Raw genomic sequence first — 72,089 nt, 5'->3', positions numbered from 1 at the left:
CTGACTTTGCAGCATACTGAGGGATTGAATTAGGCGGAAAAGCTGCATGAAGCTGTTCACATGCATATAAAAATAGCCTTTTAAATTAAAGAGAAACATTTTTGTCCTTGAATATTCTTGAGGACTTCATGTGGAACAAAAGTTTACAGGAAAACCAATTTTTGCATTCCCAAAATAGGTTTATGGCTCAGGCTCAAAGTTAACATTTTATGAGTCCAATTTTAATATTTGCATATTTTGCTTCAACCAATAGTAATCTCCATTATACTGATTCATTGCACTCTACCTTAAATTTTATATACAGATGAACTGGAAGTTGCTGCTGCTGCTAAGTCACCTCAGTCGTGTACTACTCTGTGCAACCCCATAGACAGTAGCCCAGAGGCTCCCCTGTCTCTGGGATTCTCCAGGCAAGAATACTGGAGTGGGTTGCTGTTTCCTTCTCCAATGCATGAAAGTGAAAAGTCAAAGTGAAATCGCTCAGTCGTGTCCGACTCTTAGCGACCTCATGGACTGCAGTCTAGCAGGCTCCTCCATCCATGGGATTTTTCAGGCAAGAGTACTGGAATGCAGTGCCATTGCCTTCTCTGGAATTGGAAGTTAGGCCTGAGAAATTTTTACCTGAGTATAAATCATTTCATTCAGTAGTCAAATCTTCTCTTGTTCTATAGTCATTGTGTTGTTTTAACCTCACAAACTATGTCAAATAAAGATGAATAATATATAATTTTAGAAGTTAAATAATGCTTATGAAACTGAACATTGCTTGAAATTTTTTTCAAAGAATGTTGGTATATTTTGAAAGCATCATTCTAATTCATAAATAATAGAGTTCTTTGTATTTCTACATAATAAATGCCATTTAAGATAAAACTGGAGCAAAATAATTTTGGTTAAACAGAGACTAGATCAATAATTCATAAACATCTGCATATAGTGATAGCTAAACTATTTACATGTCATGAAAACATTGAAAGGAAACCATAATAAAATTATGTTAATTATACCACATTATAAGATTTTATCAAGCTAAAAATGCCTTATCCTAACTTTATTTAAAATTACACTTCATCACTAATCTAAAAGTCATTTTATTCCCGATATCTGTTATTTTATTTGAAATAAATATAAGGTACATAGCATAACATTTGTCAAGATGATTGTCACATCAAATAGAGTAAAAATAAATTATTAAGGGGTATTCATGTATAGGGCTGTTCTGGTGGCTCAGACTGTAAACAATCTGCCTGCAATGGGGAATTCCTGGGTTCAATCCCTGACTCAGGAAGATCGCCTGGAGAAGGGAACAGAAACTCATACCAGTATTCTTGCCTGGAAAATCCCGTGGACAGAGGAGCTTGGCAAACTACAGTCCATGGTGTTTCAGAGTCAGATACGGCTGAGCGACTAACACACACAATCATTTATGCATAAAGTCTTTATACTACTTTATACTACATAGTATGTGCTACATATACTACCAAGTAGAATAATTAAGTCACAGTATTTTTAAGCAAATACTTTCAACTTAGGTTAATGTAACATGGGGTAAGGATTTTGCCCACTATTACTATTTGAATCATGACACATTGCTCTCTGTTTCCTTTTCTTCAACTGTACCACGAGGATAATACTATCTATCCTGTGAAACTTTTGCATGGATTTCGTTAGAAATGAGATCCAAATTTCCTTGCACAGGGTCTGGTAATACAGGGCATTATGTTAGTTTTTGCTTAACAGGAAATGCATATTTAAAAAATACTACTTGGAGTTGCCTCTTCAAAAAAAAATACTTAGATGTTCAAATTTATAGGCATAAATGTTTAGAAAATTTTTCTAACATTAGTTAATAATATATGAATGTGAAATATAGCAAATAACACTATTAATGTTAGGGCCTATTCTTTAAGTAGTTTTAATAGGGTGTACTTTTGAATTATGACAGTGATATGCTTGCCAACAATTCTCATCAAGCTATATGATTAGTCTTCTAAAAGCCAAAGTGATTCTCTCTGCAAAGTGCATAGTTGTTTTAGTATTCTCTTGTATAATTTGGGAATAGCAAACATGATAAAATTTGCCTTTCACTTTCAATTATACTATATGTTTATGAACATTTTATTTGAAATTAAATCTATAAAGAGCTGAAATGAAAGACATATGGAAGAGTGTAAATAGGAAGGACAATTGTGTGGTGGCTTAGACTAAGTAGAAAGACTGCTTTACAAAGCACAGGGATATTATACATATGTACTTCTAAGACTACATATATCTAACCAGCCTTGATCATTGTTTCTGAAATTAAGATCACGTTTAACTTTCACATGGCCAGATAAAAATAAATAATCTCATTACTCATCTTATCACTTTCTTCATCTTTCAAGCCAAGGAGAATTTGGAATTGTGGTTATTTGCAACAATTTCAGCTATGCTATGAAGTCAGCCCTACGTTTTAAGGACAACTCACTTATTTTATTGGATTTCTTTGAAAGTCTAGGGTCTAGTTAGAAGGATATATCTTAGGAGAACAGACCTAATTACTTTACCTTTCTTCTTCATTTATTTCCTGATTATTAATAAAGCTCAAGTGTACCCAGAAGCAGATGATTTGCAAATTCTTTATTCACATTCAACTATTCCTTTGGAGGAAAAAAAAATATAAAAAGATCTTCTGGATAATCAGAAAAATAACTTAGTCTTCAGAGAATAGTATGAGAGTGTGATACACTATTTTTCAATGGTTTTCTATCATTAGCTTCACTGGTGTGTCCTCTATTTATTAGTAGAATTCAACTAATGGGATTCATTTCACAATGCTTTCAAGAAAGAATTAATCTGATTTTTGTTTAGTTTGATATGTCACATTTCTAGGTCATTTGCACAAATGGGATTTCTTTGGAAGGAATGCTGCTAAAGCTGAAACTCCAATACTTTGGCCACCTCATGCGAAGAGTTGACTCATTGGAAAAGACTCTGATGCTGGGAAGGATTGGGGGCAGGAGGAGAAGGGGACAACAGAGGATGAGATGGCTGGATGGCATCACTGACTTGATGGCTGTGAGTCTGAGTGAACTCTGGGAGTTGGTGATGGACAAGGAGGCCTGGCGTGCTGCAATTCATGGGATCGCAAAGAGTCGGACACGACTGAGCGACTGAACTGAACTGAACTGAAGACTCTTTTAATCTGGAAACTGCAGTCTCTTTATGGACAAGTGTTGACCAAATGCACCATCTCAAGTCAAATTTACACAGATTTACACAGAGGCAATCTTCCTCCATTCCAGGTGAACAGTACTTACCAATTCTAATATGTTTAGAGGTTAGTTAGTTAAGTATGCTTAATTTTGATTTATTCATAGCACCTTACAAAATGCAAAATGAATACATCAGTTAGTGTTTATACATTTTTTAAAATCTAGTAAATTTTCCTAAATATTCCTTCACAATTGTTTTCTTTCTATGAATAGTTGAGGATTCAAATTTAAAATTGCATAGTGCTGTCCTCAGATGAATCCTGTAATTCATATGAGAGAAATTTCCTCTATTTTTAGTTCAGTCCCTAGCAAATGAACGTTACTTGTTAAAGCTACATTTGTTTGTGGAGGTACAGTCTGTCAAGACAGATAATTTTGCAGACCTGTATGCCAATATGACTATGTCAATAGATTTCACTAGAAAGTGTAGATATTATTCTAGTGAGAAATACTTAGGCTAATCTAAGTGAGAAATTATAAATATATCTATAAAACTGTTTGGTGTTCAATGTTCTGTTTTATCAATATCATCACACTAAGCCAATATAAGAGGTTACTTTAAGCAGATAATCTAGTCTTTTTAGATTTTCAACAGATCTTTGAATTTAGGCAAGTTACTTAACTCTCTCAGTATTTTCATCATGTATAAAACAAATGTGATACTTACACACACCTCACAGGTCTATCTTGAAAGGTAATAGAATTAATCACATGTGAAGCACTTAAATCAGCACTTGGCATATAATATTTTAATTTTTCTTAGGTATTTTTACTGCTAGTCAGAATCCTGGTTTTGTGGTTATACCATAATAAGACTAGGCCAGGTTATACCCTTGCTTTTCTGTATTTAATTTTTGGCATTGTTGTCCTGGAATTGATCATCTTTTATTATTGGACTGATGGGAAAAACATGAGGAAAATAAGATAGACTCAGAATTATTAAAGCTTTTTTTTATGACATTCTGCTTGAGACACTCCTCATGGCATTTTAAAATTGCCTAATTTTGTTGCAATGGTGAATGGAATTGTTTCCTTAATTTCTTCTTCTACTTTCTCATTATTAGTGTATAGGAATGCAAGGGATTTCTGTGTGTTGATTTTATATCCTGCAACTTTACTATATTCATTAATTAGCTCTAGTAATTTTCTGGTAGAGTCTTTAGTGTTTTCTATGTAGAGGATCATGTCATCTGCAAACAGTGAGAGTTTTACTTCTTCTTTTCCAATTTGGATTCCTTTTATTTCTTTTTCTGCTCTGATTGCTGTGGCTAAAACTTCCAGAACTATGTTGAATAGTAGTGGTGAAAGTGGGCACCCTTGTCTTGTTCCTGACTTAAGGGGAAATGCTTTCAATTTTTCACCATTGAGGATAATGTTTGCTGTGGGTTTGTCATATATAGCTTTTATTATATTGAGGTATGTTCCTTCTATTCCTGCTTTCTGGAGAGTTTTTATCATAAATGGATGTTGTAAAGTAAAAATTAAAAATAAATAAATAAATTTTTTTTAAAAAAAGTGAAAGTGAAAAAAAAAATAAAAAAAAATAAAATTGCCTCAGATACATCATAGAGTACCTGCTCTTATCTCACTTAGGTGGATTGCTGATAATTAAAAATCAATCTCATCTGCCATTATTATATTGTTAAGGTGGCAAAGATTAAGCTTCTTAAATATCAATTAGATCAGACACAACCTCATCTACTAAATTCAGTCTATAGGGAACCTGTATCAAAATCTCTGTCCTTATCACAAAATCTCATGAGCAAATATCCAAAGAATAATACACATACATTTATTTGTTTACTTGGTTATTATACTGTGATTGAAGTGGTCTGTTCTGATTTGGTTCATATTATGCCTCACTCACATGGGCAAGGGTTTCTGTGGGCTTTGTATTTTTCAATCTCCCACCACTATATCTAATTTGTTTCCATCACAGTGATTAGCATATTTTCCGAAGTAAGGAAAGTATTCAAATTGATGAGATTATCTTCCTTACTTTTACGAGTTTTTGTAAGGAGTTGTTACAAAAAATAGTACCTCTTAAATTGCTTACGATGTAAATTGCTTACACCTGTCTTGAAATCATCCTGTCATCTCAAGAAGAAAATTATATATTCTTCACTTTTAATTCAGTAGCTTTACATCTAGATATTTGTGCTAATAAAACCTTCAGAGAGTTCCACAAGAATCATGTATACAATTTGCATAATAAAATTATTTACTAAATATTGGTAATAGAAAATAAAAAGTAATGATATAATATTGCCAGTGATGTTAAATTAAATTAAAATTAATTCACATAAATTTATATCAATCATATCCAAATTATTGTGTAAGTGTGTTATGTATGGGAAGTGAAGTTTAAATGCAGCTACCTATAATTTGGAAGAATAAATTTATATTTGCATTATATAAATTTTGTATATAATTTTATATTATATATTATATTCTATACTTATATTGTATATTTTTACAAGCTGTATCCAATTTAAATTAATCCTCATCTTGGAGACAAAATAGGGAGGCAGAACAGTTGGAAAAAAATGTGTTTAATCTTGGCTTTCAATTTAAATAATATACTGCAAAAATTGCCTATTAAGGAAAGAATCTGTATTAATTCCCTCTTCCTTCTCTTCTTAGCTAAATAAAAATATCTGGGCTATAGGAATTTAACAGTAAAATAATTAGTAACACCATAAATAACAGAATCTGATATCAAGTAGATTATGTGCTTACCAAATGGAGAATTGGTAAATGTTGAAGGAATTCTACCGATATTCTCATCTCATCTAAGCATGACATAAAAAACATATATTGTATGTACTATATACATAGTTTTAGGCATATAGTCAGGCTTCCCGGGTAGCTGAGCTGGTAAAGAGTCTACCTGCAATACAGGAGACCTGAATTCGATCCCTGGGTTGGGAAGATCTTCTGGAGAAGGGCATGGCAACTCACTCCAGTATTCTTGCCTGGAGGCTGCCGAAGGGCTACAGTTCATGGGGTCACAAAGAGTCGGACATGATTGAGTGACTCAACACAGCACAGGCATATAGTCTCATTTAGGCTAGTGTATGAAACTCCAGTACTTTGGCCACCTTATGCGAAAATTTGACTCATTGAAAAGACTTTGATGCTGGGAGAGATTGGGGGCAGGAGAAGAAGGGGACAACAGAGGATGAGATGGCTGGATGGCATCACTGACTTGATGGACTTGAATCTGAGTGAACTCCGGGAGTTGGTGATGGACAGGGAGGCCTGGCATGCTGCAATTCATGGGGTCGCAAAGAGTCGGACATGACTGAGGGACTGAACTGAACCACTTTTATGTGTAGTTAATAGTGCCAGAAATGTAGTGCTAGTAGTTTCCAGGTTTAGAGAGTGCTTGAAATTGTGATTATTAGAAAATATCATCATGTGTCGAAGACCAGAATGATAAAAGGAATTGTAATTACTTTTAATTGATTGAAAAAACTCTAAATTGATTAAATTTACTAGGAATCATGAGAATTAGATTTTTTGATCATCAGCAGAATAGGTATTCAAGACCTCAAACAATATTACAAAGTAACAGTAATCAAAATAGTATGGTTCAGTTCAGTTCAGTTCAGTCACTCAGTCATGTCCGACTCTTTGTGACCCCATGAATCGCAGCATGCCAGGCCTCCCTGTCCATCACCATCTCCCAGAGTTCACTCAGACTCACGGCCATAGAGTCACTAATTCCATCCAGCCATCTTATCTTCTGTCGTCCCTTTCTCCTGCCCGCAATCCCTCCCAGCATCAGAGCCTTTTCCAATGAGTCAACCCTTTGCATGAGGTGGCCAAAGTACTGGAGTTTCAGCTTTAGCATCATTCCCTCCAAAGAAATCCCAGGGTTGATCTCCTTCAGAATGGACTGGTTGGATCTCCTTGCAGTCCAAGGGACTCTCAAGAGTCTTCTCCAACACCACAGTTCAAAAGCATCAATTCTTTGGCACTCAGCTTTCTTCACAGTCCAAATCTCACATCCATACATGACCACTGGAAAAACAATAGCCTTGACTAGACGGACCTTTGCTGGCAAAGTAATGTCTCTGCTTTTCAATATGCTATCTAGGTTAGTCACAACTTTCCTTCCAAGGAGCAAGCATCTTTTAATTTCATGGCAGCAATCACCATCTTAAGTGATTTTGGAGTCCAAAATAATAAAGTCTGACACTGTTTCCACTGTTTCCCCATCTATTTCCCATGACATGATGGGACCAAATGCCATGATTTTCATTTTCTGAATGTTGAGCTTTAAGCCAACTTTTTGGATCACAATAAACTGTGGAAAATTCTGAAAGAGATGGGAATACCAGAGCACCTGATCTGCCTCTGAAGAAACCTATATACAGGTCAGGAAGCAACAGTTAGAACTGGACATGGAACAACAGACTGGCTCCAAATAGGAAAAGGAGTACATCAAGGCTATATATTGTCACCCTGCTTATTTAACTAATATGCAAAGTACATCATGAGAAACGCTGGCTGGAAGAAGCACAAGCTGGAATCAAGATTGTTGGGAGAAATATCAATAACCTCAGATATGCAGATGACACCACCCTTATGGCAGAAAGTGAAGAGTAACTAAAAAGCCTCTTGATGAAAGTGAAAATAGTATGGTACTTGTACAAAAACAGAAATATAAGTCAATGGAACAGGATAGAAGAACGCTCAGAAATAAACTCACACACTTACTCTCAGTTAATTTACAACAAAGGAAGCAAGAATGTACAATGGAGAAAAAGTTTCCTCAATAAGTGGTGTTGGGAAAACTGTATAGTTATTTATAAAACAATGAAATTAGTCTAATACCATATACAAAAGTAAACTCAAAATTGATTAAAGATGTAAATATGAAACCAATTATTATAAAAGCCCTAGACATAGGCAGAACACTGACATAAATTACAGTAATATTTTTTGGATCCATCTTCTAGATAATGGAAATAAAAACAAAAATACTAGATAATGGAAATATAAACAAAAATACTGCTTGCATAAAGGATCTTAAAAAGTACAAATGAACCTATTTACAAAACAGAAACAGACTCACAAATATAGAGAATGAATTTAGGATTACCAGTTGTGAAGTTGAGGGAAGGAATAGTTAGGGAATTTGGGATTGACATGTATGCCCTGATAGATTTAAAATGAATAATCAACAAGGACCTACTGTTTAGCATAGGGAACTCTGCTCAATATTATGTAAGAGCATGCATGGGAAAATAATTAAATAAAAATAGATGCAAGTATATGTATAACTGAATTAATTTCCTGTAAACCTGAAACTACATTTTTAATCAACTACACTCCAATATAAAATATAAAGTAAAAGCAAGCAAATTAAAAAGGACAATAGCAACCAAGGAAAAACAAATGGACCCAATTAAACTTAAAAGCATTTGCACAGGAAAGGAAATCATAAAGAAAATGAAAGGAGAACTTCTGGATTGGGAGAATATATTTTCAAACAAGACTACTGACAATGATTAATTTCCAAAATGTACAGAAAATGCATGAAACTCAATATCAATAAAAACAACCCAATCAAAAATTGAGCAAAGGCATAAATAGACATTTCTCCAAAGAAGACATAAAGATGAATAGCAGGTACATGAAAAGATGCTCAATGTTGCTGATTATTAGAGAAATGCATATCAAAAGTACAATGAGGTATCCCCTCACACCAGTCAGAATGACCATCATCAAAATATCTACATGATAAATACTAGAGAGAATGATGTGAAGAAAAAAACCCCCTCACCCCACCCACGACACACACACACACACACACACACACACACACACACTATTGCTGGACATGTAGATTTTTGCAGTCATTATGGAGATTCTTTAAAAAACTGAATAGGGTTTTTCAGTAGGTTAGGGTTTTTCAATAGGTTATTCAAAAAGATATATGCACCTTAATGTTCATAGCAGCACTATTTGCAATAAGCCTAGACATGGAAGCAATCTAAACATCTATTGATAGATGAATGGATAAAGAAGATGCTGTATATTTATAGAGAAGAATATTACTGAACCATAAAAAAGAAATAATGCCACTTTCAACAACATGGATGGACCTAGAGATTATCACATTAAATGAACTAGGTCACAAAAAAAAATAAATATACATTACTTATTTGTAGAATGTATACAATATTGTAAAGTAAAAAAAGAAAGAAAGAAAGAAAATATCCCACAGTAAACAGATGCTACAAACTGGAGAAAAAACAAAGGAACTTTTTTACAAAGCATACATAGACTCACAGACATAGAAAACAAATTTACAAAGAGGGGAGGAAGATAAATTAAGAGTTTAGGATTAATATATACATACTACTATATATATATAATAGGCAAACTGGAGGAATGAACAATATAGCATAGGGAGCTATACTCAATGTCTTGTAATAACATAATGAAAAACTGGCATTGGAATTTTGTAAAGTTAAGGGCCAGGAATATCACCCTGTCAGAAAGGTCCCAGTCTATATGTTACCTGCAAACAATTAGAACTTGTAATAAGTTTTTAGCCTTCAATAATGAATTCAGGGAATCAATAAAAGGTTAGTGACTGAAAAACAAGAAAAACCTTTTACATTAAAAGATATTATTAAAAAAAAAAAAACAGAAAAATGTGGAACTTTCAGGAAGCCAATTATGAAAGGTTAAAAGTATCCTCAAAAATTTTAAATTAAGGATCAAGTCAGTGAAATAAAGAAGTTATTGCAACCATTGAACAAGTAAAGTATTTGTATTAAGGAAACAGAAATAAGGGTTCTTTGCTCTTGAACATTAAAAAACGTGATGAAGAGAGGACTCAGGAAAAGACTGAAAATGAAGTTGGAGTTACCTCCCAGAAAATAAAACAAAAAACAAAAGTTAAAGAGAAAGCAGAAAAATTAGAAGACAAATCCTTTTAAGAATAAGAGAATTTCATAAATAGAAAATAAAATCTAGAGAAAAAAATATCCGTGAAATATGTAAGAACATTTCTTTTTTAAATTTAAATCTATTTATTTTAATTGGAGGCTAATTACTTTACTATATTGTATTGGTTTTGCCATACATCAACATGAATCCATCACAGGTATACATTTGCTCCCCATCCTGAATCCCCCTCCAACCTGCCTCCCCGTACCATCCCTCTGGGTCATCCCAGTGCACCAGCCCCACACATCCTGCATTGAACCTGGACTGGTGATTCACTTCATATATGATATTACACATATTTCAATGCCATTCTCCCAAATCATCCCACCTTCTCCCTCTCCCAGAGTCCAAAAGACTCTTCTATACATCTGTGTCTCTTTTGCTGTCTCGCATACAGGTTTATCATTACCATCTTTCTAAATTCCATATATATGCATTAGTATACTATATTTGTGTTTTACTTTCTGGCTTACTTCACTCTGTATAATCGGCTCCAGTTTCATCCAGCTCATTAGAACTGATTCAAATGTATTCTTTTTAATGACTGAATAATACTCCATTGTATATATGTACCACTGCTTTCTTATCCATTCATCTGCTGATGGACACCTAGGTTGCTTCTATGTCCTGGCTGTTATAAACAGTGCTGCGATGAACATTGGGGTACACGTGTCTCTTTCAATTCTGGTTTCCTCAGTGTATATGCCCAGCAGTGGGATTGCTGGGTCATAAGGCAGTTCTATTTCCAGTTTTTTAAGGAATCTCCATACTGTTCTCCATAGTGGCTGTACTAGTTTGCATTCTCACCAACAGTGTAAGAGGGTTCCCTTTTCTCCACACCCTCTCCAGCAATTATTGCTCGTAGACTTTTGGATTGCAGCCATTCTGACTGGTGTGAAATGGTACCTCATTTTGGTTTTGATTTGCATTTTTTGATAGTGAGTGATGTTGAGCATCTTTTCATGTGTTTGTTAGCCATCTGTATGTCTTCTTTGGAGAAATGTCCATTTAGTTCTTCGGCCCATTTTTTGATTGGGTCATTTATTTTTCTGGAATTGAGCTCCAGGTGTTGCTTGTATATTTCTGAGATTAGTTGTTTGTCAGTTGCTTCATTTGCTATTATTTTCTCCCATTCTGAAAGCTGTCTTTTCACCTTGCTTATAGTTTCCTCTGTTGTGAAGAAGCTTTTAATTTTAATTAGGTCCCATTTGTTTATTTTTTTCTTTTATTTCCAATATTCTGGGTGGTGGAACTGGAAGAATAAGCCTGCCTGACTTCAGGCCCTGCTACAAAGCCACAGTCATCAAGGTACTGGCACAAAGACAGAAATATAGATCAATGGAACAAAATAGAAAGCCCGGAGATAAATCCACGCACCTATGGACACCTTATCTGTTACAAAGGAGGCAAGAATATACAATCGAGAAAAGACAATCTCTTTAACAAGTGGTGCTGGGAAAGCTGGTCAACCACTTGTAAAAGAATGAAACTAGAACACTTTCTAACACCATACACAAAAATAAACTCAAAATGGATTAAACATCTAAACGTAAGACCAGAAACTGTAAAACTCCTAGAGGAGAACATAGGCAAAACACTCTCTGACATAAATCACAGCAGGATCCTCTATGACCCATCTCCCAGAATATTGGAAGTAAGAACATTTCTTAAGAGGGAAAGACAACACTGACAATGAATGAAAACAGACTGTATCATCACAAAACTGTCGAAAATACAGGACAAAGATAAAATGAGATTGATTTTGCAGATCAGTGTAAGTGCTAATATACATATAAAAACTATAAAACTTATTTTATGAACCATAACCTTTTTAACATCAAATGGGGGTACTATTAATAATTACATTGTAAAAACAGACATAGAAGAAGACTGTCTCAGGCAAATGGGGACATACAACAAACCTACATATAACTCAGTACCAAGAATGACTTCATTTTCATGGCAAGACTGGAAAAGAAATTTTATGGGACACTTCCTTCAAAATTCTGAGGAAAGGATTTACAGCTTGGAATTCTACTTCTGACCAAAAGTATTGATACTACACACCAGATTTTGAAAGAAAATAAAGATAGCTTTTGGAGGATTGTACTCTATCAACAAGTGAAAAAAAATACATATGACACAGAAACAAAAGATGCAAAAATCAAGATAGGTAGAGGAATTGTTAGATTATAGCAAAGGAGGAGCCATGGTACAACAGATGGAGAAAGCAGCCTAATTTGATCAGTGTAGGAAAATGGGCTCTGGAAAATACTCTCTTGGGGATATTAACTAGTGGACTTCTGTGCTATGTCTAAACTTCCAGAGGATATTTAGATAACTGGCAAGAGGGTTTTTTTTTTTTTTAATGAAAATTGCATGTAATATAAAGGTAGCAAAAATCACACAAATGACTGACTTCCAGGAAAACAAAGAGATGTGTAAGAAGGAAAGTTATTTATGATTTTAAAAAAATAGTTCATATTTGACTAAGATTTGGAACATCATATCAAAGTAAACAATGAATGGTGTTCTCACCAAAATTACAACATGACCAAGTTTCAAGAAGAGGTGAATGAGAAGAATATGTAAGTTGATTATTGAGGTTGGGAGAGGAATGTGCCTGTGGAAGGATAACAAAATACCCATGTTCTATACCAGAAGTGATTAGTTCATGCTTTCATGCCTTAAACTAAAACTCTAGAGAGGCAACATTAACATGTTTCTTCAGTTCAGTTCACTCCAGTCTCTCAGTCGTGTCTGACTCTGTGACCCCATGAATTGCAGTATGCCAGGCCTCCTTGTTCATCACCAACTCCTGGAGTTCACTCAGACTCACATCCATTGAGTCACTGATGCCATCTAGCCATCTCATCCTCTGTCGTTCCCTTCTCCTCATGCCCCCAATCCCTCCCAGCATCAGAGTCTTTTCCAATGAGTCAACTCTTCGCATGAGGTGGCCAAAGTACTGGAATTTCAGCTTTGGCATCATTCTTTCCAAAGAAATCCCAGGGCTGATTTCCTTCAGAATGGACTGTTTAGATCTCCTGCAGTGCAAGGGACTCTCAAGAGTTTTCTCCAACACTACATGTTTCTTAGAGGCATGCATATAAATTCTAAAACGATTACTTGAAAGAGATTAAAGTTTGGTTTGTTCTGATGAGAATGATGTTATATATATATATAAAAAAAGGTGAAGCAGAGAAGCTGTTATTTTTCATCACAAATATTGTAGAATTGACTGACCATTAACATGTTCATAGAATTTTGTTTGAAATTAGACACTAAAAAGATATAGAAGGCAATATATATATGACATAAATTGAGTTCTATATACTTTCATGGTTCCAAGATGCAGTTTCCGAATGTGTAAGAATCTCTATGCTATTCTCTCTTGTCCCGGGATGATAATCATCATATTATTTAGACTAAAGGATATTAGAATATAAATGGTTCAGAGTTTGACTTGATGCACTAACTCTTGCTACATAATCTCTACTAAGACAGTCTATAATTCAGCATCATATACAGCACACTGAAGGTAAGCAAGAAATATTGTCAGATATGTATCTATAGTGTTGGATAGCCTATAGAGTGTTTGAAATGGCAACCCACTCTAGTATTCTTGTCTGAAAAATCCCTTTCACAGAGGAGCCTGATGGACTATAATCTGAAGGATCTCAAAGAATCGGACACAAGTGAGCATCTAAGCACACAGCACTGTGTTTGATTTATGCAAATTAAAATTATATAGGAATATTCACAAACTGACTAAAAATAATAATTAAATATCTCAAAATTAAGAATGATTTTGAAAATATTGTGAAAAATGTAAAATAATTAGAATTTTAGATTGTTACTTGAATTGTGTCAGTGGACCATGATGGTGATTTGATGGTGGGAGTCATTTTGAAGATTAAATTATATTTTTGAAATCTTTAGTTGGATAATTAGGTACATAAACATAATTATGTTTGACCTAGTTATTTTGGTCCATGGAAATTTTACTGGTTTAAATTTTAAATGATGAGAGGTTATAGATACAAATACTGTAATATTGAAAACTACATGTAAAATGTGAGATGTTTTCAGATGTAGGTGGCAATGTGTCTTAACTGATGATTTAACACAGCAATCCCCAAACATTTTGGCACCAGGTTTTGTGGAAGATAATTTTTCTGTGAATCAGAGTAGGGGGATGATGTTCGGGTAACTCAAGCACATTGCATTTATTGTGCACTTTACTTCTATTATTATTTCATCAATTCCACCTCACATTATCAGGGATTAGATCTCAGAGGTTGCAGTCCCCTGATTTAACATAAATATACATACAGGTATATATAAATATATATGTGTGTGATGAGTTATGAATTCATATTATAAAAATAAAACGGTCTTTAATCAAGTAGGAAATGTGTGGAGTATGTCAGTGTGAAGAGAGAAAAATGAGGTGGCTGAGATTAGTGATGATAACTACTATGAATATGTGATAGCACTGTCACCAGAACTGAATCAAAAGGAATGTCAGAATCTCTAATCTTCATTGTCTAAGTTGTTTTGGAGTAGAAATGTGCTTATTTGACACTACATACAAAGAAGTTAGAGCTGAGAGAAGTATATCAATGGTTCAAGGGTACACAGTAATATAAAGATTGAGGTGTTAAACTACAATTCAATCTGGTTACATATCCAAAGTTCAATATGCCATTGTACACGACTGTTTTATCTTACACAATTTCAGAGGAATTTTATGATAGTTCTATCACTGCTGAAAACTATAATCTTCTACTACCATCATTACCCCACTGTATCAGGATAATATACTGTAGGTACAAGAGATTGATAGAAACTTTCCCATATTGTTTTTAACAAGAGAACAAGAGGGACCTGGTATACACTCATTCCATCAATTAACTTGGAGTTCTGTATATCCTGGGTGCTAAATGCATGTCTTGTGATAAATAAGTGTGTGAAGTAATGAATTCATTTTTGGTGGTAAAGTTTTGACAATTTAATGTTCCTTGAGAGAAAACTGATAGTGTTTTGGCAAAAATTACCTTACTGTCCTGGTCAGAAGGAGAATATTCAATCTTCACTGAAATATTTTTTCTGACTCAGTGTAGTATCCTCTATTTTCTTTAAAGGCTTTATATTTCTGCATGCATTTAGTGGAAAAGTTACTTATTGAGATTTTGGAGCCTAGTCATGTAATAATATGCAGAATTTCAAGTCGTAGATCAGATAATACATTACAAGCACATATTTTCAATGAAATGTGTTTTTACTTAATGGTCCTTTGCTTATGTTTTTTTTTTTTTTCTTTTCTTCTATGAATGACAATATAAGGAAAATAAATGAAAATTGAAGCAAGCCGCCTTGGGCTTGATTCTCTGTACTTGATCAGAGGGAATACATTTTCATCATACAGTAAATTTCCACTGAAGTAAAATTTCCACCTCTTATGAGAGGTATGTATAAAAAAAAAAAACAAACAGGCAAATAATTCATGTGCTCTTCTACATTATAATGTCAAATAAAAATTCTGTTATACTTTCAAAGTCTATAAATTCATTGAGATAGATATTAAGCTATGATTTGTTATATTGTAAATTCAAATCTATCTAAAAAACAGAATGCACAAATTTATTTCATTCAATGTTGAAAATATGACTCTAACATGGATGTTCAAAATATATATAAGAATTACCTAATAGAGGCATCTTACACAGTATCTTGTAAACGGTATATATTTTGAAGAATAAACACTTAAAGAACACATCAGTTCAGTTCAATTCAGTTCAGTTACTCAGTTGTGTCCGACTCTTTGCGATCCCATGGACTGCAGCACGCCAGGCCTCCCTGTCCATCACCAACTGCCAGAGTTTACCCAAACTCATGTCCATTGAAACAGTGATTCAATCCAATCATCTCATCTTCTGTTGTCCCCTTCTCCTCCCACCTTCAATCTTTCCCAGTATCAGGGTCTTTTCAAATGAGTCAGTTCTTCACATCAGGTGGCCAAAGTTTTGGAGTTTCAGCTTCAGCATCAATCCTTCCAATGAATATTCAGCATTGATTTCCTTTAAGATGAACTGGTTGGATCTTCTTGCAGTCCAAGGGACTCTCCAGAGTCTTCTCCAATACCACAGTTCAAAAGCATCAATTTTTCAGTGCTCAGCTTTCTTTATAGTCCAATTCTCACATCCATACATGAATATGAGAAAAATCATAGCTTGGAGTAGACGAACCTTTGTTGGCAAAATAATGTCTTTGCTTTTTAATATGCTGTCTATGTTGGTCATAACTTTTATCCCAAGGAGCAAGTGTCTTAATTTTATAGCTGCACCCATCATCTGCAGTGATTTTGGAGCCACCCAAATTAGGGTTTGTCACTGTTTGCATTTTTTCCCCATCTATTTGCCATGAAGTGATGGGACTGGATGCCATGATCTTAATTTTCTGAATGTAGAGTTTTAAGCCAACTTTTTCACTCTCCTCTTTCATTTTCATCAAGAGGCTCTTTAGTTCCTCTTTGCTTTTTGCCATTAGGGTGGTGTCATCTGCATATGTGAGGTTACTGATATTTCTCCCAACAATCTTGATTCCAGCTTGTGCTTCATCCAGTCCAGTGTTTCTCATGATGTACTCAGCATAGAAGTTAAATAAGCAGGGTGACAATATACAGCCCTGACATACTTCTTTCCCAATCTGGGAAATAAAGCAGAAGTTGATTTTTTTTCTGGAACTCACTTGCTTTTTCAATGATCCAAAAGATGTTGGCAATTTGATCTCTGGTTCCTCTGCCTTTTCTAAATACAACTTGAACATCTGGAATTTCATAGTTCATGTACTGTTGAAGCCTGCCTTGGAGAGCTTTGAGTATTAGTTTATTAGTGTATGAGATGAGTGCAATTGTGTGGTAGTTTGAGCATTCTTTGGCATTGCCTTTCTTTGGGATTGGAATGAAAACTGACCTTTTTCAGTCCTGTGGCTACTGATGACTTTTCCAAATTTGCTGACATATTGAGTGCAGCACTTTCACAGCATCATCTTTTAGGATTTGAAATAGCTCAACTGGAATTCCATCACCTCCACTAGCTTTGTTTATAGTGATGCTTCCTGTGGCCCACTTGACTTTGCATTCCAGGATGTCTGGCTCTAGTTGAGTGACCACGCCACTGTGATTATCTGGGTTTTGAAGATCTTTTTTGTGTAGTTCTTCTGTGTATTCTTGCCACCTCATCTTAATATCTTCTGCAAAAGTAAAAAGACAGGAAGAAAAGATGACTTCATATATTTTGGTATCCCATTCTGTCCAATATACTATAAGTAAAAATAACAATATTTAGTATTTCCAATATTATTTAAATTCAAAGAAGTGGCTATTTTGCACAGTGATTCCTTTAGTCCAATACATGAAAAGGCAGCAAAAATAAGATAAACCAAACAGAGGAGCCTGGTGGGCTATAGTCCATGGGATTGCGAAGAGTTGGACATGACTGAGTAACTAATAGACTTGTTCAGATACAAAATAAAAAGAGAAGGATTTATGCTACCTTAAACTCACTTTCTAAAGTGTACAAAAATAATTCTTATGTAAGGTAACCCACCAGCTTCCTCTGTCCATGGAATTCTCCAGGCAAGAATACTGGAGTGGATTGCCATTTCCTTCTCCAGGGGATCTTCCCAACCCAGGGACTGAACCCAGGTCTCCCTCATGGTGAGCAGATTCTTTACCATCTAAGCAACCAAGGAAACTCTGTAAGATAACAGATAACACTCAAATATAATTTAAAAACTTTCTGGTTAAAATTATAGAGATTATCTATGATTTGCTTAGCAAAAAGAGAGAAACAGAGAAAATTTAAGGAAGGAAAGGAGTGCCCTAATGCTAAGGGCTCCAAATTGCAGAAATAATGCAAGTTGTGCAAATCAGAGCAGTCTAACCAATTGTTTGCCATAAGCTAAACACTATAGATCAATACAAGGACCAAAGGTTCTGCCAACAACAAATATAAAGGAAAAATAACAACATAATTTCAGTGAAACAGAATTATCTACAGAAACATCAATGTTCAATCATACACAAAATATTATGTTACTTAGAGTAAAAAGGGCCAATAAGAACTGAAATCAAATAAGGAATAGTATCAAATCTTATAGATATTCCAATAGGAGAGGATGCAATATAGAGTCAGACCCAGTGGAAATATGCAAACATCCTTAGAATGACTTCATGATTGAAGTGGCCTTTGAGTGTGTGAACAGGTTCATCCTATATACAAATAAATGTCTCTACGATCTACTTCCTGGCTTTAGGTTTAGACAGGAATCAAACACAGGCCCCCTGCATTGCAGGTAGATCTTTTACAGTTTGAGCCATCAGGGAAGTCCCACTTTGGAAGCAGCCATGCAGGACTCACAGAAGCACACAATGCACACAAGCACTGCTGCTGCTGCTGCTGCTAAGTCGCTTCAGTCGTGTCTGACTCCGTGCAACCCCATAGACGGCAGCCCACCAGGCTCCGCCGTCCCTGGGATTCTCCAGGCAAGAACACTGGAGTGGGTTGCCATTTCCTTCTCCAATGCATGAAAGTGAAACGTGAAAGTGAAGTTGCTCAGTCGTGTCCAACTCTTAGCGACCCCATGGACTGCAGCCCACCAGGCTCTCCTGTCCATGGGATTTTCCAACCAAGAGTACTGGAGTGGGGTGCTATTGCCTTCTCCAGCACACAAGCACTAGTTTGGCTAAATACACATAAACTATGGTACATACATACAGTAAACTATTATGAACCTGTTAAAATAGATAAGAAAACTAATTGCTAAAAGCTGATATGGGGTAATTCTGTGAATATATTGCTAAGTAAGAAAGCAATGTGAAGAAGAATAGAAATTTTCATCCATTGCTGGTAGGAATACAAAAATGGTACATCCACTTCTGAATATTTTAGAATTTTCTTACAAAACTAGACATGCGCTTCCCAGGTGGCAGAGTGATAAAGAATTCACCTGCCAATGCAAGAGACTCGGGTTCAATCCCTGGGTTGAGAAGATCCCCTGGAGGAGGAAATGGCAACCCACTCCAGTATTCTTGCCTGGAAAATTTCATGGACTGAGGAGTCTTGTGGGCTACACAGCTCATGGGGTCACAAAGAGCTCAGGCACAAAATGAAGCATACTCTTACCATATAGTCCAGCAATCACCCTCTTAGGTATTTAGCTAAAGTAGGAAATGAATTGTGACATTGGAGAAGACTCTTGAGACTCCTTTGGACTGCAAGGAGATCCAACCAGTCCATCCTAAAGGAGATCAGTCGGGTGTTCATTGGAAGGACTGATGTTGAAGCTGAAGCTCCAATACTTTGGCCACCGGATGCAGAGAGCTGACTCACTTGAAAAGACCCTGATGTTGGGAAAGATTGAGGGCAGGAGGAGAAGGGGACCACAGAGGATGAGATGGTTGGATGGCATCATCGACTCAATGGACATGAGTGTGGGTGGACTCTGGGAGTTGGTGATGGACAGGGAGGCCTGGCGTGCTGCTGTTCATGGGGTCACAAAGAGTCGAACATGACTGAGCGACTGAACTGAACTGAACTGAGGAAATGAGTGTGCAATCTAAATGACAAAATACTGAAGAGACATAACAAAACAGAAACAGTCATAGATGCAGAGAAAAAACATGTGGTTTTCATGGTGCTTGGTGGGAGAGAGGAAAAAAATAAGCAAGGGACGTTAAGAGGTATCGATTTCCACTGCAAAACAAATGAGTCACAAGTATAAAACAATAGAGTGGAGAATATAGTCAAGAATGAAGTAATAATATCTTTGTGGTAATATAACATATCTAGGCTTATGTTGGTGATCATTTAGACAATGCATAGAAAATAACACCATGCTGTATGTGTGGGAATCCAGCAAGGGTAAAATAAAAGTGTTCAATAGTTCATTATCACAAAGGTCTAGTGGGGAGATGGAGAAACTATTTCCAATTAAGAAACTGAAATAATTTGTGCTTTTTCTTCTTAAAATTCTTTATCTGTCCTCTGGCATTTAAGAGGTGAATCTTCATGACTGTCCTGATTTACAGTCTGGTTCTTGTAAAGTATAGCAGCAGGAATCCAAGAAGTGACGTATAACGTTTCCTTATTAGGGGCCACAATTTTTACTAAGTGAACTGAACCGCATGCTTCCTAGGAGATGCCTAACACAGTTGCAGTTCGTTGCTGAACATCCTTAGCTGGATTAGCTAAAGCTGTAACAGTGCACGGTGGGAAGGATCTTGCTGTCACATGGCTGCTATCTAAGAGTGCTTTGAAAGCGGTGAGAAACTCAATAGCCTTTGCTGTCAAATTCATGACAATGTACACAGAGTGTTTTCTTCCTTTTGACAGTGGCTTCAGCTGCTGTATTAACTCTTCTCTGACTGGTCCTTGCAGGAAATCTTTCCCATCCGACTTTTACCTTTTGGTCCACTTTATCTGATTTACAGTTGCACAGTAGCCATTTATAAGATTCAGGATTGGCATCACTAGCAAACGCAGTGCAGTGTTTCTTTGCTGCTGGAATGGCCAAGCCCCCAGTCCCATCATCAATAGGACATCTCCAGGTTTGAGAAGTTCTGTGATATGATTGTGTTCTGTTGAAACATAAGGATTCCAGTAGATTTTGAAAAATCAAATTCATAGGTGTTATTGTTTTTTCAAACCTTGGTCACCGTATTCTCCTCTCCAGGTATTTCCATTTGGAAATTTCAGGAATATCAATATTATTGATTTTGTTTACTGCCGATGTGATTCTTGGATTTTTGCCAATCATAACTTGGCCAATTAAATGCTTGTAAGGTAGTTGAAAGATGCTTACTCCTTGGAAGAAAAGTTATGACCAACCTAGATAGCATATTCAAAAGCAGAGACATTACTTTGCCGACTAAGGTCTGTCTAGTCAAGGCTATGGTTTTTCCTGTGGTCATGTGTGGATGTGAGAGTTGGACTGTGAAGAAGGCTGAGCGCCAAAGAATTGATGCTTTTGAACTGTGGTGTTGGAGAAGACTCTTGAGAGTCCCTTGGACTGCAAGGAGGTCCAACCAACCCATTCTGAAGATCAGCCCTGGGATTTCTTTGGAAGGAATGATGCTAAAGCTCCAGTACTCCAGTACTTTTGCCACCTCATGCAAAGAGTTGACTCATTGGAAAAGACTCTGATGCTGGGAGGTTTTGGGGGCAGGAGGAGAAGGGGACGACCCAGGATGAGATGGCTGGATCGCATCACTAACACGATGGACGTGAGTCTGAGTGAACTCCAGGAGTTGGTGATGGACAGGGAGGCCTGGCATAATGCGATTCATGGGGTCTCAAAGAGTCAGACACGACTGAGCAACTGAACTGAACTGAACTGAAGGTAGTTGATGAACTCAAAGTTTCAGGTGGGCAGTGTGCCCAACTCTGCTAAATCCTGAGGTCACATCTTGACCTTCAGGAAGCACAGCTCTCAAGATTTCTTCTGACTTAAAGTTTTCATAAGCTAGCTCCTAATTATATTTCAATATCTGTGGATTGACATTAAGCTGCTTTAAAATACTGAGTTCTTCCTCAAAGGCATCAGTGGTAAACATTTTATAGGGATCCAACAGAAATAATCTAACTTTTTCATCTTCTGGATCTTCAATCACATGTTTTAGGCCTGGGTGCTGCAGTGTTGCCCTTTCAAGGCATCACAACAGTTTATTGAGTATTTCTTTCCTCTCTTTAACCTCTGGGATGATGCCTGTCTTTTTAAAAGTTGTTCTATCAAGTTCTGTAATTCCTTGAACATCAGAGGGTGGGGAAACAATTCAGAGTCTCTGTGATTTGTTTCTATTTCAGGCATGGTTGAGAACCTTTCTCTTTGATCCAACAAGAAAATACGAGGTGCTCTGCTAAGCTTCTCTATCAGTGATACCCAAGGGAGTAGAATCAGTGATGCTGACTCAGTCATTCTTCAGCTTTCCACTTTGAGAAGTCTTCTTAAATCCAAATTGCTTCAATAAGCTCCACGTTCTCCGGTGCAGCTCAGATCTTCATGTTGTATAATAAGAACTAATACAGCATGGTATGTCAATTATACTTCAAAACAAACAACAAGGCATACAAACAAACTTATGGAAAAAGAGATCAGATTTTTCATTACCAGAGACAGAGGGTGAGGGAAGGGGAATTGGATGAAGAAGGTGAAAAAGTGCTACAAAAGCAGACTTGATTAAGCTTAGTGAGAAAGGATTGAAAAAAGTTGAGATAGGCCTAGGTAGGCATCTTGTGCCTAACAATTAGCCAAGGTGTGAATACAAAAGAAGAATTCTTGAGTAAAATTAAAAGTGCTACCCCAGTGTACACATGTGAATGATAAGACAAGAAAATGGATTGTTGAAATGGAGACATTTTAGTGGTTTGGATGTAGGATCAAACCCATCACAACATTTCCTTAAGCCAAACGTGAATCCAGAGCAAGGCACTAACTTTCTTCAATTCTATGAAGGCTGAGAGATGTGAGGAAGGTACATAAGAAAAGTTTGAAGCTAGCAGATGTTTATTTATGAAGTTTAAGGAAAAAAGATATTTCCATAATATCTTGTGCAATGTGAAGCAGCAAGTGCTGATGTAGAACTGCAGCAAGTTATACAGAAGATCTAGACAAAATAATAAATGAAGGTGCTATACTAAACAGCAGATTTTTAGTGCAGACAAAGCAGATTTATATTGGAAGAGGATGCCATCTAAGATGTTCATAGCTAGTAAAGAGAAGTCAATTCCTGGCTTAAACATTTCACAGAACAGAGTGACACTCTTTTTAGGGTCTAATGTAATTGGTGACTTAAAGTTGAAGCTGATGCTCTTTTGCCATCTAGAAAATCTTGGGACCCTTAAGAATTATGCTAGATTTATTCTCCTATGCTCTCCAAATGGAAAAGCAAAGCCTGGATTACAACACGTCTGTTCACAATATATCTTACTGAATAGTTTAAGCCTACTGTGAAGAATTACTATAATAAAAAAAAAAAATCCTTTCAAAGTAATACTGCTTATTGACAGTGTACCTAGTAAACCAAGAATTCTGATGGAGATGTGCAATAACATTAATGTTCCTTTCATGCCCACTGACATAAATTCATTTGTAACTCAGATCAAGAAGTAAGATCACATTTCAGTTTTAATTTCAAGGGTTACATTTCATAAGGCTATAGCTGCCACAGATATAGTGATTTGTCTAGTATATCTGAAAAAATTAAATTAAATGGTAAGGATTCACCATCTTAGATCCCCTTAAGAGCATTTGTGATTCAGAGGAAGCAGTCAAATATAAATATTAAAATGAGCTTTGAAGAAGTTGATTCCAATCTTGATGATTTGGAGGGGTTCAGAACTTCAGTGGAGAAAGTAACTGCACATTCAGTGGAAATAGCAAGAGAAGTGGGATAAGAAATAAATCCAAAAGGTGTGTGAGTTGCACAATTTCATAAGAAATTGAAGGGAGAAGAATTTGCTTCATATGCATGAGGAAATAAAGTGAGTTCTTGAGATGAAAACTACTGCTGGTGAAGATTCTGTGAAGATCGTTGAAATGACAACAGGATTGAGAATACTACATGCATTTAATTGTTAAAAAGTGACAGAGTTTGAAGAGATTACTCCAATTCTAAAAGAAATTCCACTATGGATAAAATGCTATCAAACAGCATTGCATATTACAGAAAAATCCTCCATAAAAGGAAGGATCAATCACTGTGACAACTTTCAGTCTAATTTTAAGAAATTGCCAGAACCACCCCAACTTCAGCAACACCACTCTGATCAGATAGCAGTCATCAACATCAAGACAAGACTTTCCCTCCAACAAAATATTTTGACTTCTTGAAGACTCAGATGTTAGTCAGAATTTTTAACAATAAGATTTTTAATTATGTACATTCTTTTTAACATATATTGTTATTTCATATTTAATGGATTGGTGTATAAACAACTTTTTTATACACTGGGAAACCAAAAAATGTGTGTGACTTGCTTTATTGCAACTTTCATTTGTTGCAGTAGTCTGGAACTGAATCTGCAATGTCTCCAAGTTGTGCCTGTACCAAACTAATAACAAATACCTGAGAAGGAAAAAGTATAGCTAATCAAATAATTTTCAATAATCCAAGTAAATACATACACTGCTCATAAAAGTTTGAAAGAGCTGCAATGAAATTTGAACATTACTTAATAGTTTCAAAAATTGTAAATGTATGTATTTATCAATTTCATAACTTTTGTATATGTTGTAGTGCTGAGTAAATGAGTAAATACACTGGTAGAGCTGACAGCCAGAATTCTAAACGTGGGAGAAAAGTGTTAGTTGTGTCCATCTCTTTGCCACCCTATGAACTATTGCCCACCAGGCTTCTCTGTCCATGGGATTCTCCAGGCAAGAACACTAGAGTGGGCATCCATTCCCTTCTTCAGAGGATCTTCTCAACCTAGGGATCAAACCTGTGTTTCCTGCCTTGCAGGCAAATTCTTTAACATCTGAGCCACCAAGGAAGCAAATAAGGGAGAAAGAGATACAAAAGTGTAATGGGAAAATTACAAGGGAAAGCCTTTTGGTATTGGGATGGAATTTGAGATTTCAATATAAATCTATAAATTATGAATTTATAGTAAAACCTCAAATTCCAAATTATATACCTTATGTGTTTTTGCTAATCATGTCCAACTCTTTGCCACCACATAGACTGTAGTACGTCAGGCTCCTTTGTCCATGGGGTTCTCCAGGCAAGAGTACTGGAGTGGGTTGCCATGCACTCCTCCAGGGGATCTTCCTGACCCAGGAATTAAGCTCACATCTCTTAGATCTCCTGCACTGGCAGGGAGGTTGTTTACCACTAGCACCACCTGAGAAACTCAATGTCAAAATTATCATATGCATGGTATATATTAAATATGTATTATACTTTATCATCTATAGAGATACAATCCCTAGCTTTGTCTGTTGAAAACACTAAGACATAATTATAACAAACCAGCATACTTAGTACTGTAGACTGCTTGTCTACCCCCAAATTTTTGTGCTGAAACCTAATCACAGTACAATGGAATCTGGAAGTGAAAACTTTAGGACAGTGATCCCCAACATCTTTGGCACCAGAAACAAACTTTTTGGAAGACAGTTGTCCACCGACTAAAGCCTAGGGGAAGAGGGGAATGGCTTCAGAATGATTTTCATAAGAATTTCACAACCTAGATTCCTCTCAAGTGCAGCTCATAGGGAAGTTCACAATCCTATGAGAATCTAATATCACCACTGATGTGATAGGAGGCAGAGCTCAGACAAGTGATGTGAAACAGCTGTAAATACAGATGAAGCTTAACTCACCCACTGGCTACTCACCTCCTGCTGTACAACCAGTTCTTAACAGGCCATGGACAGCTACCAGTCTGTGGCTCAGGGTTTGGGGACTCATGCTTTAGGAGGTAACTAGCTCATAAGGGTGGCATCCTAATGAATAAGATTAATGCCCATTAACATAGGTCTCTGGGAGCCACCATGTGAGATTACAGTGAGAAGTTGGCCATCTATGAACCTTGAAGCATATCCTTACCAGACACATATTAGGTAGGCACCTTAATCTTGTACTTCCCAGGATCCAGAACTGTGAGAAAAAATTTCTCTTTTTTTAAACCAGCCAGTCTATCATATTTTTGCTATTGTTGTTATGTGTGAGTGCAAGTTCAGTTGTGTCCAATTCTTTGCTACCCCATGATATATAGTCCACCAGGTTCCAGGCAGGAATACTAGAGTGGGTTACAATTTCCTCCTCCATGGGATCTTCCTTATTTTTAGTATAGTAGCCTTAAAAAACTAAGATATCTAGAATCCCTCCATCTTAATATTGGTTTCTAAATATACCATTCATTGCAAAATTAGTAGGACTTCCTGAGAAAATGTATGGATTCCATGACTGCTGGAGGAGAGTTACAAAGGTGAACCATGAACCTCTTCTTGGGTCAGAAATTAAAGAAAGGATCATAAATGAATACAGACATGTTAAAAGAACATCTAATCCTTCAGAGGGTCATACAAGTGTCTTCTGAATATCATATTTCTCTGACATGGGTGATTTATTTGACTTCCTTTTCTCCTTGGGCCACACTCCATAACTTTTGCTACTGAGGTCTCTGAGTTAAGGCAAAAAGTCTAGTCTTATTCAAACACTTTCTGAGGTGCTCAGTTAACCCACAAGAAACCTGTGCCTCCCTGTCAAACAAACTAGAGAAAAGACTGATTTAAGCTGATCTAATGTCCTTATTCTTTCTTCTGTCCATCACAGGATGTTCAACCAAGAAAATAAAGCCAATTGTCTGTCATTGCTGTCATCAACCAAGTTTATCACTGATTGTTTTATCTTGCCATTTTAGTTTTTCTTTCCTGCAAGAGTGAGCTGATATTGTGGGTACTGAATCCAAGTGGCACATCTTAATAAACCCCAAAGGAGTAAGTAGACTATACTTAATTTTTGACAGCTTTCTCTCTGTGTCTCTCGTATCACACAGAAGCAAGCATACAAGCACACATGCACACATCCCACTAACACACAAACTGCAATACAGTAATGTATATGCACTTTTTCATGGTTTTTACACTCAAAATTATATCATAAACATTTCATATATAAGTTATCTTTGAGATCATCAACTTAAAAATTGCACAATATTCTAGTATTGGTTGGATTTTCTAGATAATAGACGAATCAAGAGTGTGTTGATATATAATCTACATACAGAGCATTGACAGTATTTACTAAAATAAATTTCATTGTCATGATTATTACTTAGCATAAATATTTGATCACATATTTTATGACATCCTTAGGATCATTTCTAAGATTTATAATTAGAGAGAGAGTCATTAGTTTTTTAAAAGATCTAATTCCATCTATATAGTATTTCCAAATGGACTTCTAAACCATATGAAAGCAATACAAATTATTGTTAATTAAGGATTCATTAACTATTTAGATTTTTAAGATGTCATTATTAGAAATGAAACATTTGTTAATAGTGACAGATGCTTCCTTTATAATTTTTTTGATTTAGAATATAGTTCTGGAGAAGAATATGATACAACTATATGGTAATAAGTGATACCAGTTGCCATTTCATCTAAATAGCAAATGATGAAAGAAAAAGCAGACTGAAAAATTACAAGTAATTTATATCACATAAAGAAGACTCCTTATTAGCTTTTCTTAATTATCTAATTTCTTGTCATCTCAGTAAAAGCCTATTACAGCAGACCTTTACGTTTTACCTCTCTAGCTCCTTCACAGTATCTGATAGTGTTTTGCTCAGTGTGTAATATGTAACTGCTCAACTGAAATAATATAGAGTTCTTTTATCTAAAGCCTATCAAAAGTTATGGGAATTTCATTTTTATAAGTATGGCCAATATTTGCAAAGCAACTCCAAGATGAATATCTTTCTTGTAAAATAAAATACAATTTTTAAAAAATATTTCAAATCCTGTTCCACGTCATTTAATTTCAGATAACATTTGTACTTTTGTTGCTAACTTTTAAACTTTAAATTATGTACCAAAGAAATATAAACTATCATATAATAACACTTATTAAGTATAAAATTTTAAAAAGGTTAAGTTATTTTTAGTGAGAAAATTGCTTTTCCATTTGGGAAATAAAGAAAATATATCATGGGTTAAGTTACTGAATGAAGAGCCAAAATTATTTGCAAGGATCACATTAGTTTTAAAGTCATAGAGACAACATACTTAAATACAACATATATCAGATTTTTGGCTGATAGAGATTATTTTAAATAACAAAAGCTATATTAATTTAAAAAATAAGAACATAGTAAAGACTGAATTACTGAATTTCTGTATGACTAAAAATCAGACTATGCCTTTGTCAATCAAGCAATTCTAGTGATTTAGTGTGGCCACTTCCAAGATTTTTATCAATATCTAAGCGTCAACAAAGAGTAACATGACATACACTCATAGTTGAAAGATTAAAATTAATTCATAAACTTATTGTGATTTATTTATTTGTTGGATGACTCAATATTAAAAAGATGCAATTCTCTCTAAACTCATTAGAGTTTATATAATCTAAATTTTAGCCCAATAGGAGCAATTTTAATTTAACAGCATAGCAAAATATTTGCTAAACATTAGCAAGGTGTTTCTGAACTGTTTGGGAATATTTACTTTAAAAAAAATATCAAGCAAAGTACTTGAATTAGATTATATAATTTATTATTAAAAATAAGAAACATGTCCAAAAAAGTGTCCAAATAACTTGAAAAGACATTTTATAAGAAGATTTCCAACTGTCCTATGAAAAAGTGCTCAACTTTAATAATAATTAGAAAAATAAAAATTTAAACCCCAAACATATACCACTAAACACTGAGCACAATGACCAACATTAAAAAGTTATATTAACTCCTAGGTTTATTCTTAAAAAATGTGTGCACGTTTACAGTAATAATAATAATGAAAAACTTAAAAAGAATGAAGATATTACCTATCAATAATACCACAAATGAATAAAGTGTGTGATGTTTATACAAGAAACACTATCTAGCAATAAAAACAAATGAACTACAGCTATGTAAACTACATAGGTCCATCTCACAGCTCCTAAGAAAATAAAATAACATAGATATGAAAATTATACTTCCTCTCTTTCCATTTATATTTCTGTATGTGTCCTGGTGTGCTAAGTCACTTCAGTAATGTCCAACTCTGGACATGAAATATTAATATTGCCAGTTATTCTTATTTTAAACTTCAGACAATAATGCTATCTATCTTATATTACTGTGAGTCTTGAGTTAATGGACATGAAGTGATGAACACAGTGAACATGACTTAATATTTCATATTCAGTTTTTACAACTAGGTATTCAGAGATGGTTTACACCTTACTAGAGTGACTTCAAATAACTCATACCTAATACAAATTAAAAAAATAAAAATATGTTCTTAACAAAATTGTCAATATTGATTTTCTACACCCTAATGGAAGTAAAAAAAAAAAAAAAAAAAAAAAAAAAAAACACATTTGGTCAAATGGAGGCTGGACATTGCTATTCTTTTTGAACTCCTGTATCTATATTCATATTCTGCTTTACTCTAGAATTTTTGTCTATAAATCGAGCACTATTTGGTTTATAGCCAAATTTTCCTTTGCAAATTTATTGCTGCTCAAAATAACCAAAAGTCAAGAACCTACCCTTAAAATTTATTTTAGAATCTGTCATTAGTTTACCTCTTCCTCTTTATCTTTCTCAACTGTGCAACCTAGGACAAGATCATTACATGGCTTTAAACCTAAAATTACTCTAAAAATGTCAAAAGGGACACTGGCCATAAGAAAAAAATAGGCATCATTTCATGCTTAAACATTATTACTCTACTTAAATACTTATCAAACAATTAAAAGTAAGACAAGAGGTGACTGAATCTGACTGACAGAAATGACCATTGCAGTTTATACATGGCATTTGTGTGCACATAGAGAGAACTCATTTCATTGTCTCCAGAACCTTAGCTTTGGCAACAGTTTCCTGGATGAGTCTTATTTCCACTCAGTCCTCAGTAGTAATATTGGGCAAGCCCATTGCATTTTGAATCTGTCTTTTCACTTGTAAAATAAAGATAAAAGCACATGTGTGACTAACAGGATTGTTGCAAAATAAGATAAAGCATATGAACACAGTTCTTGGCAGTAAAGCATAACATGTATGTTATTTTTATTCAATATCAGCTCCCTAGTATTTTATGAACTTAATCAGAATGTAGCTTTGTTTATTCCTTTATGTAGTTTATAAGAAGAAATTTAAAAGAAGATTTTATGATTAAAAAAAATATTGAATAATAGCTACTCCCAGAGGCAAGTGATCTGTACAAGTGAATTAGGAGGGGTTCTAAGACTCTGTGTTGCTATAAGAACACTTTTAAAGGAATTCAGAGCCTCAATGAGTCCCCAAAGACTGGTTGCACATGTCAATTACTGCTGTAGTGGAGAGAGTATGCCTAGGGGAAATTCACTGTTTATAATCACTAACTGAAGTAAAAAAGAACAACTATGAGAGTCCTCCAAAAGACAGTTGAACAGAAGGAAGTACAGTGCAGTATTTCAAAAAGCTCTCTGTTTAGAGGCAGAAATTGAGATTTAGGGTAGTACTGCCATCCCTCTTAAAAGAGGGAGTCTCTGACCTTTAAGATTTTGGCAAATATATTTTAGAGCCTCCCTCCTAATACTTTAGATCTTTGGTAACTTCTCTCCTCAAGTCCCTCTCTCTACTCTAGAAAAAAAGAGGCACTGACTCTCCTTGGCCACATACTCATCTTACCCTACTTTATTCAAAGAAAAAGGAAGGAGGGCTTCTTACATCTATTTTTTATGAATTTGTAACTTTCTTGGAGAGTTTTAAGGGGCAAGAGAAAGATCACAATTTACCAAGTTCAAGCCTTTGACTACAATTAAAGTAGTCTCAATCTCCTTTTTTCTTTGGACTCGGAAAGAATTAGTAAACACTCCTTCCTCTGCCAATCTCTTATATCTAAGGCAGGTGAATCCAATACAGGTGAGCTTCTAACTCAAGCAGGCTTATATAGGAATTTTCTAATCAAAGTGGATAAGATCATCTTTCCCTAAGAGAAATTCCTTACATATTGTTAGGAGAATAATATTTTCTCCTGGTCATTGTTTTATTTTCACTAACCGAGACATTTAAGTTTATTAAGTAGACACTGAATACATAATGTTTTCTAAATGAAAACATCTGTCTATCTAGTCAGAATCAAGTGGAGACTGAAGTCAATAATATAATCTTGGTCCTCCCTTTAAATAATCTTAACATCTAATCTCTTTATACTACCCTAAGTAGGTACTACATTTTTAATTTCCAGGATATTTAGAGGGACCAACATCTTATTCACCAAATAGGACCAGGGATTCTACATGATTCATTTAATCCTAATAATTATATATTTCTCATTTTATTAATGAAGAACTAGTTTAGTGATCTTCAAAAGAGCCTATCATTATTAGATGGAAGAACATGTAGTTCATTCTCAGCTTATCTGACTTTAAGATTAATGTCCATTGAAAACCATGTTATTTTGGAGAAATTGAAAACCTCTTAAGGCATTTCCAAATATTAAATTTAAAGACTTTAGAGGGAATTCTTGCCATACATAGCTACATGTAACTACCTGAAAGACATTATGCTAAGTGAAATGTCAGTTACAGTAAAGCAAATGTTGCATGATTATATTTTTATAAGCTATCTAAAATAGTCAATTCAAAGAAGCACAGTTTAGAATGGTGGCTATCAGGGCATGTGGACAGTGACATGGGGAGATGTTCAAAGTGTATACATTTCATTTATGCAAGATGAATAAGTTCTAGAGATCTGCTGTGCAATATTGTGTCCACAGTTAACAATCCTGTGCATGTGTGCATGCTAAGTCTTTTCAGTCCTGTTTGACTCTTCACAACTCCCTGGACTGTACCCTGCCAGGCTCCTCTGTCCATGGGATTGTTCAAGCAAGAATATTGGAATAGGTTTCCATGCGATCTTCCAGGAGATCTTCCTGACCCAGGGATTGAACCTGTGTCTGTCGCATTTCCTGCATTGGCAGGCAGGTTCATTACCACTAGTGTCACTTGGGAAGCCCTGACGACACTGACTGTATGACTAAAAGTTTGTTAAGAGCATAGAGATAATGGAAATGCCAAAGAATGCTCAAACTGCTGCAGAATTGCACTCATCTCACACACTAGTAAAGTAATGCTCAAAATTATCCAAGCCAGGCTTCAACAGTATGTGAACTTTGAAATTACAGATGTTCAAGCTAATTTTAGAAAAAGCAGAAGAACCAGAGATCAAATTGCCAACATGCATTGGATCAGTGAAAAAGCAAAAGAGTTCAAGAAAAACATCTACTTCTGAGTTATTGACTATGCCAAAGCCTTTGAGTGTGTGGACCACAAGAAATTCTGGAAAATTCTTAAAAAGATGGGAATACTAGACCAGCTGACCTGCCTCTTGAAAAATCTGTATGCAGTTCAGGAAAAGAGTTAGAACTGGACATGGAACAACAGACTGGTTCCAAATCAGGAAAGGATTACGTCAAGGCTGTATATTGTCACCCTGCTTATTTAACTTATATGCACAGTAAATCATGATAAATGCTGGGCTGGATAAAACACAAGCAGGAATCAAGATTGCCAGGAGAAATATCAATAACCTCAGATATGCAGATGACACCACACTTATGGCATATAGAGGAGACCTAAAGAACCTTTTAATGACAACGAAAAAGGAGAGTGAAAAAGTTGGCTTAAAGCTCAACGTTCAGAAAACCAAAACATGGCATCTGGTCCCATCACTTCATGGGAAATAGATGGGGAAACAGTGACAGACTTTAATTTATGGGGCTCCAAAATCACTGCAGATTGTGGCTGCAGCCATGAAATTAAAAGCTGCTTGCTCCTTGGAAGAAAAAGTTGTGACCAATCTCGACAGTATATTGAAAAGCAGAGACGTTACTTTGCCTACAAATGTCCGTCTAGGCAAAGCTATGGTTTTTTCCAGTAGTCATGCATGGATGTGAAAGTTGGACTATAAAGAAAGCTGAGCACTGAAGAATTGATGCTTTTGAACCACGGTGTTGAAGAAGACTCTTGAGATCCCTTGGACTGCAAGGAAAGCCAACCAGTCCATCTTAAAGGAAATCAGTCCTGAATATTCATTGGAAGGAATGATGTTGAAGCTGAAACTCCAGTACTTTGGCCACCTGATGCGAAGAAATTACTCATTGGAAAAGACTCTGATGCTGGGGAAGATTGACGGTGGGAGAAGGGGACGACAGAGGATGAGATGGTTGGATGGCGTCACTGACTCAACGGACATGAGTTTGAATAAACTTCAGGAGTTAGTGATGAACGGGGAAGCCTGCTGTGCTGTAGTCGATGGGGTTGCAAAGAGTTGGACACTACTGAGCAACTGAACTGAAGTGAACTAGAGATCATGTTAAGTGGTCTATCAAAATAAAATAAAAACTTTTTTTCTTTTCCTTTTTTAAAATATAAATTCATTTATTTTAATTGGAGGTTAATTATTTAACAATATTGTATTGGTTTTACCATACATCAACATGAATCCACCACAGGTATACACGTGTTCCCCTTCCTAAATCCCCCTCCCTCCTCCCTCCCTGTACCATCCTTCTGGGTCGTCTCAGTGCACCAGCCCCAAGCATCCAGTATCTCAGTAGCTTAATAAATAATTTAATTCTATAAATTACTGTGTTCAAACATAGAGTAGACAGTATTAGGATTTAATAATTTGTTTCTATTTGCTTAAATATATTAAATTATGCTAAAGGAAATTAAAAGTATTTCAATTTCATCAACTTTATTTTGTAAGTAGCTAAATGTTTTCATACTTAATCTTATACTATGCTAATATTAATCAAAAGAAGAGCATATGAGGGAAGCCTTAATTTGAAGTGATGATTCAGTTTCTCTATAGAATAATCAAGAAAATTATATTATAACTGTGCAGTTCTTGTCACCAGTAAAAAACATTCCACAAACCCGTCACCACTGAAACTCATCCCTATTCAGCTCTATCAATTCCCTGAAGGGACCCAATTTTCCTTCTTTCCCTACATTCAAATCTTTGTTCCCTTTGCATCACCTTCCACTATCAGTAGCTCTCATCCCTACCCCACTTCAAACTCTGTCATCTTATTTTGTTGAAGATATGACAGCCAATGCAGCCCTCAAAGTGGAAGCTGTCATTGTTTTTCTTTCAATACTCCATGTACTGTAAGGCCTGAAGACGGTACCTGCTAAGTCACTTCAGTTGTTTGACTCTCTGCAACCTTATGGACAGTAGTCTTCCTGGCTCCTCTGTCCATGAGATTTTCCTGGCAGGAATATTGGAATGGGTTGTCACTTCCTCCTCCAGGGGATCTTGCTGACCCAGGGATTAAACTCCAGTCTCCTGCATTGCAAGTGGATTTTTTTTTTTTTTTTAACCGTTGAGCTACCTGGGAAGCCCAAAGTGGTATCAGTTCAGTTTACTTCATTTCAGTTGCTCAGTCATCTTCGACTCTTTGTGAACCCATGAATCACAGCACTCCAGGCCTCCCTGTCCATCACCAACTCCCGGAGTTCACTCATACTCAGGTGCATCGAGTTGGTGATGCCATCTAACAATCTCATCCTCTGTTGTCTCCTTCTCCTCCTGTCCCCAATCCTTCCCAGCATCAGGGTCGTTTCCAATGAGTCAACTCTTAGGTGGCCACTCGTTAGGTGGCCAAAGTATTGGAGTTTCAGCCTCAGCATCAGTCCTTCCAATGAACACACAGGACTGGTCTCCTTTAGGGTTGACTGATTGGATCTCCTTGGAGTCCAAGAGACTCACAAGAGTCTTCTCCAACACCACAATGTAAAACCATCAATTCTTCAGTGCTCAGCTTTCTTTGCAGTCCAACTCTCACATCCATACATGACCACTGGAAAAACCATAGCCTTGACCTTTGTTGGCTAAGTAATGTCTCTGCTCTTTAATATGCTATCTAGGTTGATCATAACTTTCCTCCAAAGGAGTAAGCGTTTTTTAATTTCATGGCTGCAATCACCATCTGCAGCGATTTTGGATCCCAAAAAAATAAAGTCTGACACTCTTTCTACTGTTTCCCCATCTATTTCCCATGAAGTGATGGGACCAGATGCCATGGTCTTAGTGTTCTGAATGTTGAGCTTTAAGCCAACTTTTTCACTCTCCTCTTTCACTCTCATCAAGAGGCTTTTTAGTTCCACTTCACTTTCTGCCATAAGGGTGGTATCATCTGCATATCTGAGGTTATGGATATTTCTCCCAGCAGTCTTGATTCCAGCTTGTGCTTCTTCCAGCCCAGTGTTTCTCATGATGTACTCTGCATATATGTTAAATAAGCAGGGTGACGATATACAGCCTTGGCATACACCTTTTCCTATTTGGAACCAGTCTGTTGTTCCATGATTGCTTCTTGACCTGAATATACATTTCTCAAGAGGCAGGTCAGGTGGTCTGGTATTCCCATCTCTTTAAGAATTGTCCACAGTTTCTTCTGATCCACACAGTCAAAGGCTTTGGCATAGTCAATAAAGCAGAAGTAGATGTATTTCTGGAACTCTCTTGCTTTTTTGATGATCCAGCGGATCTTGGCAATTTGATCTCTGGTTCCTCTGCCTTTTCTAAAACCAGCTTGAATATCTGGAAGTTCACGGTTCATGTATTGCTGAAGCCTGGGTTGGAGAATTTTTAGCATTACTTTACTAGCGTGTGAGATGAGTGAAATTGTGCAGTAATTTGACCATTCTTTCGCAATTCCTTTCTTTGGGATTTCGGTGTTGACCATCTGATGATGTCTATGTGTAGAGTCTTCTCTTGTGTTGTTGAAAGAGAGTGTTTTCTATGACCAGTGTGTTCTCTTGGCAAAACTCTATTAGCTTTTGCCCTGCTTCATTCCTTATTCCAAGGCCAAATTTGCCTGTTACCCCAGGTGTTTCTTGACTTCCTATTTTTGCATTCCAGTCCCCTATAATGAAAAGGACATCTTTTTTTGGTGTTAGTTCTAAAAGATCTTGTAGGTCTTAATAGAACCATTCAACTTCAGCTTCTTCAGTGTTACTGGCTGGGGCATAGGCTTGGATCACCATGATATTGAATTGTTTTCCTTGGAAAGGAACAGAGATCATTCTGTCGTTTTTGAGACTGCATCCAAGTACTGCATTTCGAATCTTTTGTTGACCATGATGGCTACTCCATTTCTTCTGAGGGATTCCTGCCCACAGTAGTAGATATAATGGTCATCTGAGTTAAATTCACCCAAGCAATCTATTTTCATTCACTGATTCCTAGAATGTCGACGTTCACTCTTGCCATCTCCTGTTTGACCACTTCCAATTTGCCTTGATTCATGGACCTAATATTCCAGGTTCCTATGCAATATTGCTCTTTATAGCATCTGACCTTGCTTCTATCTCCAATCACACCCACAACTGAGTACTTTTTTTTTTTTTTTTTTTGCTTTTGCTCCATCCCTTCATTCTTTCTGGAGTTATTTCTCCACTGATATCCTGTAGCATATTGAGCACCTACCAAATTGTGGAGTTCCTTTGTATTTCATTTTACCCACCAGACCATTTGTTATGTATCAAAAACCAAAGCTCCTTTCAAGTGGTGCCATTAGACTTTACTATCTCCTAGTTCTCTTTGATGCTGACATCTATTAACATTTCTCATTCCTCTTCATGCTTGAATTCTCATTCTTTCACCTAGTTTACCACCTTCTCTCATGCCAGTATTTTTGGAATTATTCATGACAAGGTCTAAATTTACAGTGATGATCTGTCCAGATCCCTGGCCTCCTAGGTTTTCAGCATCTGCACTTCCAGCAATCTATTTATTAATTCCACTTTATTTACCTCACATGTCCTAGACATTGTCCTTGCTAACCACATCATATATGAAATACCAACTTCACACATGTAAGTCTTTTAACCAAATATACTCTTTCTGCTCCTTTAAACCAGTACAATCAAAGCAAAAATATCTGTTTTATCAACAATTACAGCTGTTCCATTTTTCAACTATTCATGTCTTCATTTTTTTTTCCTACTTTCTAATTTAGATTTCATCCAGTTTATAAACTCTTTATTGTTGTACCTCACTCCCTATGCTATCACCTTGCCTGGAAAATCTTAGATCCCAATATGCACAAACTTTACTTACTCTGTATCTTCATATCAACAGCTGGATTTGACTGGTGAAAATCATAGAACTCTGTTGACTGGGCTCCATTTAAATTGTGCCATAAATCTCAAATGGGAACTCAAAACAAGCTAGTAAAAAATGACAATTTTCCTGAAGAATTCATTCTTCTATTTCCCAATAAGAAAATGTCACATCTACTCCTAATAAATGAGTCTCTAGCATTGCCTTCCCATCCTCATTTTGCCTGATGAACCCCTTTTAATTAACTGGGACAGTAAAGAAACCTACTTATCTGTAACTATGCATTTAATCTCTCACTTATACTGTTGGAAGGAATGAGTTTGCCTGTCATACACTAAATAGCCTGCAAGTCATTTTTTCCATGTTAGGTTTTTAAATATATATATACTTATGTCTTTGTACATGGAGCTGGTTTATTGATTTTAACTGATACACCTTTTTGCTGAATAAAGAAGTATTTATTTTTCATCCTTCTGTTGATAGATGGCTGCATTAGTTGTACATTGTCTCATAATGCTAAGAGTACTGCAGTGAACATTCATGAATCTGTCCCCTTGTCCCCCTGTGGAAAAGATTTTCACAATGTAGATTTCTAAAAGAAGAATAACTGGATTTCAAAGAGTGCACATTCTCAAAACTTTAATTATGTAGAATCGAATTGCTTTCCAAAGTGATTTTAACAATTTACACTCCCAATAGCAATTTAAATGTTATATTCAGCACTGGTTTAAACAAATGTTATTAAACTTTCAATCTTTCAGGCTTAACAAGTGTTAAAATGTATATCAAGTTCTAATTTGAATTTTTCTGATTATCAGTGATGTTGAGTATTCTTTCTTATTTTTATCAGTCATTCAGATTTTCTCTTCCATAAATCATGTGTAATATCTTTTGTCATTTTTTCTGCTAGAAATTTTAATGTTATACAAAATGTGTATAAAATACAAATGCAACCAAAATGCAACTACTCTATAGTTCCATCTTTTTTCAAATTTTATAGCAATTAAATTCTCCAGTATGTATTAATTTTGTTTCTGTCTTCTTCCACTTGGCATAATAATTACAAATTCATCTAAGTTATTATTATAAATATAATTCATAATTTTTATTGCTCAAGGTATTCCTTTGTAAAAATGAATCGTTATTTGTCCATTTTATTCTTGATCTTGAGTTGCTCCAACTTAATTTATCATGATACCATGAACATACCAGTACATACATTTTAGTGCAAATAAGCATGCTTCTGCAAGAAAAATTTTAAAAAGTGTTTACATAGATTTGCTGAATTGAAGAATACATGAATTCTCAACTATACAAAATAATATGTTTTTGGCCTTCAAAATCAATGTGCAACCCTTCTGGACTTGTTTATATTTCTACTCAGTGTAATTTCTGATTGCTCCAAATTCTTTTCAATTTGATATTTTCAGACTATGTATTTTAAAATTTTAGTCTTTTGGATATGCAACCTGTATATAATTGTGGTTTTACTTCGGAATTCATCAAATACTAACTATATTTGTTCCCTGTTTTTAATATTTGACCATCTATATGTAGTTATTTCTGAAGAATTTATAAGAATTCCTTTTAGGAAATCTCCTTTCCATCATCCCTGTCTTCATTTTTTCCTTCCTTTTTTCTTCGCTATGAATTTTTCTATCAATCAGATTATCTATTTTTCTTTCTAAAATATTTAAATTGTAAAAATAATACTAATATAATCCCTTCAACTGTTAAATGTGTGGCAAATCTCTTCTCCTACCATATGGCTTGCTTCTCAGTTTTTAAATTTTGTGTCTTCATTATATGCCCTTAATGTAGTCAAATTTACAAACTTTTTCATTTACACATAAATTTTTTTAATGTGCCATTTAAGAAATCTATTGCTACTCTTTCATAGTATCTTCTAATGACATCATTTTCTCTTTAATATTAGTAACATGAGGCCTGTAGAATTGCTCTGTGTATTGTGTGCATCTGTGTGCGTATGTGCGAGGGTTTGTATTTATGCCCTGATGTGGTGGTCCTTCTTTTTACAATTGTTCTGTAGTTTTATCTAGGTCATATATCAATATGTCAGTTCAGTTCAGTTCAGTCACTCAGTCATGACCGACTCTTTGCGAATCCATGAATAGCAGCACGCCAGGCCTCCCTGTCCATCACCATCTCCCGGAGTTCACTCAGACTCACGTCCATTGAGTCCGTGATGCCATCCAGCCATCTCATCCTCGGACGTCCCCTTCTCCTCCTGCCCCCAATCCCTCCCACCATCAGAGTCTTTCCCAATGAGTCAACTCTTCGCATGAGGTGGCCAAAGTACTGGCGCTTCAGCTTTAGCATCATTCCTTCCAAAGAAATCCCAGGGTTGACCTCCTTCAGAATGGACTGGTTTCTTTTTGGCAACTGTTACTGACTAGTTACTATAGCAATCTCATTGTTGATTGCCAGCAGAGATCTAAATGTTACTTGCTATTTTTATTTTATTTGATGGTTGTATGTTGGAAATACTGTGAAAGAAAAGCTAAAGCTTCCTAATTTGTAAAGCTAAAATAAAAACAGCTTTAGTCTGACTTTTTTTTTTTTTTTTTCTGTTTAAATGTAGTCTAAGGACAAGGCTTTTCAGAATTACTCCAGGGCTTACTGAAATGCTGTTTGCACGATCGCATCCTTGAACTGACGATTTAGAATACACTGTTACAAGAATTACCACCTAAATAACAAAAATAAACATGAATATATTTATGACAGACAATATATAAGCAACAAAGAATATTTCTTGAGTTTATCAATCTGAAATATTTAATTACATTTTAATAGATGGATTTAATAGAATACAATAGTCCTATCCATCTTTGCTTTAATTTGCCAGTCCCAAGAAAATGTGCAATATTTGGGCAAAATGTGGAAAAGGTGCACATTCCATTACAACTTCTTGAAAAAAATAAACTATTCTCCTTCTAGTCATCCTGCTTCAGTTCCATTCAGTCGCTCAGTCGTGTCCGACTCTTTGAGAGCCCATGAATCTTAGCACGCCAGGCCTCCCTGTAAATCACCATCTCCCGGAGTTCACTCAGACTCACGTCCATCGAGTCCATGATTCCATCCAGCCATATCATCCTTGGTCATCACCTTCTCCTCCTGCCCCCAATCTCTCCCAGCATCAAAGTTTTTTCCAGTGAGTCAACACTTCACATGAGGTGGCCAAAGTACTGGAGCTTCAGCTTTAGCATCATTCTTTCCAAAGAAATCCCAGGGCTGATCTCCTTCAGAATGGACTGGTTGGATCTCCTTGCAGTCCAAGGGACTCTCAAGAGTCTTCTCCAACACCACACTTCAAAAGCATCAATTCTTCGGCGCTCAGCCTTCTTCACAGTCCAAATCTCTCATCCATACATGACCACAGGAAAAACCATAGCCTTGACAAGATGGACCTTAGTTGGCAAAGTATGGTCTCTGCTTTTGAATATACTATCTAGGTTGGTCATAACTTTTCTTCCAAGGAGTACGTGTCTTTTAATTTCATGGCTACAATCACCATCTGCAGTGATTTTGGAACACAAAAAAATAAAGTCTGACACTGTTTCTCCAACTATTTCCCATGAAGTGATGGGACCAGATGCCATGATCTTCATTTCCTGAATGTTGAGCTTTAAGCCAACTTTTTCACTCTCCTCTTTCACTTTCATCAAGAGGCTTTTTAGTTCCTCTTCACTTTCTGCCATAAGGGTGGTATCATCTGCACATGAGGTTATTGATATTTCTCCCAGCAATCTTGATTCCAGCTTGTGTTTCTTCCAGTCCAGCATTTCTCATCATGTACTCTGCATAGAAGTTAAATAAGCAGGATGACAATATACAGCCTTGACGTACTCCTTTTCCTATTTGGAACCAGTCTGTTGTTCCATGTCCAGTTCTAACTGTTGCTTCCTGACCTGCATACAGATTTCTCAAGAGGCAGGTCGGGTGGTCTGGTATTCCCATCTCTTTCAGAATTTTCCACAGTTTCTTGTGATCCACACAGTCAAAGGCTTTGGCATAGTCAGTAAAGCAGAAATAGATTTTTTTCTGGAAATCTCTTGCTTTTTCCATGATCCAGTGGATGTTGGCAATATGATCTCTGGTTCCTCTACCTTTTCTAAAACCAGCTTGAACATCAGCAAGTTCAGAGTTCACGTATTGCTGAAGCCTGGCTTGGAGAATTTTGAGCATTACTTTACTAGTGTGTGAGATGAGTGCAATTGTGCAGTCATTTGAACATTCTTTTGCATTGCCTTTCTTTGGGATAGAAATGAAAACTGAGCTTTACAGTCCTGTGGCCAGTGCTGAGTTTTCCAAATTTGCTAGCATACTGAGTGCAGCACTTTCACAGCATCATCTTTCAGGATTTGAAACAGCTCAACTGGAATTCCATCACCTCCACTAGCTTTGTTCGTAGTGATGCTTTCTAAGGCCCACTTGCTTCACTTTCCAAGATGTCTGTTTCTAGATTAGTGATCACATAATCATGATTATCTGGGTCGTGAAGATCTTTTTTGTACAGTTCTTCCATGTATTCTTGCCACATCTTCTTAATATCTTCTGCTTCTGTTAGGTCCATACCATTTCTGTCCTTTATCGAACCCATCTTTGCATGAAATGTTCCCTTGATATCTCTAATTTTCTTGAAGAGATCTCTAATCTTTCCCATTCTGTTCTTTTCCTCTATTTTTTTGCATTGATCGCTGAAGAAGGCTTTCTTATCTCTTCTTGCTATTCTTTGGGACTCTGCATTCATATGCTTATATCTTTCCTTTTCTCCTTGGCTTTTCACCTCTCTTCTTTTCACAGCTAGTTGTAAGGCCTCCCCAGACAGCCATTTTTCTTTTTTTGCATTTCTTTTCCATGGGGATGGTCTTGATCCCTGTCTCCTGTACAATGTCACGTACCTCATTCCATAGGTCATCAGGCACTCTATCTATCAGATCTAGGCCCTGAAATCTATTTCTCACTTTCACTGTATAGTCATAGGAGATTTGATTTAGGTCATACCTGAATGGTCTAGCGGTTTTCCCTATTTTCTTCAATTTAAGTCTGAATTTGGTAATAAGGAGTTCATGATCTGAGCCACAGTCAGCTCCAGGTCTTGTTTTTGTTGACTGTATAGAGCTTCTCCATCTTTGGCTGCAAAGAATATAATCAATCTGCTTTTGGTGTTGACCATCTGGTGATGTCCAGGTGTAGAGTATTCTCTTGTGTTGTTGGAAGAGGGTGTTTGCTATGACCAGTGCATTTTCTTGTCAGAACTCTATTAGCCTTTGCCCTGCTTCATTCCGCATTCCAAGAGATACCCCATGCCCAAGGTAAGAGAAACCCAAGTAAGATGGTAGGTGTTGCAATAGGGCATCAGAGGGCAGACACACTGAAACCACACTCACAGAAAACTAGTCAATCTAATCACACTAGGACCGCAGCCTTGTCTAACTCGATGAAACCAAGCCATGCCTGCGGGGCAATCCAAGACGGGCGGGTCATGGTGGGAGGTCTGACAGAACGTGGTCCACTGGAGAAGGGAATGGCAAGTACTCTTGCCTTGAGAACCCCATGAACAGTATGAAAAGGCAAAATGATAGGATACCAAAAGAGGAACTCCCCAGGTCAGTAGGTGCCCAATATGCTACTGGAGATCAGTGGAGAAATAACTCCAGAAAGAATGAAGGGATGGAGCCAAAGCAAAAACAATACTCAGTTGTGGATGTGACTGGTGATAGAAGCAAGATCCGATGTTGTAAAGAGCAATATTGCATAGGAACCTGGAATGTCAGGTCCATGAATCAAGGCAAATTGGAAGTGATCAAACAAGAGATGGCAAGAGTGAACGTCGACATTCTAGGAATCAGTGAACTAAAATGGACAGGAATGGGTGAATTTAACTCAGATGACCATTATAACTACTACTGTGGGCAGGAATCCCTCCGAAGAAATGGAGTAGCCATTATGGTCAACAAAAGAGTCCGAAATGCAGTACTTGAATGCAATCTCATAAACGACAGAATGATCTCTGTTCGTCTCCAAGGCAAACCATTGAATATCACGGTAATCCAAGTCTATACCCCAACCAGTAATGCTGAAGAAGCTGAAGTTGAATGGTTCTATGAAGAGCTACATCAATATGTATATATGCATTATTCTGGATTCTTTAGTTTGCTTCCTTCTTCTTGCTTTTGAATATTTGTCTTGTTCAGGGGTTGGCAAACTGTACCTTAAAAGGTCAGATGGGAACTATTTTAGACTGTGGGTTATAAACTGTCACTACCTAGTGTTACATAGAAGCAACCGTAAACTATATATATATGATTTCCAATAAAACTATTTTTAAAAAGTGGTGGTTCATGTGTGGAGCAAATGATGACAGATCTGTCTGGCCTAATCTTGATAAAGTCCTACTTAATAACTATAGAATGTGATAAATATTATCATTCAGTAGAACACTTTTATCATTTTTTTCTTCTTTAGATTATCTGAGTTAGACTCAAAATTTATATTTTTTCATATTTTTTAAAATGACTGTATTAAATTTATTCAGTCACCCTCCCCAAAACATGACATTTATCATAAGGTATGGAATATAATCTGTATTTCTATTTGATATAAGTTGACATTTTGAGCTTTCCAAGTCATGATATTGGTAAATATGTTCACTTGTTAGAGTTTTCAGCAATATCTTTCAATAGAATTGCATAGTTTTCTCCATAGAGGTTTTGTGTATAGTTTCTCAGATTTATTCAGAGGCATTAGATATTTTGATTCTAGTTTAAATAGTCTTATTTTTAATTTTTAAATCTTTCAGACAAGTGTTACTGACTAGTTACTATAGCAATCTCATTGTTGATTGTTAGTAGAGATCTAAATGTTATTTGCTATTTTTATTTTATTTGATGGTTGTATGTTGGAAATACTGTGAAAGAAAAGCTAAAGCTTCCTAATTTGTAAAGTTAAAATAAAAACAGCTTTAGTCTGACTTTTCTTTTTTCTTTCTTTCTTTCTTTCTTTTTTTTTTTTTTTTTTTGTCAGTTGAAATGTAGTCTAAAGACAATGCTCTTCAGAATTACTCCAGGGCTTACTGAATTGCTGTTTGCACCATCGCATCCTTGAACTGATGATTTAGAATACACTGTTACAAGAATTACCATCTAAACAACAAAAACTAAACATGAATATATGACAGACAATCTATAAGCAACAAAGAATATTTCTTGAGTTTGTCAACCTGAAATATTTAATTACATTTTATTGGATGGATTTAAAAGAATACAATAGTCATATGCATGTTTGCTTTAATTTACCATTCCCAAGAAAATGTGCAATATTTGGGCAAAATGTGGAAAAGGTGCACATTCCATTACAACTTCTTGAAAAAAATAAACTATTCTTCTTCTAATCATCCTGCTTCAGTTCAGTTCAGTCACTCAGTCGTGTCTGACTCTTTGCGACTCCATGAATCACAGCACGCCAGGCCTCCCTGTCCATCACCATCTCCCGGTGTTCACTCAGACTCACGTCCATCGAGTCCATGAGGTCATCCAGCCATCTCATCCTCGGTCGTCCCCTTCTCCTCCTGCCCCCAATCCCTCTCAGCATCAGAGTCTTTTCCAATGAGTCAACTCTTCCCATGAGGTGGCCAAAGTACCGGAGCTTCAGCTTTAGCATCATTCTTTTCAAAGAAATCCCAGGGCTGATCTCCTTCAGAATGGACTGGTTGGATCTCCTTGCAATCCAAGGGACTCTCAAGAGTCTTCTCCAAACCACAGTTCAAAAGCATCAGTTCTTAGGAACTCAGCTTTCTTTAAAATCCAACTCTCATATCCATACGTAACTATAGCTTTAACTAGATGGACCTTTGTCAGCAAAGTAATGTCTCTGCTTTTTAATATGCAGTCTAGGTTTGTCATAGCTTTACTCCCAAAGAGCAAGCGGCTTTTAATTTCATCAGTAGCCTAGTCCAAATTTAAAATAGGGAATTGTTATTGATTTATCTATAATCTATTTTTCTCAGTTTCCTGCTATCAATTCAATACAGAAGGATATCAGTGTTTTTTTTGTTTTGTTTTGTTTTGTTTTTCAGGGAAGGCCAGCTAGCTGTTTCTCCAAAATTTTATGTAGATAGCTGCAATGGTGGCTGAAAATTCTAATACAGAGTAGGGGCTCAGTAGAAATGTAAGCTATTAGTAAATATTATTGCCAGGAACCAGGAGCATAGTACAATTCTCTAAAGAGTGTATTGGAGATCATGGAATCCTCTAGACACCCTGCATAAGCAATGCCTTTTGTACCCATTCCCCATGGAGTGTGTTTTTCATTATCTTGGCAGAAATGAGAAAATCTCCATAGGAAGAAAATAAACAAAACCCAAACTGCAACAAAAACACCAAATTTTATTGAATTTCCTAACCAGGACATCATAATAAACTGTGGAAAATTCTGGAATAGATGGGAATACAAGACCACCTGACCTGCCTCTTGAGAAAACTGTATGCAGGTCAGGAAGCAACAGTTAGAACAGGACATTGAACAACAGACTGGTTTCAAATAGGAAAAGGAGTACGTCAAGGCTGTATATCGTCACTCTGCTTATTTAACTTATATGCAGAGTACATCATGACAAACGCTGGGCTAGAGGAAGCACAAGCTGGAATCAAGATTGCCGGGAGAAATATCAATAACTTCAGTTATGCAGATGATGCCACCCAAATGGTAGAAAGTGAAGAAGAACTAAAGAGCCTCTTGATGAAAGTGAAAGAGGAGAGTGAAAAAGTTGGCTTTAAGCTCAACATTCAGAAAACAAAGATCATGGCATCTGGTCCCATCACTTCATGCGAAATAGATGGGGAAACAGTGAAAACAGTGGTTGACTTTATTTTTCTGGGCTCCAAAATCACTGCAGATGATGATTGCAGCCATGAAATTAAAAGACACCTACTCCTTGGAAGGAAATTTATGGCCAATCTAGTCAGCATATTAAAAATCAGAGACATGACTTTGTCAACAATGGTCCGTCTAGTCAAGGCTATGGTTTTTCCAGTGGTCATGTATAGATGTGAGAGTGGGACTATAAAGAAAGTTGAGCATGAAAGAATTGATGCTTTTGAACTGTGGTGTTGGAGAAGACTCTTGAGAGTCCCTTGGACACCAAGGAGATCCAACCAGTCCATCCTAAAGGAGATCAGTCCTGTGTGTTCTTTGGAAGGACTGATGTTGAAGCTGAAGCTCCAATACTTGGCCACCTGTTGTGAAGAGCTGACTCATTGGAAAAGACCCTGATGCTGGGAAGGATTGAGGGCAGGAGGAGAAGGGGACAACAGAGGATGAAATGGCTGGATGGCATCAGCGACTTAATGGACATGGGTTTGGGTGAATTCCGGGAGTTGGTGATGGACAGGGAGGCCTGGGGTGCTGCGGTTCATGGAGTCACAAAGAGTCAGACTGCACTGAGTGACTGAACTCAACTCAACTAGGTCATGGATTACTCAAGGTAATTTTATATACCACATTTTCTTTCCTTGCTCCTAGATCCAAATTATGTCATACTGTTCACAGAATATGATTAACACTCTGTTGTCTTTATCTGTATATGTATCTCTCTACCAGTCCTTTCTCTCTCTCTACCTTTCTCTCTGTCATCTCTCTCTCTTCTTTTCTTTCTGCCTCTCAACACAAAAGGACAAACTGAACATGCCTGTATTATAGTTATATTATTTGTGAGAAAATTTATCTTTGCCAAAACCTAGTTGATGTCTGAGTAACCTTTAAAATATAATTCATAACAAACTTTCAGGAACTCATTGCTCTCACCTTCAACATGTCTGTGTTATTTTTCATTCTGAATGTGCTATTTTTCATCCTGAATTTGTATGTTATTCCCAGGACCCTTACCCACTGATAAAAGTGATTAAAACTAAACTTTGTCATGTGGTAATGCTGATTAAATATCTTTGGTGAATTTTCACCACAAAATTATTTTGAAATCTTATATCCTAGAGATAACTTAGTGGTCTCTGAAGAATAATTTGCATCTATTAGATTTCAAATACTCCCTAATAATAATCATATTTCTTCTGTCACTGGTTTGTAAAACTGTAGTAAAAACTATGGTTACTACATTTAATCAGCTCTTTTTTCACTTCCCTGATATTCAGTTGATTGGGATAGACAGAAACTTAATCTGAAACTGATAGGATCAAGGTAAAACACAGCATTTGTGATTTATGATTTATAATTTATAACTATTCCATCACTATGAATTATTCTCTATATATCAATTATTCATCATTCTATATATTAATTATCTTAGGGCTGCTGCTGCTAAGTTGCTTCAGTCGTGTCCAACTCTGTGCGACCCCATAAACAGCAGCCCACCAGGCTCCTCCATCCTTGGGATTCTCCAGGCAAGAACACTGGAGTGGGTTGCCATTTCCTTCTCCAGTGCATGAAAGTGAAAAGTGAAAGTGACATTGCTCAGTGGTGTCCAACTCTTAGCGACCCCATGGACTGCAGCCCACCAGGCTCCTCCATCCATGGGATTTTCCAGGCAAGAGTACTGGAGTGGGGTGCCAATTAAAATTATTCTATGGTTATTATCAATTACTGGATTGACAAGTAAGCTCCTTACTATGCTTTTGGAATGCTCATCTAAATTTATTTTGATTTTGTCTTTAACCTGAAAAGTCCAAAATACAATTTCACTGTCCTCATTTCAAAGTAAACCAAAGATTTCATTCTTTTTTTTTTTTCTTAATAAGACCTATTGCAAATATAACCACCTTAAAGAATTCATTACCAAAAATCACAAATGAACCCATTCATCATTTTGTTTTGATATAGTTATCCAGGTGTTAACTTAGATGACAATCTCATAATTAAAGACAATTTTAAAAAAGTTTTCCCTGTGAGAAATATGTATACCATAGGAGAATTGTGAAAATTATGAACACTAAATTTATATACTTTCACACCTCTACAGCTGCACCATAAATATTTAAACCCCATTGATTTCAAAAAGAGATCAGTTTCTGGAAATGCTCTGCAGGCATACGGTGACTGAGTGTAAAATGCCTGTGAAATAGTTAATGTAAGAAAGCCTCCAGTTAAAATTAAAAAAAAAAAAAAAAAAAAGCAAATGCTAGAAGAAGATATCTAGGGAAACCATAGAAATGGAGCACTTTTGAACACCTCCTAAAAGTAAAAATAAATAAATAAAAGCGCCAGTAACCAGCTAAACCAAAAGTAAATCTCAAAACAATGAATAATATAATTATATCCAAGATTTTAGCATACAAAACCTTTAGCATGTAAAACTTTTCTAAGGATTACTGACACAACAGAGTCTTATTGCAGTCACTTCTACTGAAACAACAATAGTTTTAGTAGACAAATTATTTTGCATAGGTTTTTAAGTGGAAATGATATATTAGATGTCAAATATCAAAACTAATTTTCATAATTGCAACTGCTTAAGGAGGTTTTTCTTTATAATCTCCATTCTTTTAAAACAGATGCCCGTAATATGAATACTTTTTCACAGATATTGCACTGTATCTCCTATTTTTCACTTCACCTCAAGATTTATTCCCAGATTTTTCTTTACTTCTCTACTGCTTCACTACCTATTTTGTGTTCTTAATCCTATTAGTATGGCTTCCATCTTTACTATAATGTGTCTTGCCGTTTGCTGGAGGACAGATCACTTTCTCACTGAAAATTCATTTAGATGTTCAGCCTGATGACATAGCACACAGCCCAGAAGAATTTGAAAAGATATCACTTGAGGCATTCTGGGGAGAGTGTAATCAGCACACTATAGCTTAAGTGAAAGAAGAATCCAGAGGTTTCAAATTTTATTTTGCTTATATTCCACTGGTTGCTGGAGTTAGGATTCCTACATGGGTTTGGGATTGATGGGGTTTGCAAAATGCTGGCCACCTGATGCGAAGAATAGACTCATTAGAAAAGACACTGATGCTGGGAAAGACTGAGGAGAAGGGGACAACAGAGGATGAGATGGTTGGATGGCATCACTGGCTCAATGGAGATGAATTTCAGCAAATTCAAGGAGATAGTGGAGGACAGGGAAGCCTGCTGTGCTGCAGTCCATGGGGTTGCAAAGAATCAGCCATGACTTAGCGACAACAAAAATGTATCAAAAAAGGAGCAATGGGATTTTTCTATCAGATTGTAAAGGTGTACTCTTTCCAGATATGGGCCGAGTGGAAAAGGGGGAGAAATGAGTGCTGAAAACTGTCAGCAATCAAACATTAAAAATGGAGCGAGACATTTCATCACTTACTGAGAAGCAGCTTTCTCTGTAGAACTGATAAATCTCCAGTTGACAAATACCACTGCTCACAGTCAGTATTCATTATTTCCTCAGGCCATACTATTCTGTGGTAAATAGTTCTCTATTTTTGGTTAGCCTCTTGCAGCCAGGAGAGAGAGTCTTTGAAAGTAGTGATTATTCAAAGTAGCTTAGACTGTTATGCTTACAAAAATAACCTAAAGCCCGGAAGTTAGGAGTCATATAAGAATATGACATCTTTCTTGATTGACATGTGGCTGCAATAAACAATTACAAATTAAGGGATTAATTTTGTTTAATTTAAAGATTAAAAATAAACATTAAAATTTCCAGTGGTGGCAGAAGTGTTAGATAGATGAAGAAACAATTGTGAAATAATCCTGTAAATTGTCCCTATACTGATTTCCATATAGGGAAATTTACAGGGAACACTGTCACCATGTCTTGCCTGCTGTCCACCACACAAGGTGGTTACTGGTCCAGGACCTTGCTTCAGATGTGTAGACTCTCCCATCCATTACACCACTGATGTTGCTACTGCCAATTCCAGACTCTCTCTTCAGTCATAAAACTGGGCAAGTACTGGCCTTGTAGGCCTGTGGGGTGCAGCCCAACAATTGGTGGAGCTAGTACATGCAAAATTGGGCTTGTACCCAAGACCAAACAGTGAAAGGAATTCATAGAGAAGGTATGCTCAGGCCAATCATGGAAGTCGGTGCGCCTGAGTGTTTTCATGCCCAGAGGCTTTCATTCCAGTCTGTGGCTTCCTCTTTCATGGGTTTTCTCTCCTCTGTTTCCCCTCCACATGGTTCTTCTACTTGCCACTTTCTCTACCTGCCATCTTAGACCCTTTTTTCTATTCTAACGGCTTAACCAGCTGAACCTGGTTATTTGAAGAATGCTCCTCTAAATTACAAAGTGCAATTAACCATGGAACTAGAGTTTTGTTTTTGTTAAAACTTGAACCAAGAAGTAGACTGTCACATTACCGACACTGAAGGCCTTGGAGGGCAGCTACCTGGGGCCAGAGGCTTTTATATTTTAAAAGAATATATAAAGGCAAACTTAATTTAGATATTTTTGTTTAGTACCTATTAAAACTACACTCCCATGTAGGGACCAGGAGACTTCCAGTCATATTGCTTTTTGAGTTACAGTGGAATTTTGATGAAAACATGAGCTGCACTAATTTTGTGTTTTATGATGGGCGAGTTGAGGGGTATGGGAGAAATGAACACATTTTCAACAGGTTTCCCATATTTTTCCACATTTGTTTCTTTTTGTTCCCCTTCTCTACAAAGATGGTGTTTTAAAAAAAAAATGCACATTTAATTTTTTAAAATCCAGCACTCCAGCATTGAGGTCATCAATGCTTTCTATTGGAAGAATTGAAATCAAAAGGGGGAATAATGAAAAAAAAAATTGGCATGTATTGAGGTATGGGAAAGTCAGCTTGGCTTAACTTAAATTTTACTGACCAGAAAAGCTTGTTTTGTCGTTTTTAACACGTGTATTGTATATCTGCTTTGGCAGATCTATACTGTGACTGCTGACTCCTGGATAGGCCACTAAGATGTTTCTTTTAAAGCTGAGCTTCCCCTCCCTGTGTGGGTTGCTCTGGGCTTGTGAAAACCAGGGCTGGTTTTCCTCCCTTAAAACAGGGGAAGGCACTGCAGCTATTGGCCCTCTTTCCATTGACCTGGTAAGCACTTGGCTCCAAAATTTGCCCATATCCTGGCAAATGACTGTTCTGATCATACTAGGTGTAACTTACTCTTGATACTCTTTGGCTGGCTGCAGCTATCTGTATTTTTTTTGTGATATCTGGTTGCAGTGTCCCCAACATACCTCACCTTAGAGATAGCAGAGAAGAGGAATGGACCAAGATTAAAGGATCATGCATAATATTCGAGGGTGGATTGTACGGTCAGGTTACTCAAGATGGCAGTTTTCTTGCTCTCTGTATATCCCCTGTCTGACCAGTGCCTGCTTTACCTATGCCCTATTCACATAACTGACCGTCCTACTTACTTGCCCCAGGGATCAACTAATAATAGCTAATCAATGGGGTGGTAAAGAGCATGCCCCTACATTGGCTGCCCTAATAAATAACAAGCCCTCCTGACTTTAATTTTCCTATAACAGGTAATCTCCCCTTCCCCCACAGGAGCAAAGACTGCCACCATGTCCTGCCTGCCATGTACCACACATGGTAGGATATGACTCCAGGACTTTGCTTCAAATCCATAAGCTTCCTCATCCATTAAGTCACTGATGCCTCTAAATAGAGAAAGAAAGAAATGTTAAAAATGAAAACACATATTCAACCACTAATCCCACGTTGGTGCTCACTGGCTGTACTTTCTTTCACACTTTTAAGTATTTTATATAAAAAGCTCCTAAATTTAGGTGTTTTTTAAGTTATTAGACATTTATATCATAATATTTATATTTATCTCAAATTTTAGTAAGCATATTTGCATATTTTATTATAGTTGTTTATAGCATTGTATTAGTTTAAGGTTTAAAACATAATGAATCAATATTTTTATAGATTATACTCCATTCAAAGTTATGAAATATTGGCTATATTATCTATGCTGTACATCATTGTGTCTTATTTATTTAAATACATGTATATTTATTTATTTGTTTGGCTGTGTCAGGTTTTAGTTACAGCACACAGGCTTTCTACTTGTGGTAGCAGGCTTAGTTGCTCCACGGCATGTGCCATCTTAATTCCCTGACCAGAATCGAACCCATGTCCCCTACAATGCCAAGCAGATTCTTAAACACTGGGCCAACAAAGAAGTTCCCTATCTTATTTATTTTACATAGCATTTTGAATTTGTTTATACTCTTCCCAAATCCTGCCCCTCTCACATCTCTTTTCCAACTGTTAACCACTAGTTTGTTTACTATATATGAGTCTGCTTCTGTTTTGTTATACTTATGCATTTGCTTTCTCTTTTTTTTAATTGCACATATATGTGATAATATAAAGTATTTGTCTTTCTCCATCTGACTTATTTCATTAAGCATAATGTCCCCCAGATCTATTCACATTGTTACAAGTGGCAAAATTTATTATTATTTTTATGGCTGAATAGTTGTTGTTGTTGTTCTATCAAGAATCATATTAGACTCTTTGAGACCCCATGGACTGTAGCATGCCACACTTCTCTGTCTTCCATTATTTCCCAGAGTTTGCACAAATTCATATCCACTGAGTTGGTGATGCTATGTAAACATCTCATCCTTTGCCACTCCCTTCTTCTTAAATCTTTCCCAGCATCATAGTTTTTTCCAATGTGTTGGCTCTTTGCATTAGACAGCCAAAGTATTAGACTTGCAGCTTCAGCAACTACTATGTGAACGTTTGATGGCAAAGTGATTTATTGACACCACTTTGAAGTAGTGTGTTGAAATCTCCTAATATTATAGTCATTTTTTCCCATAATGCATGTTAATATTTTTTATATATGTATTGCTCTTACATTAAGTGCAAATGTATTTTATAAGAAAGGTTATATCTTCTACTAGTATTGATGCCATTATCGTGATGTCAACATTGCTATCCCAGCCTTCTTTTCATTTGCATTTGCACTTTGCAGGAAATATTATTTTCCATCTCCCTCACAAACATCTGTTATTTGGAGCTTCTAACATATTGACATTTAAAGTGATTATTAACAGATATGTATTTATTGCCATTTTGAAACTCATGTTTTGGTTGTTTTGTAGTTCTCTCTTTTTTCCTACTGAGTTGCTTCCCTTGTGATTTGATGTTTTTTTTTGGTTTTTTTTTTTTTTTTTTTGGTTTTTTTTTAGTGTTATCCTTGTGTTCTTTCTCTCTAATTCTAATGTAGGTTTTTGATATGTGGTTAGTATGGGTGAATATGTGTACTCATTTAAGTTCAAACATTCTCTAAGAGATCTCATTCACATTTTTACTCTTCTCAACATTTTGTGTTTTTGATGTCATATTTCATATTTTAATGTTTATAATTAACAATTTATTGTAGTTAAAGGTGATTATGCAATCTTTTAAACTTCATAGTAGCTTATTTATGTGGTTGATTCACAGCCTTTACTGTATATTTGTCCTTATAACTGGGATTTTTCATTTTCTATAAATTCTTAACTTCTTATTATAGCTATTCTTCTCTAATTAAAAAAGACTTTAATAGTTCTTATAAAGTAGGTTTAGTATTGATGGACTATTAGTTTTTGCTTGCTTGTCCAAAAATTTTTTTATTTCTCCTTCAATTTTGGATGATAACCTTGCTAGGTAGAGCCTCCTATGTTTTTTTTCCCATGTCAGCACTTAAATATAAAATTGCAGTCTTTTCTTGTCATCATTTTTTTGGCAGAAATTTCAGTAGATATCTTATGGGGGTTCCCGTGTATGTGGCTTTTTTTTTTTCTTGCTGCCCTTAAAATGCTCTCATTGTATTCAACTTTCACCATTTTAATTCTGATATGTCTTGGTGTTGGTCTTTGTCTCGTTGTTTGAGATTCTCATTTCTGTACCTGGAAATCTGTTTCTTTCTTCAGATTCAGGAAGCTTTTAGTCATAATTTTGTAAAATATATTTTCTACTTCTTTCTTTCATCTACTTCTGGATCCCCTATATTGCAAATGTTGATAGGCTTGGTATTATTCCAGAAGTCCCTTAAAACTATCTTCATTAAAAACAAACAAACAAACAAACAAAAAACCTGGTTTCTCTTTATTGTTTTGATTGGGTGATTTCCATAACTTTATCTTCTAGATCACCTATACATCCTTCTATATCACCTAGTCTTCTGTTACTTTCTTCTAGTGTATTTTTTCATTTCAGTTATTGTATTATTCAGATCTGACAGGTTCTTTTTCATACTTTCTAGTTCTTTGTTAAAAACCTCACTGTGTTCGTCTATTTTTTCCCCAAGTTTCATTAGCATTCTTATTGTTAATACTTTGAACTCTTAATCTGGCAAATTATTTATTTCTGTTTCATTAGAATTTTTCCTTATTCTTTCATTTGCAACATTCTTCTGTCTTCTTGTTTTGTCTGACATTCTCTTTCTCTGTGAAATTATGTGAAATGGTTATGAATCCTGTCTTGAAGGCATATCTCTCTGAGGGAGCATCCCCTTTAAACCTGCCTGTGGTCAAATAGCTGTGGTGGGAGACCTGGATCTTAAGTGAGAATTTGATATATCTTTTTCGAGTGTGTGCTGGCAGCTGCCACTTTGATAGGTTGGAAACAAAAGGCTAGAATCTGAGCCAGAGGTGAGCTATGGCTTCTCTGATGCTTGCTCTATGGCAATCACTGTCCTGTCAAGGGTGTGATTGGGGCCTGAGATGCTGGAACAGAAGCCTTAAGGTTTGGGTGCAAATTGATTTTATTGTCTCTAAGTGAGCAACCCTCCTTATGACCCCCAGTACAAAGGATAGCTTCAGTGGCTGAAGAGGGCTGGTGCAGTGCCTCGTGTTGGCCAAAATGCATGATAAGAAGGTCCTTGCAAGTCCTTCAGAACTTTAACCAGTTTCAGTCTACTTTCTCCACCTTATTATTTGGAGTAAGCAATAGTGTGTTTATTCTTCATGATTAAAGTCTTAGTATTTTGCAGTTCTCCTTCTGATAAATCCTTCTGATTTTCAAATTAGCTAAAAGAAGTCATCTCTTTGGTGTCAGATTCCCAAGGCTGAAATATCAAACATGTGGCTCACAAATTCCTTCCACCCCAGGCAGGAAAGATACCTGAGCCTGTGTTATCCCACTCTTATCCTGAGTCTTCTGATAGGGACATGGGTCCTGATCTCATTATTTATCCTACCTGACTCTATGTGGATCTTTCTTCACAGCCTTGGTGTTAGAAGAGATTTTGTGCCAGTTTCCACATGGTTTTCAGCAAAAGTTGTTCAACATGCAGAAGTATTTTTTAATATATTTCTCAGTGTCTTACTTATCTAGCATTTTAATCTCCCTATGATTTAAAAGTCCTGAGCCTCTTTGCATATTCGGTTCAATTCAGTTCAGTCACTGAGTCATGTCCGACTCTTTGTGACCCCATGAATTGCAGTATACCAGGCCTCCCTGTCCATCACCAACTCCCAAAGTTCACCCAAACTTATATCCATCGAGTCAGTGATGCCATCCAGCCATCTCATCCTCTGTAATCATCTTCTCTTCCTGCCCCCAATCCCTCCCAGCATCAGTCTTTTCCAATGAGCCAGCTCTTTGCATGAGGTGGCCAAAGTGTTGGAGTTTCAGTTTTAGCATCAGTCCTTCCAAAGAACACCCAGGACTGATCTCCTTTAGGATGGACTGGTTGGATCTCCTTGCAGTCGAAGGGATTCTCAAGACTCTTCTCCAACACCACAGTTCAAAAGAATAAACTCTTAGGCACTCAGCTTTCTTCACAGACCAACATTCACATCCATCTACAGCCTTGACTAGATGGACATTTGTGGACAAAGTAATGTCTCTGCTTTTCAATATGCTATCTAGGTTGGTCATAACTTTCCTTCCAAGAAGTAAGTGTCTTTTAATTTCATGGCTGCAATTACCATCTGCAGTGATTTTGAAGCCCCCAAAAATGAAGCCCCCAAAATAAATATTTCCCCATCTATTTCCCATGAAGTGATGGGGCTGGATGCCATGATCTTTGTTTTCTGAATGCTGAGCTTTAAGCCAACTTTTCACTCTCCTCTTTCACTTTCATCAAGAGGCTGTTTAGTTCCTCTTCACTTTCTGCCATGAGGGTGGTGTCATCTGCATATCTGAGGTTATTGATATTTCTCCTGGCAATCTTGATTCCAGCTTGTGTTTCTTCCAGCCCAGTGTTTCTCATGATGTACTCTGCATATAAGTTAAATAAGCAGAGTTTCAATATACAGCCTTGACGTACTCCTTTTCCTATTGGAACCAGTCTGTTGTTCCATGTCCAGTTCTAACTGTTGCTTCTTGACCTGCATACAGGTTTCTCAAGAGGCAGGTCAGGTGGTCTGATATTCCTATCTCTTTCAGAATTGTCCACAGTTTATTGTGATCCACACAGCCAAAGGCTTTGGCATAGTCAATAAAACAGAAATAGATGTTTTTCTGGAACCCTCTTGCTTTTTCCATGATCCAGCAGATGTTGGCAATTTGATCTCTGGTTCCTCTTCTTTTTATAAAATCAGCTTGAACATTAGGAAGTTCACGGTTCACATATTTCTGAAGCCTGGCTTGGAAATTTTGAGCATTACTTTACTAGCGTGTGAGATGAGTGCAATTGTGCAGTAGTTTGACCACTCTTTCACATTACCTTTCTTTGGGATTGGAATAAAAACTGACCTTTTCCAGTCCTGTGGCCACTGCTGAGTTTTCCAAATTTGCTGGCATATTGAGTGCAGCACTTTCACAGCATCATCTTCCAGGATTTGAAATAGCTCAACTGGAATTCCATCACCTCCACTAGCTTTGTTTGTAGTTGTTCTTTCTTAGGCCCATTTGACTTCACCTTCCAGGATGTCTGACTCTAGATGAGTGATCACACCATCGTGATTATATGGGTCATGAAGATCTTTTTTGTACAGATCTTCTCTGTATTCTTGCCACCTCTTATTAATATCTTCTGCTTCCATTAGGTGCATACTATTTCTGTCCTTTATTGAGCCCATGTTTGCATGAAATCCTCCCTTGGTAACTCTAATTTTCTTGAAGAGATCTCTAGTCTTTCCCATTCTGTTGTTTTCCTCTATTTCTTTGCATTGATCACTGAGGAAGGCTTTCTTATCTCTTCTTGCTATTCTTTGGAACTCTGCATTCAGATGCTTATATTTTTCCTTTTCTCCTTTGCTTTTCATTTCTCTTCTTTTTCACAGCTACTTGTAAGTGCTCCTCAGACAGCCATTTTGCTTTTTTGCATTTCTTTTCCATGGGGATGGTCTTGATCCCTGTCTTCTGTTCAATGTCATGAACCTCCATCCAAGTTCATCAGGCACTCTATCTATCAGATCTAGTCCGTTAAATCTATTTCTCACTTCCACTGATAATCATAAGGGATTTCATTTAGGTCATACCTGAATGGTCTAGTGTTTTTCCCTCCTTTCTTCAACTTAAGTCTGAATTTGGCAATAAGGAGTTCATGATCTGAGCCACAGTCGACTCCCAGTCTTGTTTTTGTTGACTGTATAGAGCTTCTCCATCTTTGGCCTCAAAGAAGATAATCAGTCTGATTTCAGTGTTGATCATCTGGTGATGTCCTTGTGTAGAGTGGATGTCTTGTGTTGTTGGAAGAGGGTGCTTGCTATGACCAGTGTGTTCTCTTGGCAAAACTCTATTAGCTTTTGCCCTTCTTCATTCCATATTCCAAGGCCAAAGTTGCCTGTTAATCCAGGTGTTTCTTGATTTCCTACTTTGCATTCCAGTCCCCTGTAATGTGCATATTAATGTGAGATAATTATCTGTAAACTTCTGCACATCCATGAAGGAGGCATTAATAGCCCTTTGATGCAAACTATTTTTTCAAGAATACTGGTACAGCAAAATCCCTTAGAAGAAAATGATAATTTATTCCTTGGAACAAGGTGAAGGTATTATAACTGCATAGACATATATGCGGAAAGAATTTTTTTAAAGGGTGTATATATGTATAATAGATTCCCTTTGTTGTAGAGCAGAAACTAAGACACACTGTAAATAGCTACACTCCAATAAATTTAAAATAATAATACTGTGTTGTAATAAATTAATTTCTCACTTCAGAGTAAAGAGTTGGCTTGTGTATGTTAGTTGCTCAGTCGTGTCTGACTCTTTGTGTCCCATGGACTGTGGACTAACATGCCCCTCTGTCCATGGGATTCTCTTGACAGGAATACTGGAATGGCTTGCCATTTTCTTCTCCAAAAAGGTTGGCATGCTTACTGTCTATTATAAAATATAGAGATTTCCTAATCTAAAGAATCTTTTTTCTGTTATATTGTCCACTGTATACACAGGTATCACTTTTTCCTCTTTACCTTGCCCTGAGGGAACTGGAGTTTGGGGAACTGGTGATGAAAGATAATAGTTTCTATAGCTATATAATTGTTTGTGTTTGTGTGTGTGTTTATGATCATAGTTAGCTGTTATTTCTGTTTACCCAAACTCCTTTAGATGAAAAAAAAAAAAAAAAAAAGGAGAGAGAGAGACAATTAAAGACAAAGAATAATGGATCAGATTAACTTAAGAATTGATCTCTCCTTTGATAGTCTATGTGATCATACCTATACATATGTTTATATACCTATTTCTAATTCTGTATACACCAGTAGAGAAATATATATATCTATATTTGTATATTTATTGAATCTATAATTAAAAATTAATGTGCTGTCAAATATGAATAGATTGCTTATAAAAGTGAATGAGATAAAATGTTACAGTAATCAAATATAAAATGTGATTCCACATACATAAAAAAAGATACGAAAAACATTGAAAATTATATTTTGCTGTTATTCAAAAGATGAACAAAAACAAATCATATATATAATTGTGGAATGTGTTCTTAAGCAATGCTGGAAAAGCCAAGGCAGAAAGTGTTTGAGTGTATTCAAGGAACTTACAAAAAGGGAAAATGGATGGAAAACAGTGATTAAGAAGTAGAATAATATGGGTGATTAGTAAAAATATTGGAACGTAGACTGTTAGTTGTCTTTAAATATTTTCATTCTCCCCTAGTGACAGAATTCCAAGATTTTTCTTAATACATTATTCTACTCTTAATTCTGTCTTAAAAATAAAGATTAATCTAATGACTACCTTAGGCCATTAAGCGGAGGACCACACACAAGATATAACAGAATGGTGAGTATAAGAACTATGAAGTGCTAATAAATTCTTGCATCTCATATGTGAACCCTGTGCTTCTTACCTTGGGGTTAAGTAAGAAATAAATACTTTCTTGTTTATTAAAAGCATTGTTACTTTAGGATTTTCTGCTTACGTGTGAAAACCAATCCAATTAATATAAATAGGAAGAGGTCTGAAATAAATAGATTTATAGGTCATTTCAAAAAGTTTTTAGTTTATTCTAGGTAATAGAGAATGTTACTGAAGGATTTTTAATGTATTTAAGTTGTAGATTTTAAGCATCATTTCTGAAATATCAGTGTTCTGAGAGTATGAATAGTTACTAAAATGGTGAATGTCTAAATGTACGTCTTCCCCTAAATTATATCTTTAATGTTTTTAATCATAATTTTTAATACTAAGCATATCTTAATGATCTAGTGTCAGTAATAATTTTAAAGAAATAAAGTAGACACTTTACTTTTAGTTAACCATATATCTACTTTATGGACTCAGAAAACTAGATTCTTGATATTGGCTTCACCATTCATTAACAATGAGTGCTTGGCAACTTCCTTTTATTTACTGGTTATTGTGCTATAAAAGTATACAACTGTTGTACCAGGATACTGAGATTAATGCATTCATTTTTGAAACTGCTTTCAGAGCACAAGACTCTATATGAATGGCCTATTTAAAATGTATGTGTGGTCATCAAAATAATTAAGCATTATCTTTTTAATTGTGTACTTTCAAGTTGTCTACTCTGAAAATGAGTGAATTCAGGAATTATGCTAAATATTTAGCTTGAAAATATGACTAAAGCAATTAAATGAATTAAATTTCTTGTCAGTTTAACAAATTATAGAGATTTTGTGATAACTGCCTTTAAATAATGATGATTATTAAGCAATATCAATATTTACTATATTAACACCATATTGTCAAGATGTAGTTTATTCTCTGAAAATAATTAAAATGGATATAATACAGTGGCTTGAGTTACCAGTTATTTTCAGTTCCATCTTTCCTTCCTGAACATGCTTTAAAATATGAGAATATTTGAAGTCAGCCTACTTCACACGGGTACTTTGTGAAGTAAGAAGTTCAATTATGATGACAAAGGAAATAAACTATGAAAAATATTAATTAGATGTATTAGGAAATAAATACAACACAAACCAGGGAAGTATGATAAAAGCCATCTTTGAATCCAGTAATGGAAGACATCTTACAAAGTGTGATTTGAGTGACTGTAAATGTTTCTGAATTCCACTAATTAGCAATCAAATTAAAAGCTTCTGAACAACAAAGGAAACTATAAGTAAGGTGAAAAGACAGCTTTTGGAATGGGAGAAAATAATAGCAAATGAAGCAATTGACAAACAACTAATCCCAAAAATATACAGCAACACCTGCAGCTCAGTTCCAGAAAAATAAATGACCCAATCAAAAAATGGGCCAAAGAACTAAATAGATATTTCTCCAAAGAAAACATACAGATGGCAAACAAGCATATGAAGGGATGCTCAACATCACTCATTATCAGAGAAATGCAAATCAAAACCACAATGAGGTACCATTTCACACCAGTCAGAATGGCTGTGATCCAAAAGTCTATGAGCAATAAATGTTGGAGAGGGTGTGGAGAAAAGGGAATCCTCTTACACTGTTGGTGGGAATGCAAACTAGTACAGCCACTATGGAGAACAGTGTGGAGATTCCTTAAAAAACTGGAAATAGAGCTGCCTTATGACCCAGCAATCCCACTGCTGGGCATATACACCAAGGAAACCAGAATTGAAAGAGACACGTGTACCCCAATGTTCATCACGGCACTGTCTATAATAGCCAGGACATGGAAGCAACCTAGATGTCCATCAGCAGATGAATGGATAAGAAAGCAGTGGTACATATACACAATGGAGTATTATTCAGCCATTAAAAAGAATACATTTGAATCAGTTCTAATGATGTGGATGAAACTGGAGCCGATTATACAGAGTGAAGTAAGCCAGAAAGTAAAACACAAATATAGTATACTAATGCATATATATGGAATTTAGAAAGATAGTAATGATAACCCTGTATGTGAGACAGCAAAAGAGACACAGATTTATAAAACAGTCTTTTGGACTCTGTGGGAGAGGGAGAGGGTGGGATGATTTGGGAGAATGGCATTGAAACATGTATAGTATCATGTAAGAAACGAATCGCCAGTCTAGGTTTGATGCAGGATATAGGATGCTTGGGGCTGGTGCACTGGGATGACCCAGAGAGATGGTATGGGGAGGGAGGTGGGAGAGGGGTTCAGGATTGGGAACTCATGTACACCCATGATGGATTCATGTTGATGTATGGCAAAACCAATACAGTATTGTAAAGTAAAATAAAGTAAAATAAAAAAAAAAAAACTTAACCTCCAATGAAAATAAATAAATTTATATTAAAGAAAAAAGCCTAAAATATGATAACCATTATGGAGTTGAAGGACGTGCACTCATCTCCTGTGAGAACTCCAAAATTGCAGCTTGCTGCTGAACAATCATTGACAGGAGAATATTGGATCCCACCAAAAAATGATAGCCCACATCAAAGGGCAATGGAGAAGCCCCAGCAAGATGGTAAGAGGAGCAAAATCACATTTAGAAATAAAACCCTATACCTTCCAGAGATATTCAGAGGGCTCACACAAATCCTTGTGCTCATGAGGGCATAGAGACCCCACAAGAGACTAAGGCAGACCTTCCTCTGAGTGTTTGAGTGTCTTCTGTGGAAGCACAGATCAGCACTGGCCTGCCACAGGGACAGGAGCTCTGGCTGCAGCAGAGCCGGGAGGTCCAGTGTGGGACGAAAGTCTTCTTGGAGGAAGTCGCCATTAGCCCCACAATAGAGCCACCAAACAGACAATCCACAAACTGGAAAACAATTGTATCAAAGAAGCTCTCACATGTTGGAAAAGTTCTAACGCCTACAACATATCCCCAACCTGGGGATCTCGCAAAGGGACTGATAATCCCCAGGGAATTTGACTTTGAAGGTCAGTGGGATTTGATTATGGAATTTCCACAGGACTGGAGAAGAGTCTTGGAGGGCACAAACAAAACCTTGTTCCTACCAGGAACCAGGAGAAAGAAGCAGAGATCCCACAAGAGACTGAGCCAGACTTGGCTGTGTGTGTCCAGGAATCTCTTGCAGAGTCATGGGTCAACAGTGGTCTGTCGTGGGATCAACACTGAATACAACAGTCCAGGAAGCTCAAAAAATAAGTGCAGATGGTAACTACAGTCATGAAATTAGAAAATGCTTGCTCCTTAGAAAGAAAGCTATGACAAACCTAGGCAGAATATTAAAAAAACAGAGACATCACTTTGCTGACAAAGGCCTATATAGTCAAAGCTATGGTTTTTCCAGTAGTCATGTACAAATGTGAGAATTGTGCCATAAAGATGGCTGAGGGTGTAAGAATTGAAGCTGTTCAACTATGATGTTGGAGAAGACTTGAGAGTCCCTTGCATAGCAAGGAGATCAAGCCAGTCAATCCTAAAGGAAATCCGCTCTGAATATTTGTTTGAAGGACTGATGCTAAAGCTGCAAATCTTTGGACACCTGATGAGAAGAACTGACTCATTGGAAAAGACCCTGATGCTGGGAAAGATTGAAGGGTGGAGCAGAAGGGAGTGACAGAGGATAAGATGGTTGGATGGTACCACATGAGTGTGAGCAAGCTCTGGAAATTGGTGATGGACAGGGAAGCCTGGAATGCTGCAGTCCATGGGGTTACAAAGAGTCAGACATGACTTAGTGACTGAACACAGCAATTAATAAATCAAATCATTAATGTATGAACATACTAATTTTTTTATTTTTTCTATTCTTAGTAAATTTTCATTATTCTTTATCCCCTTACTGTCTTGTATTGTTAACATTTTCTTTTCTTTTGTATCCTTCCCATCGCTGTTGGAATGAATACACTGCTTTGAATTAGAGTTTTCTTTGGATATATGCCCTGGAGTGTGATTCCTGAATCATACGTTAGTCCTATTTTTATTTTTTTGAAGAAAACTCTATACTGTTCACCATAGTAATTGTACCAATTTACATTTCCACTACCAGTGTAGGATAGTTCCCCTTTCTGCATACATTCTTCAGCATTTATTGCTTTTAAACTTTTTCATGATGATCTTTAGGACCAGTGTGACATAATACCTCATTGAAATTTTGATGTGCTTTTCTCTGATAGTTAGTTACCTTTCATCTGCTTTTTTGGTCATCTCTTTATCTTCTTTAACAAAATGTCTATTTAGATTTTTGCTCATATTTTGATTGGATTGTTCACTTTTTTGACATAGAGCTACACAAGTTGTTTGTATATTTTGGGGATTAAGCAACTGTCTGCCTTTCATTTGCAAATATTTTTCCCATTCTGTAGGATTTTTCATTTTTAAATGATTCACTTTACTGTGCAGACGTTTTTAAGTTTAATTCGGTTTTATTACACATTTTTTACTTTTTAAAAATTTCCTTTACTCTAGGAGTGTATCAAAAATTATGTTGTTGTGATTTATGTCAAAGAGTGTTTTGTTTGTTTTCCTAAAAGAATTTTATAGTATCTAACATTACATTTAGATTTTTGACACAGTTCAATTTTTGTGTATGGTCTTAGGGATTTTTCAAGTTTCATTTTTTTCACAAGTAGCTGTCCCATTTCCCAGCAATACTTACTGAAAAGATTGTCTTTTCTCCATTATATATATATTTTGCCCTTTACATAGATTAGTTGACCATAGGTTCAGGAGTTTATTTCTGGGTTTTCTATCTGGTTCCATAGATCTGTATTTCTGTTTTTGTGACAGTAACATACCATTTTGATTAATGTAGGTTTCAGTATAGTCTAAAGTCATGGGGTTTGATTTTTCCAGTTCCATTTTTATTTTTAAAGATTGCTTTGGTTATTCAGGATCTTCTGTGTTTCAACATAAAGTTTAGAATTTCTTGTACTAGCTTTGTGAAAAATGACATTGGTAATTTGACAGGGCTTACATTGAGTCTGCATATTGCCTTGGGTATATTACCTGCATATTTATGTTGACAGTACAGAGCTTTCCAATAGAAGAATATGGTATATCCCTGATAAACATCAAGTCACAAGAGAAGAAAACAAAGTAGGAAGGGAGGAAAAAGACCTTCAAGACAAATTCAAAACAATTTGAAAAATTGCAATAAAAACATTCCTATCTATATTTACCAAAAATAAAAACTGATTAAATGCTCCAACCAAAACACATAGAGTAGCTGAATGGAATACAAAAAAGAAAACAAGAACCATATATATTCTCTCTACAAGAAACTCACTTCAGATTTAAGGACACATACAAACTAAAGTGAGGGGATGGAAAAAGACAATCCATGCAAATGGAAATCAAGTAAAGCTGGAATAATAATACTTATATCAGACAAAATAAACTTCAAAATAAAACAAAACATAATGATCAAAGAATTAATCCAAGAATAAAAAGTTATGATTGTAAATATATATGCACCTAACGTAGGAGCACTTCAATTTATAAGGCAAATAATAATGGCCATAAAAGGAGCAATCAACAGTAACACAATAATAGTGGATGACATTAACACCCCACTCTTATCAAAGGATAAATCATCCAGACAGAAATCAAAAAGGAAACATAGGCCTTAATTGATATTCTAACCAGATAGACTTAATTGACATTTATAGAACATTCCATCCTAAAGCAGTAGAAAACATTTTCAAGTACACATGGAACATTCTCCAAGATAGATCATATCTTCAGCCACAAATCAAGCCTCAGTAAATTTAAGAAAATTGAAATCATACAAGCATCTCTTCTGGCCACAACACTATAGGATTATGAATCAATTACAAACAAAACTTTAAAAAACAAAAATATGGAGGCTAAACAATATGTTACTAAACAGCCCACTGAAAAGATCACTGTTACTAAACAGATCATTGAGGAAATCAAGGATGAAATAAAAAAGTGGCAAAACCAATACAATATTTAAAGTAAAAAAAAAAAATTAAAAACAAAAAAAAAAAAAAAAAAGAAAATCTAGAGAAAAATGACAGTTAAAACATGACAGTCCAAAACCTTTGAGGTATAGCAAAAGCAGCTCTAAAAGGGAAGTTTATAGTAATACAATCTTACCTAAGGGAACAAGAAAAAAAAAAAAAGTGTCAAATAAACAATTTCACCTTTTACATCTAAAGCAATTAGAGAAAGAAGACCAAAGGAAACCCAAAGTTAGTAGAAAGAAACAAATCATAAATGTCAGAGAAGAAATAAATGAAATAGAGATGAAAACAATAGCAAAGATCAATGAAACTAGAAATTGGTTCATTGAGAAGATAAATAAAATTGATAAACCTGTGGCCAGACACATCAAGAAAAAGTAGAGGTCTAAAATCAATAAAGTTAGAAATAAAGAAGCTACGACTGATACTACAGAAATGCAAAGAATCATAAGAGACTACTACAAACAACTATAAGGCAATAAAATAAACAACATAGAAGAAATGGACAAATTCTTAGAAAACTGTAACCTTTTAAAACTGAACCAGGAAGAAATAAAAATCATGAACTGATAAGTCACAAATAATGAAATTGAAAATGTGATTAAAAATCTCCCAACAAACAAAAGCCCAGGACAGGATGGCTTCACAGGCATACTCTAGCAAAGATTTAGAGAAGAGTTAGCACCTATCCTTCTGAAACTATTTCAAAAAATCACAGAAGAAGGAGCACTCCCAAGCTAATTCTATGAGGCCACCCTCACTCTGACACCAAAACCAGACAGACATATGAATTTTCTTTTTGAAACTTACAGGCCAATAACACTGATGAACATATATGCAAAAATATTCAAGAAAATACTAGCTAACTGAATCCCACTATACATTAAAAGGATCGTCCACCATGATCAGGTGAGGTTTATCTCAGGCATATAAAGATTATTCAGTATCTGCAGATCAATCAATGTGATACACCACACTAGCAAACTAAAGAATAGAAATCTTATGAGCATCTCAATTGATGCAGAAAAGCTTTTGACATAATTCAACACCCATTTATGGTTAAAATTCTATAGAAAGTTGGAATAGAGGAAACTTACCTCAACATAGTAAAAGACACACATGATACACCCACAGCTAACATTCTCAATGGTGAAAAGCTAACTCCTCTCAGTTTTAAACCTGTATCCTTCTTGATCCTAACTTAGTCTTATTTAGTCTTATTTACTTAACTTATTTTTTGTTGTTGTTATTTTGTTTTGTTTTGTTTTTGCTTCTAAAGCATCATCCTTTATTGGATGTAAAGCTTTTAATTTAATATATCCAGGACTTGTTTTTGAGCACCCAAAGACATATCTAATTTTATATCCAATATTTCAGAGATTTCAGTTAAATTTTGCATAAACAGAACTCAATACTTATGTCCCAAAGCACATTCTTTTCCAGGGAACACGCATCCATCCATTTTCTTAAGTCGGAAAACTAACACCTTGATACCTTCTTCCTCATGGTTCACACCAAATCCAACTCTAGGTCCTCTTGATTCTATCTCCCAAATGTGCTCGTATCTTTCTATCAGTCTTGACTCTGAATTAGATCAGAATAGTAAACAATAATTAAGTCAAATACATTGGCACATCCATCTTAGTCTGAAAGCCTATTCCTTATTATATATTCAATCCCAAATTATATCCTGATGCATTATATAAAATGAATATAGAGTTTTTATAATGAAATTAAATAGCAACATTAAGGTACTCCAATAAATTAGTATAGAAATACTCCCAAGATGGTTACAAATTTTACCATTATTAATTACATGGGGAGACACAAACTTAAAAATAATGTAAATAAATTAAAATGCCAAACAAAATTATTCTGCTTTTGTTAAATAAGAGTTTTTTCATGCCCTTCACGTTTCTTATTTCTTATTCTTACTGAGAAGGGATATTAATGATTAGGAAGAATAAGAGTGTGTCTAAAAGATGTGCTATTTTCCTTGAGAGCATTAAGTCTGCTGTGCTTTACCTATAAGTTCAAAATTTCTGAAACTCACCAATGTCCATACCACTATGCCTAACAAGTTAATTTAATGGCCATCCCCAATCCCTATAACTTTCCTTTCTGAAAAGTATAGTTATAAGAAGTGAAATCGCTCAGTTGTGTCCAACTCTTTGCAACCCCAAGGACTGTAGCCTACCAGCCTCCTCCGTCCATGGGTTTTTCCAAGCAATAATACTGGATTGGGTTGCAATTTCCTTATCCAAGAGATCTTCCTGACCCATGGATTAAACTCAGGTCTCCCACATTGTAGGCAAACACTTTACTGTCTGAGCCACTAGGGAAGTCATAGTTACAAGTCATTACTTATTAGTATCAAAGAATATGGCAGGAACTCAAAGATTTAAAAAAGCTGGATCATTCTTGTTTGGTCTTACCAATTAAGCCAATGTTATTTGTCCAGTTTTTACTACATTTGAACTTATGTAAAATTGGTTAACATGCCTCCCCAAAAAGGTAAACACTGTCATGGTTTCCCCAGATTGGGAGAAGGGGCATTGAGAAGTATTGCCTCTTGTGTCAGTGAGTGAAAATCACTTAAACACAAGTTTTCTCTCCTAACTAAAGAGTAGACAATCTTAGCCTGTCACCATATCTGATTTGTAGTGCCCTTCTCCCTCATTTATTGAAAGAAAAGTTTCTAATTTTTATTTTCCTTTTTAACCCTATGTTGTCAGCACTCTTGTAATATTTTGCATATGGGCTTATTCAGTGTTATACATTTTTTGATTTATTATTTAAAATATCTATACCACACTAGCTTCTGCTTTGCAGTTTTACTTTTTGCTATGGAATTACATAAACCAGTGGAACCTGTCTCTAGGACAAATTTTACTTGCACCTGAGGCCCAACCTTAGTTTCAAGGAATCTGAAGCTACAGTTTCTGTCTTTGAAGCTTGTGTATCTTTAGTTAGGACCAGTTGCTCTACCACATGTTCCTGAAAGCATTAACTTCCTTCAATTAATTCCTTTGAATTTCTAGGCCTGAAATAAAATTTCTATAATGTTTTTCCATCAATATTAAGGTAAGATGCTAGTGCTATATTCTTTTTCACTTAAATTGGACTCTGTTAAATCAGAATCAGCTTAATCAACTACTTTAAGCTAAATTCACTTGTAACATGTCAGTTAATGTGTTTGATAGAATTAAGAAACTTCTTTTTACCTTTTGATTATTCTTTGATTTCTGACCCAAACATTTGCCTCCTTTATATAATCTCTTGAATTTACTGTATTGGTTTTCCTGGAATGAGAGTTAGCAGAAGAATAGATTCTATATGTCTCTAAAGTTATATATATATATATATATTGCATGTCTCTATTGGATGCATTCCATCCATATGGAGTTGGAAGATTCCATGTGGATTACATTTCCCATAAAATAATCCAATTATGGTCCCTATTGAGTTGCCTTTGCATTTGCTATTGTTGCTGTTCAGTTGCTCAGTCATGTACAACTCTTTGTGATCCCATGGACTGCAGTATGTCAGACTTCCTTATCCTTCACCATCTCATAGAGTTAGATCAAACTCATGTTCATTGAGTCAGTGATGACATCTAACCACCTCATCCTCTATCATCCCTTTCTCCTCCTACCTTCAATCTTTCCCAGCATCAGTGTCTTTTTCAGTGAGCCTTTTTTCATCTCTTCTTTGCTTTATTTTTAATTGGAGCTTCAATTATATAAATTTTGAAAATTATTCTTCTCAAGAAACAATCCCACATCTATAACATCTATGCCATCTTCAAACTCTTCAGAAATTCTTTGAAATATTTTATACCGGACTTTCTAGTATTCATATCTCAAGGCTATCCAGTGTCATTTACATTCTAGAGTAGCTTTTTCATCTTCATAGAGTGGCTCCTTAACTGCTGTTAGAATGGACTCAATCCACAGCTCAAAATTTCCCAGCATTTGGCCTCCTCTGAGAATTCTTCAGTCCTTTTGCTACGACCTCTGTCTGCCCTGTTAGATTTATTTTCCTCATCACTGTGATCTAATAATTAGTAAAATGTCTTCCCCATTTTCTAAGGGCTATTTTGAGAACAGTTAGACTTGGTACATTTCTTCATATTTTTATATCTACTGTTTCCTGACTTTTCAGTTCATTTCACCTGCATATATATTTACTCTCTCTTGTAGGATTTAGCTTTCCCCCAGGGGAAACGTCTTTCTTTAGCTAAGTCAACTAAACTGTCTTCCTTTATTTTCACTTGCCAATGGTCTTCATCTGAAGGTAAGAATAAAATATGTTTTCAAGACACTCCATAAAAAATAGGCTTCTTTCCAATAGAAACTATGATTTAATTACAAGCATGTTATTGGAGTTATATATACATGTACATACATGCATATGTATCACACAAGTGCGGGCAGCTGTGACGGTGCACAAGAGGAGCTACCCCACGTCTGAGGTCGGGGCGGTGGCTGGGAGGAGCTACTCAATGCCCGAGGTCAGGGGCAGCGCCCAGGCAAGAGGAGCAACCCCACGTCCAAGCAGCAGTCACTGGGCGGGCGCAGGAGGGCTTAGAGGAGCTATTCCACGGTCAAGGTCAGCAGGGGTGGCAGTGAGGAGATACCCTTATATAAGGTAAGGAGCAGTGGGTGTGCATTGCTGGAACAGCTGTGAAGAGATACCACACATCCAAGGTAAGAGAAATCCAAGTAAGATGGTATGTGCTGTAAGAGGGCATCAGAGGGCAGACACAGTGAAACCATAATCACAGAAAACTAGTCAATCTAATCACACTAGGACCACAGCCTCGTCTAACTCAATGAAACTAAGCCATGCCCTGTGGGGCCACCCAAGATGGGTGGGTCATGATGGAGAGTTCTGACAGAATGTGGTCCATTGGAGAAGGGAATGGCAAACCACTTCAGTATTCTTGCCTTGAGAGCCTGATGAACAGTATGAAAGGGCAAAATGATAGGATACTGAAAGAGGAACTCCCCAGGTCAGTAGGTGCCCAATATGCTACTGGAGATCAGTGGAGAAATAACTCCAGAAAGAATGAAGGGATAGAGCCAAAGCACAAATAATACCCAGCTGTGGATGTGACTGGTGATAGAAGCAAGGTCCAATGCTGTAAAGACCAATATTGCATAGGAACCTGGAATGTTAGTTCCATGAATCAAGGCAAATTGGAAGTGGTTAAACAGGAGATGGCATGAGTGAACGTCGACATTCGAGGAATCAACAAACTAAAATGGACTGGAATGGGTGAATTTCACTCAGATGACCATTATATCTACTACTGCAGGCAGGAATCCCTCAGAAGAAATGGAGTAGCCATCATGGTCAACAAAAGAGTCTGAAATGCAGTACTTGGATGTAATCTCAAAAATGACGAAATGATCTCTGTTCATTCCCAAGGCAAACAATTCAATATCACAGTAATCCAAGTCTATGCCCTAATCAGTAAAGCTGAATAAACGGAAGTTGAACACTTCTATGAAGACCTACAAGACCTTTTAGAACTAACACCCAAAAAAGATGTCCTTTTCATTATAGGGGACTGGAATGCAAAAGTAGGAAGTCAAGAAACACCTGGAGTAACAGGGAAATTTGGCCTTGGAATGCGGAATGAAGCAGGGCAGAGGCTAATAAAATTTTGCCAAGAGAACGCACTGGTCATAGAAAACACCCTCTTCCAACAACAGAAGAGAAGACTCTACACATGGACATCACCAGATGGTCAACACTGAAATCAGAGTGATTATATTCTTTGCAGCCAAAGATGGAGAAGCTCTATACAGTCAGCAAAAACAAGACCAGGAGCTGACTGTGGCTCAGATCATGAGCTCCTGATTGCCAAATTCAGACTCAAATTGAAGAAACAGGGAAAACCACTAGACAATTCATGTATGACCTAAATCAAGTCCCTTATGATTATACAGTGAAAGTGAGAAATAGATTTAAGGGACTAGATCTGATAGATAGAGTGTCTGATGAAATATGGACTGAGGTTCATGACATTGTACAGGAGACAGGGATCAAGACCATTCCCATAGAAAAGAAATGCAAATAAGCAAAATGGCTGTCTGGGGAGGCCTTACAAATAGCTGTGAAAAGAAGAGAATCAAAAAGCAAAGGAGAAAAGGAAAAATATAAGAATCTGAATAAAGAGTTCCAAAGAATAGCAAGGAGAGATAAGAAAGCTTTCCTCAGCAATCAAGCTAAGCTGTTTCAAATCCTGAAAGATGATGCTGTGAAAGTGCTGCACTCAATATGCCAGCAAATTTGGAAAACTCAGCAGTGGCCACAGGACTGGAAAACATCAGTTTTCATTCCAATCCCAAAGAAACGCAATGGCAAAGAATGCTCAAACTATCGCACAATTGCACTCATCTCACATGCTAGTAAAGTAATGCTCAAAATTCTCCAAGCCAGGCTTCAGCAATACGTGAACCATGAACTTCCAGATGTTCAACCTGGTTTTAGAAAAGGCAGAGGAACCAGAGATCAAATTGCCAACATCCGCTGGATCATCGAGAAAGTAAGAGAGTCCAGAAAAACATCTATTTTTGCTTTATTGATTACGCCAAAGCCTTTGACTGTGTGGATCACAATAAACTGTGGAAAATTCTCAAAGAGATGGGAATACCAGACCACTTGCCTCTTAAGAAACCTATATGCCGCTCAGGAAGCAACAGTTAGAACTGGACATGGAATAACAGACTAATTCCAAATAGGAAAAGGAGTACGTCAAGGCTGTATATTGTCACCCTGCTTATTTAACTTCTATGCAGAATACATCATGAGAAACGCTGGG

The 72,089-nt window shown here is 36.2% G+C and overlaps 1 pseudogene; it reads right to left on the bottom strand.

Annotated features, from left to right (window-relative positions):
• Positions 1–20,185: 20,185 nt before the first annotated feature.
• On the bottom strand, positions 20,186–62,081 carry LOC120876090 (annotated as a pseudogene).
• Between the last annotated feature and the right edge of the window lie 10,008 nt (positions 62,082–72,089).

The sequence above is a fragment of the Oryx dammah genome, unplaced genomic scaffold (assembly GCF_014754425.2).
Source record: "Oryx dammah isolate SB20612 unplaced genomic scaffold, SCBI_Odam_1.1 HiC_scaffold_17, whole genome shotgun sequence".
NCBI lineage: Eukaryota > Metazoa > Chordata > Mammalia > Artiodactyla > Bovidae > Oryx > Oryx dammah.
The sequence above is the reverse complement of the archived record's forward strand: the minus strand, read 5'-3'. Positions and strand labels throughout refer to the sequence as shown.